Source organism: Heptranchias perlo, chromosome 10 (assembly GCF_035084215.1).
Source record: "Heptranchias perlo isolate sHepPer1 chromosome 10, sHepPer1.hap1, whole genome shotgun sequence".
NCBI classification, from domain to species: Eukaryota; Metazoa; Chordata; class Chondrichthyes; order Hexanchiformes; family Hexanchidae; genus Heptranchias; species Heptranchias perlo.
The window spans coordinates 68866817-68938905 of NC_090334.1; positions in this window are offsets into that span (position 1 = coordinate 68866817).

Below are 72089 nucleotides of genomic sequence, written 5' to 3' on the forward strand. Positions count from 1 at the left end.
AATAAAAGTAACGACATATGTAAATTTTACAATCGGGTACTTGAGATTCGTCAAATCTTATGTCACAGTGCACAGAAGGAGTTGCTATATAAAACTTTGGTGAGAAACATGCCCCTAAGTTACTACAGATTAGGGGCTCCCATTGTTCAAGGAGGGGAAGGCAGAATAAAATTAAAAATCCACCAAAAAATAATAATATTTTCAAATGAGGTAACGGACAACAGCAGCATTATAATTATGAAAGATTGTGCATGTCGTAACTACTTTTAATGACATAAAATGATGCATGAAATGTGTCTAATGCTGAAAGGCAATATTCTCAGGGAGTCAGCACTCCCAGAGAGCATGTAATGCAGAGCTAGGATCTAGCACTCTAAATGTGGAGAGAGTGTCAGATTCAGCGTTACGAACATATTGCCGTTATTTCTAGAACATCTCTCCTGCTCTGTTGCGATGGAATCTTCAATCGGAGAGGCTTGTTGATTCTTCAGTAGCTTGAATCACATCATCTTCAGGTCTGTGTCTGCTCTTTCACTGGCCCAGATTACAGTTCTAAATGATCAAAACTCAAATCTATTCAAATTTGCTTTAACCCTAGTCCATTGACCCACTAAAAATATGATTTTTCTTCTCAATCCCTGAGTTACAAAATATGCACTTGTGATTTTTAATTATATAACGGCATCAACAATTCCTCCTGAATATATAACAAAAATATATAAGATGAATTATACAATCATACAGCACAGAAGGAAGCCATTCAGCCCATTGTGCCTGTGCCAGCTCTTTGAAAGAGCTAACCAATTAGTCGCACTCCCCTGTTCTTTCCCCATAGCCCTGCCAATTTTTTCCCTTTCAAGTATATGTCCAATTCCCTTTTTAAAGTTACTATTGAATCTACTTCCACCACCCTTTCAGGCAGTGAACATTTCTGGAAGTACTGCACACTTTCCATCACTGTATTTTATTCCCCCTTTTTAAATGTTAGGCAAATTTTTGTGACCATTCTAATCACTGAGGAATGAAAGATTGGTTCCACTTTCTGCATTCATGCCAGCATCGAGCACTTCCAAATCAGGTTTGATGAAAGGGAAAAGTCCCTCGATTTGACTCCAACAACAGAGGGAGATTTCCTTTCTTTTCTATTAGAACTCATTTGCGATTCCTCTCCTAATACCAAGCCAGAGGATATCTCCACCCCCCTCCACCAACTCCCCTATGCCTTAACTAACAACCTGAAAATCGCACCCCTACTGAACTAGTGTGACAATCCCATTTCTCACACCAATTTTCCTTGTGCCCTTGCAGAGCAAGATTGTGAGTTTGGAATTTATTCCACATTGCAGGTAGCTTTAACCGTGCACCCATCCCCACTAGGAACAGCATTGAGATTCCACAAAGCACGTTTTATGACGGACCCTGAGAGCAGGGAGGGAGGGCAGAATCTCATCCCATCAATCTGGGCTAGATTCAAACCTCAGCAGTGCAAGAACAGCACAATAACCCAATCCCTCATTTTTTTTTGAGAAAACCTTAATACAGATTGATTTTATTTGTTTTGTCTTGCACTTCTCAAAACTTTCATTATTCATTTATTCCTCTACATTATAGACTGTGAAAATATTACTCACAGTCCTCATTACATGCAGCACTCTCTCCTCATGCTGCTCACGCCATTAACCGCGCCACGTGACTGGCCCATTACTTATTATAACACAACGGTGAACATATCGGAATAAAATATAATAATATTAAAATTTTCAGTCAGAGCAGGAAATGCTGGAAAAAGTCACAGCCGGTCAGTCAGCCACTCAAAGAAAAAGGTGGGCTTTTCATCAGAATTCAAACCCTAAAACATTAACCGATCTCTTCTCTTTCAGATGGTGAGTGACCTGCAACGGATTTGTTTTCATTTCTGATTTCCGCCATCCACATTTTGTCTTTCTGAGGTAGAAATTCAATGGCGATGGTCTGTTAACCCATGAAATGTTCAAGACATATTTTGAACTGTTTGTAAAGGAAAGCCTTAATCTGTGGCATTTGAAAATTTAAAATGCTCGCAAGTCAAACCAATCCTTCCTTGCCACCAAATATATGTATTTGTGTGTGTGCGTGTGTTTGTGTAGGTCTATATATATAATGTATATATAACATATATATAAAACTGAAATTATGATATGTTAATTTACATTACGTGCAACATGCTCAAATTCTAATCTGCTGAAATAGAGATCTCGAAAATAATTAATAGTTTGAAAAAAAAATTGAAATTAGCGTGGTCATTTTCTGCCTTTGAAATAATGGCCTGAAGCCTTGCCTGCGGGAAAGGGACGTATCGGAAATTCAGGAGTGTGATGCCTGCGAATTTCCGATCATTACTGACCAGAAAGCCCCGATTTCAGATATGCGCTCCCAGTGAGAAAAGCTCCCCGCTGAGAGCAGACTCTTCGAGAATTACCACTGAAATGTAAGAGGAAAAGTTGCAAGGTTGGTTACCAGCAGAAAAGCAAATTAACACAATTTAAGACTCATGCTGTTTCACAGAAATAATAGATTGTTTTATTTTGTGCAGGATAACATTTGTTTATATCAAGATTAAGTTAAATTGAATTTGTCCTTTTTTCAGATTTCCTCATTGTTCAGTTATTTTTACCTTGGGAGTTTACTGCAATCTCTGGCAAAACAATTTCATTTCTCAGCTGTTGTTTTTAACAACGAGCATCAAAAATAATGGATCCTAATGTGTGAAAATGAACTAAGTAAGGAATGAGGTTTGCTTCGGAGGCCGGTGTCCTCCACAGAGAATGCTGCTAAGTTGTGGGGTATAATTATTCTGGTATTAAACAACGATACTTTGATAGCAAGCCCAAAGGCATGGGCAATCCTGAGCTGGCATCCTGGCCAGAAGGCTGCTGGTTCAAGCCTTGCCCATGCCCTCGCCCGACCTCTTTTCGACTATGCCCGAGTTAGCCAAGCGAACTGCAGCTGGTCTCAGGCAAGATGCCGAATGGATTGATGCGTGAAAGCAATGATGGTTTTGGACGGGAACCCAAGCCCCATTCCTCCCCTCTGGATTCGGATGAAGGACAGTGAGCAAAAAAGAAAGAAAAAAAGAAGCTATTTTGTTTCAATTTCCTCCCCGTCCCATTTTCCTTTTTGTTATTTAAAAAAAAATTTCTCCCTCTTTTTAGTTCCCTTCAAATTACGCACGCATGTCAAGTCTGCGACCAGTTGGGTGAGTAGCCGGTCTAGTCCCCCCGTTCCTCTGCCCCAGTCTAACCCAGCCTGGCAGAAGGTGCGCTGCAGGAAGCTGGAATAGGTTACGAGGAGCAACGGTTGAGCTGAGGACACTAGGCTCATTTAAAGAACAGCTGGGTGCTGTAATGGTGAGTCGGTAGGGTTGGTATTCTGGTAGGATGAAATCAAATGGGCCATGTGCCTTCTTTGTCCAAGCCTGCCTTATGATCTTGTAACTTGGCCTGACTCGCCCATTTCCGATTCTTCTGAACCTACATTTCCTCTTCCCCTCTGCTGCCCTGTCAAATCATCACGAAGAGGGCCCTGAAAGAAAATAAGCCAGAAAACACCCCAAAATCATAGAATCATAGAATCTTACAGCACAGAAGGAGGCCATTCAGCCCGTCATATCTGTGCCAGCTCTTTGAAAGAGCGATTCAATTAGTCCCAAAAGAGTGCTGGCTCCTCTGGGTTTCTGGGAAGGGGTGGGGATTGCAGTAACAAAGCACAGAAACACTTGATTACTGATTGTTCCATTATTGTGGTAGTGCTTCATCATGGCAACTTAGACAAGAAGTGAAGAAACTCTCCCCTTAAAGGGCAGGCAACGTTGATAATGGATTGAGTTTGGGATTTGATCTCACCACCCCTCTGGTTTGTAAGCCCAGTGTTCCAATTAGGCTGCCCACTATTGTTTGATCAGCAATAAACACCATGGGACATTTTTGTACAACAACAATAATATCTTGCATTTATATAGCACCTTTAACGTGGTAAAACGTTCCAAGGTGCTTCACAGGAGCATTTTGGATGATTTGGATGAGGGGACCAAATGTAATATTTCCAAGTTTGCTGATGACAGAAAACTGGGTGGGAATGTCACTTGTGAGGAGGATGCAAAGAGGCTTCAAGGGGACAAAGACAGGCTAAGTGAGTGGGCAAGAACGTGGCAGATGGAATATAATGTGGAAAAATGCGAAGTTATCCACTTTGGTAGAAAAAACAGAAATGCAGAGTATTTTTTAAATGGTAAGAGATTGAGAAATGTTGATGTTCAAAGGGACCTGGGTGTCCTTGTACATGAGTCACTGAAAGCTAACATGCAGGTGCAGCAAGCAATTAGGAAGGCAGATGGTATGTTGGCCTTTACTACAAGAGGATTTGAATGCAGGAGTAAAGAGGTCTTACTGCAATTATATAGGGCCTTGGTGAGACCGCACCTGGAGTATTGTGTACAATTTTGGTCTCCTTACCTAAGAAAGGATATACTTGCCATCGAGAGTGTGCAACGAAGGTTTGCCAGACTGATTACTGGGATGGCAGGATTGTCGTGTGAGGAGAGATTGAGTAGACTAAGCCTGTATTCTCTAGAGTTTAGAAGAATGAGAGGTGATCTCATTGAAACATACAAAATTCTTACAGGGCTCGACAGGGTAGATGCAAGGAGGATGTTTCCCCTGGCTGGGGAATCTAGAACCAGGGGTCACAGTCTCAGAATAAGGGGCAGGCCATTTAGGACTGAGATGAGGAGAAATTTCTTCACTCAGAGGGTGGTGAATCTTTGGAATTCTCTACCCCAGAGGCCTGTGAAGGCTCAGTCACTGAGTACATTCAAAACAGAGATTGATAGATTTCTAGATATTAAAGGCATCAAGGGATATGGGGGTAGTGCATGAAAATGGCCTTGAGGTAGAGGATCAGCCATGATCTTGCTGAATGGTGGAGCAGGCTCGAGGGGCAGGATGGCCTACTCCTGCTCCTATTTCTTATATTCTTATGTTCTTATTTTCAAACAAAATCTGACACCAAGCCAAAGAAGGAGACATTAGGGCAGGTGACCAAACGCTTGGTCAAAGAGGTAGGTTTTAAGCAGAGTTTTAAAGGAGGAGAGAGAGGTGGAGAGGCAAAGAGGTTTGGAGATGGAATTCCAGAACTTAGGACCTAGACAGCCGAAGGCACAGCCGTCAGTGATGGAGCGAAGGGAATGAGGAATGCACAAGAGGCCAGAAATGGAGGAACGCAGAGTGCTCAGAGTTAAATTTAAAGGCTGTACATAAGTGGTTATTTTTGTTGTCAATACCATGAATTCAACCATACAGCATAAAGTTCTATAACGTATGCACCTCTGCAGCTCTCCATATATCTTAAAAATCTTTCATGTGCATCACTTAATATATATGTGATGGGCAGAGGTTTGGCAAGCCGACTGAAAAGCACTGTCACAGGCCAGAGCGCCCTGCTGCTTGCTCCATGGGCACTGTTCTATCTGACACGGAGCTCTGTGCACCTAAGAATCTGAATAATAATTCCAACTTTTGTTCTCCAGTAACTCCTATGCCAACTAGTGGACAACAGCGAATGTGAAACTCCTTTACCACCAGCCCCCCCCCACCCCGACCCCCGCTCCCTACTAGTTCAGTGGAGGCATTAACCCATCTAAAATAAAACAAACTAAAATAGCAGAGACAGGAATTTTCGATACATGGGTTAAGTGTTTGTGTACCAATATCCCACAGCGGAATTTCAGAACCTAGTATTTTATCTTCCAAATTTATTTTAGATTTACACGACAGTTTCTTTTGATTACTGAGTGAATTTACTGTTCGTCCGCACTATCCAATCATACCAGTCAATTCTGCAGCTTCCACAATCACTATGAGCACAGCAGCACCTAACGTACTACATAACCACAGACTGGGATAAACCATGCATTGAACCCATTAGGCATTTTTCAAAATGACCCTTAAATAGGTCAGTTTTACCTTTGATGTTAAATATCTGGATGAATCCCTGATAGCATGTAGAACAGAGACACAAAGTTACTGGGACCTGCACAGAGTTTCAGACAAGACAATAAACACTCACTAAGGTGTTTAAAAGCCCTGGTGTCTTAATAGAATGTTTCTGGATTTGTCAGATCTTTACATTTCTGACAACAGTAAGCCCAGGATACAAGCCTGTGTAACATAAGCAAATACAAGATATAGATGGCGTAACTTGTTGAAGTTTTGTTTTTCTATTCAGTTGCTAGAACAGAGCAACATGGCTGTGAGATAAATTGAAGGCTTCAAATTGCCTCATCCACGAGAATTAGAAGACTTGAATTCTGCAGATGCTGTCTGAGCTGTAGGATTGGATTGCAACCTCAGATTCCCTCTTGCTCTTTAGTTTTGATGGTACAGTAAACTATATGCTTCTGAGAATCAAATTTGGTTGAAACTTTAAAAGAAAATCTGACGAGTGATTGAATGGCCACGCTGAGCCTTCCATGAGATTATTGTTCTGCAGTGTTACAATGAACTAGTACAGCGAGTCCTGTCTGTGGTGTAAGCAGATCCTGTATTATGCCACTGCTTAACAGGTTAAGGGTAACTCAAAGTTGCATTGCTTTTTTTTTATTCCAGCGTACAACCCAATGCTGAAACAATTGAGTTCACAGTGTGGTGGGATAAAGAGAAGTCTTTTTTTTTAACTGACTTGACTTAACATGAACTGAATGTTGCTCTTTTATTTTTTCTTTCACATTTTTATTCCCATAAGCTTCAGAGGTCCTCAGCTTGTTCATGTTCAGACATGACAGCTGGCGTGGCAACGCCAAGGGAACAACAAACACGCCCCGGACAATCAGAGCAGCGTTTCAGTATTCCCTCACACCATTCAGTAGTTAAGCGTGTCCTCTTGGGCAAAATTAGTGCTGACTTAACTCCTAAAACACCGCACAATAGATTGTAGGACCATAATGCAATGATATTGAGTGAAACAGTAACATCAGGCAGTGAGCTGGGCTATATTGTAATTCAAGATTCAGATTTACTGCTGGGCAGTTTCAGTATTTAAAAAGGGGAAAGAAGAAAGGACTTCAACACAGCATTACCATGTACTCATGGAGTGACCGGTATCACAGTTCTGATCTAGGTACATAATCCCAACATGCTGCATTGTTCCCATTCAGTTACTTTTATTTCAAAGCCTTGATCCAGGAGGAATGTTTCTCTGCTAATTATTTATGAGTTTATAAGAACATCAGAACATAAGAAATAGGAGCAGGGGTAGGCCATACAGCCCCTCGAGCCTGCTCTGCACTCAATAAGGTCATGGCCGATCTTCGACCTCAACTCCACTTTCCTCCCTATCCCCATATCCCTTGATTCCCTTAGAGTCCAAAGATCTCAGTCTTGAATATACTCGATGACTGAGCATCCACAGCCATCTGGGGTAGAGAATTCCAAAGACTCACAACCCTCTGAGTGAAGAAATTCCTCCTCATCGCAGTCTTAAATGGCCGACCCCTTATCCTGAGTCTATGCCCCCTAGTTCTAGACTTTCCAACAAGGGAAAACAGCCTCTCAGCATCTACCCTGTCAAGCCCTATAAGAATCATATATGTTTCAATGAGATCACCTCTTATTCTTCTAAACTCCAGAGAGTATAGGCTCATTCTACTCAATCTCTCCTCATAGGACAACCCTCTAATCCCAGGAATCAATGTAGTGAACATTCGTTGCACCCCCTCTAAGGCAAGTATATCCTTCCTTAGGTAAGGAGACCAAAACTGTGCACATTATTCCAGGTGTGGGCTCATCAAAGCCCTGTACAATTACGGTAAGACTTCCTTACTCTTGTACTACAACCTCCTTGCAATAAAGGCCGATATATCATTGGCCCTCCTAACAGCTTGTTGTACCTGCAGGTTAACATTCTGCATTTCGTGTACAAGGACATCCAAATCCGCCTGAACACCGACATTTAATAGTTTCTCACCATTTAAAAAATCTTCTGTTTTTCTATTCTTCCTACCAAAGTGAATAACCTCACATTTCCCCACATTATACTCCATCTGCCATCTTCTTCTCCACTCACCTAACCTGTCTATATCCATTTACAGACTCTTTGTGTCCTCTCACAGCTTATTTTCCCATCTAGCTTTATATCGTCAGCAAATTTGGATACATTACAATCAGTCCCTTCATCGAAGTCATCAATATAGATTGTAAATACCTGAGGCCCAAGCAATGATACTTGTGGCACCCCACTAGTAACAGCCTGCCAACCTGAAAATTACCCGTTTATCCCTACACTCTGTTTTCAGTAGGTTAACTAATCCTCTATCCATGCTAATATATTGCCCCGAACCTCATGAGAACTTATCTTGTGCAACAACCTTTTGTGTGGCACCTTATCGAATGCCTATGGATATTAATGTGAGATCTGTACCTGTTTGACGTGCTTGGATGTGCGATTAGTCCCTGTACAACGTGTATGGATGTGGGATCTGTACATGTGTAATATGTATGGATGTGAGATTTGTACCTCCACAGTGTGTATGCATGTGGCATTTGAACCAGTATAATGTGTACGGATGTGAGACCTGTAACTCTACAATGTGTATGGATGTGGGATCTGTACCTGTACAATCAGAATGGACGTGAGATCTGCACCTGGTACAATGTGTATGGATGTGAAATTTGTAACTGTACAATGTGTTTCAATGTAAGGTCTGTACCTGTACAATCTGTATGAATGTGAGATCTATACTGTACAATGTGTTTGAATATGAGATCGGTACCTCTAAAATGTGTATGGATGTGAGATCTGTACATGTTCAATGTGTATGGATGTGAGCTCTGTACATGTTCAACCTACTTGACCTCGTCCTCACCAATCTACCTGTCGCAGATGCATCTGTCCATGACGATATTGGTAGGAGTGACCACCGCACTGTCCCCGTGGAGACGAAGTCCCGTCTTCGCACTGAGGACACCATCCAATGTGTTGTGTGGCACTATCACCATGCTAAATGGGATAGATTCAGAACAGATCTAGCAGCTCGAAACTGGGCATCCATGAGGCGCTGTGAGCCATCAACAGCAGCAGAATTTTATTCCAGCACAACCTGTAACCTCATGGCCTGGCATATTCCTAACTCTACCATTACCAACAAGCCAGGGGATCAACCCTGGTTCAATGAGGAGTGCAGAAGAGCATGCCAGGAGCAGCACCAGGCATACCTAAAAATGAGGTGCCAACCTGGTGAAGCTACATGCATGCCAAACAATGGAAACCACATGCTATCAACAGAGCTCAGCGATTCCACAACCAACGGATCAGATCAAAGCTCTGCAGTCCTGCCACATGCAGTCATGAATGGTGGTGGACAATTAAACAACTAACAGGAGGAGGAGGCTCTGTAAACATCCCCATCCTCAATGATGGCAGAGTCCAGCACGTGAGTACAAAAGACAAGGCTGAAGCGTTTGCAACTATCTTCAGCCAGAAGTGCCGAGTGGATGATCCGTCTATCACAGAAGCCAGTCTTCAGCCAATTCAATTCACTCCACGTGACATCAAGAAACGGCTGAGTGCACTGGACACAGCAAAGGCTATGGGCCCCGACAACATCCCAGCTGTAGTGATGAAGATTGTGCTCCAGAACTAGCTGCGCCTCTAGCCAAACTGTTCCAGTACAGCTACAACAATGGCATCTACCCGACAATATGAAAAATTGCCCAGATATGTCCTGTCCACAAAAAGCAGGATAAATCCAATCCGGCCAGTTACTGCGCCATCAGTCTACTCTCAATCATCAGCAAACTGATGGAAGGTGTCGTCGACAGTGCTACCAATAACCTGCTCACCGATGCTCAGTTTGGGTTCCACCAGGACCACTCGGCTCCAGACCTCATTACAGCCATGGTCCAAACATGAACAAAAGAGCTGAATTCCAGAGGTGAGGTGAGAGTGACTGCCCTTTACATCAAGGCAGCATTTGACCAAGTGTGGCACCAAGGAGCCCTAGTAAAATTGAAGTCAATGGGAATCAGGGGGAAAACTCTTCAGTGGCTGGAGTCATACCTAGCACAAAGGAAGATGGTCGTGGTTGTTGGAGGCAAATCATCTCAGCCCCTGGACATTGCTGCAGGAGTTCCTCAGGGCAGTGTCCTAGGCCCAACCATCTTCAGCTGCTTCATCAATGAGCTTCCCTCCATCATAAGGTCAGAAATGGGGATGTTCACTGATGATTGCACAGTGTTCAGTTCCTTTGGCAACCCCTCAGATAATGAAGCAGTCCGTGCCCGCATGCAGCAAGACCTGGTCAACATCCAGGCTTGGGCTGATAAGTGGCAATTAACATTCGCACCAGACAAGTGCCAGGCAATGACCATCTCCAACAAGAGAGAAACTAACCACCTCCTCTTGACATTCAACTGCATTACCATCGCCGAATCCCCCACCATCAACATCCGGGGGGTCACCATTGACCAGAAACTTAACTGGACCAGCCACATAAATACTGTGGCTACAAGAGCAGGTCAGAGGCTGGGTATTCTGTGGCGAGTGACTCACCTCCTGGCTCCCCAAAGCCTTTCCACCATCTACAAGGCACAAGTCAGGAGTGTGATGGAATACTCTCCACTTGCCTGGATGAGTGCAGCTCCAACAACACTCAAGAAGCTCGACACCATCCAGGACAAAGCAGCCCGCTTGATTGGCACCCCATCCACCACCCTAAACATTCACTCCCTTCACCACCGGCGCACCATGGCTGCAGTGTGTACCACCCACAGGATGCACTGCAGCAACTCGCCAAGGCTTCTTCGACAGCACCTCCCAAATCCGCGACCTCTACCATCTAGAAGGACAAGGGCAGCAGACACATGGGAACAACACCACCTGCACGTTCCCCTCCAAGTCACACACTATCCCGACTTGGAAATATATCGCCATTCCTTCATCGTCGCTTGGTCAAAATCCTGCAACTCCCTTCCTAACAGCACTGTGGGAGAACCTTCACCACACGGACTGCAGCGGTTCAAGAAGGCGGCTCACCACCATCTTCTCAAGGGCAATTAGGGATGGGCAATAAATGCTGGCCTTGCCATGACGCCCACATCCCAAGAACGAATAAAAAAAAATGTGTATGGATGTGAGATCTGTACATGCTCAACGTTCATGGATGTGCGATCTGTACCTGTACAATTTGTATGGATGAGAAATTTGTTCCTGTAGAATGTGTTTGGAGGTGAGATCTGTATCTGTACAATATGTATCAATGTGAGATTTTTACATGTGCAATGTGTATGGATGTGAGATCTGTATCTGTACAAGTTGTATGGAGGTGGGATCTTTATCTGTACAATGTGTACGGATCTAAGATCTGGACCTGTACAATGTGTATGGATGTGAGATCTGTACATGTTCAACGCACATGGATGTGAGATCTGAACATGTACAACGTGTATGGATGTGGGATCTGTATCTATATGATTGGTATGTATGTGATAACTCTATCTGCATAATGAGTATGGATGTGTAGAATGTGTTTGGATGTGATATCTGTACCTGTACAATATGTATGGATGTGAAATCTGTCCCTTTACAATCTGTATGGATGTGAGGTTTGTACCTATAGAATGTTTTTGGATGTGATATCTGTACGCGTTCAATATGCATGGATGTGTGACCCATACATGTGCAATGTGTATGGATGTGAAATCTGTACCTGTACAATGTGTATGGATGTGAGATCTGTATATATACAATCAGAATGGATGTGAGATCTGAATCTGTACAATGTTTATGGATATGAGGTCTGTACCTGTACAATGTGTAAGGATGTGATATCTGTTCTTGTATAATGTGTAAGGATGTGAGATCTGTACAGGTACAAGTTGTATGGATGTGCGATCTGAACCTGTACAACGTGAATGGATGTGAGGTCTGTTCAGGTAGGATGTTTTTGGATGTGAGATCAGTACCTGTACAATGAGTATGGTTGTGAGATCTGTATGTGCTCAACGTGCCCAGATGTCAGATCTGTACATGTAAATTGTGTGTGGATGTGATATCTGTTTCTGTACAATCTGTATGGATGTGAGATTTGTACCTGCACAATGTATTTGCATCTGAGATCCATACATGTACAATGTGCATGGATATGAGATCTGTACATGTACAATATGTTTGGATGTGAGATCTGTATCTGTACAATGTCTTTGGATGTGAGATCTGTACATGTACAAGTTGTACGGAGGTGAAATCTGTACCTGTACATTGTGTATGGATGTGAGATTTCTACCTGTATACCTAGTTTGGATGTGAGATCGGTACCTGTACAATGTGTATGGATGTGTGGTCTGTACCTGTACAATGTGTACGGATGTCAGATCTGTACCTGTATACCTAGTTTGGATAAGAGATCTGTACCTGTATACCTAGTTTGGATAAGAGATCTGTACCTGTATACCTAGTTTGGATAAGAGATCTGTACCTGTATACCTAGTTTGGATGTGAGATCGGTACCTGTACAATGTGTACGGATGTCACATCTATATCTATGCAATCTGTATGGATGTCAGATCTGCACCTATACAATATGTTTGGATGTGATATCTGTATGTGTACAATGTGTATGGATGTAAATTCTATACCTGTACAATGTGTATGGATGTAAGATCTGTACACGTTCCACGTGCATGGATATGAGATCTCTACCCGTACAATGCGTATGGATGTGATGTCTGTATCTGTAACAATGGGCTCGATTTTCCAGTGAAGTAGCGAGTGCAATGGGGGCATGGGGGGCTCTGAAAATCGGGGAAATCCCATTCAGGTTCGGAGTCTGGCTCCAACCCGCAGACTTCCAGGTTCTCCATTGACGCGTCTGGGTGTGCGCACGCCTCCCGAATGCGGAAGTCCCACCGGCAATTAAAGCCGGTGGGATGATCATTTACATAGTTGTTGAGGTAGTTTAAGTAGTTGAACTATTTCATTTTCTCCACATTTTGGCAGGGGTGCGATTTTGAAGCAACCTCAGCGTGTTTCCCGTGCTGTGGGAAACACTCCATGTTGCAACAGACGTGTTTCAGCCAGCAGCCGGTGGGAGATTCAAATGTTTATTTGACAGATGGGGAGAAAAGGTCACTTATTGCAGAAGGGCATTCTGTTATTTCAGACAAAGTTTTGGCTGCAAGATCTTTGTGCTTGCACTGAAAATTCTTACTTTCCACTCATAATGTTGCTGTTCAGACATATTTAACTACTTTGCGGACCCCCTCAAACTTACACCGTCAGGATGGGGGGGGGGTGCCATGGCTGCATTCACCACTACATCTGAGGACGAGCAACATCACCAGCCTCGCCAGGCACGGCGTGCACCTCCACCACGTGGAGCTCCACAACACAGTGCTGCACCACAGTCACCTGCACTAGAGCACAGAGGGCAACAACAGAGAGGGGCACCGCTTGAGGAGGCCCCATCCACATCTGCCATCCACATTGAGGAAGAGGAGGCGAAGAAGGAGGCAGAGGAAGAGGAGGAGCAACCCATGGGCAGAGCAGCGGCTCACCTGGCTGCTCGTGAGGCCAGGGAGTCACTGATTTGTGAACGGTTCTCTTAACATCAGACAGTGTGAAGAGTCCAATCCTCACACCACCTGGATAGAGCAGCGCCCACACCAGCACCTCCCCCCACCACCCCTCCCTGCACAAAACAGGCCTGAAACTACACATACACCCACTGTACAGTGACCCAGTGGGGTGGCATCAAGTGTCGCCATTCATGGTGAACCTCATGAAAGGGCCTTATTACAGAAGCCAGTCAAGAAATCCAAGACATGGCAGCAGTAGTGACAATAATAGTATTTAATGTGAGTTTAACAAAAAGCTAATATAAATAACAAACATGACCAACCGTCAAACACCCTTGTGCATCCCCTTCGTGCTTACAAAACCTTCGCCTTTCTCTTCCGACTACTTCTACGTGGTGCATCCCCTGTGGCTGCAGCAGAGGTAGTGGCAGGTTGCTCTTGTTCATGCCCTGACCGCTTGGATGCTTTGGGCCTACGCTGGGTTTCGGTGCCCGTGAGGGCCCCTCCAAAGACTACACTCCACCTGCACCTATGCAGGGGCAGACTCGGCCACCTGGAGAGGAGGCAGCATTGCGGGTACTGGTTGAGAGAGGGGCAATGGGTGACATGTGGGAGAGCTTTGTGTGGCGTCCCCACTTCCATGTCCCCCTTCGCCATCATCCCTCCCCTGGGCCAGGCCCACATCACTCCTACCACCCTGCTGGACAACAGTTTGGAGGACATGTGTGAAGCCTTGTAAGGCCAGAGCTAGTGTATCTATCTGCCTGTTTAGGCCCGCAGAATGTTGTTCACTGTGAGTCCAAACGGCCGTTGTCAGGGCCTGAATGAACTCATTTGTGAGCCGTGCTTGAAGTTCAATGGAGGCTAGCCTTCTCTCCATTGCAGACATTCCCGCATTTACCCGTGACAGTATCTCAGAGAGTTGCTCACGTCCCTGTGACACTATCTCAGAGATTCCCTCCCGTACCTGTGCCATCATTCCACTCATGCAGGAGTTGGACTCCTCCATCATCTGTGCTATTGTGGAGAGTGGGCGTGGCACCTGTTCCAGTACCTCACAAATGTGCTGCTGTCCCTCGATCATTCTCCTTTTAAAGTATGGCCCCCAGGGTTCAGCATCTGCGTCCAGCTGAACAGAGCCTGGAGACGAGTGCTCCCACCGATGTGGACTCTCCACAGCTGCCCCTGCCACCAGTGTCTGCTCGTGCTCATGTGTGTGTGGTAACTCACCACGTGCCAACCCAACTAACTGAGGACTAGGACCCACCGAGGTGTGAGTATCTGCGCTGGTGGATGGCTCACTCAAATGTGACGGTGCACCCTCAGAGATCGGCAGGTCCTCTGAGGAATCGTCCTCTGAGGAATCGCCCTCTGCCATTACAGCGGTCGCTGAAGGCCCTGTAAGAGAACAGAAGGCAATAATAAGTATAATCAGAGATGTGTGATGTTGCGATGAGCATACTGAGGTGCTGAAGATGGCAAGGCATGTTAACATCAATTCATATTGTGTGTGATGAATGTTAAAGTTCTGTCACCAGACGTTTGTCGTGTGCCAGTCTCGGCGTCCCCGATGGACAGGCACACGAGGGTTCGGCTGAGCTCCAGCGCCTCCTGCTCCGCGTCTGTGAGGATGACGATTTGTTGCGGACCCTCTCCAGTCCTCGCCCTCACCTGTGCATTCTGAGCTCTCTTCTCGAATAAGTGGAGAAAGTACAGACGCGTGAGTGAGTGATGGTGATGCGGCCAACCGAGGAATGCATTGGTTTGGGTGAGGCTGACTGTGAAAGAGAAGCATCAGAGGGTGAGTATTAGACAGAGCCATGACATTGTATGAGGAGTGGGTTGAGTGGTAGTGGTGGGATGAATAGTGGGGAGGTGAGGAAGTGCTGAGGAAGTGCAGGTAAGTTGAGGATGAGCCTTAAGTGGGTGTGAGGAGTGATGTACTAGAGTAGTGTTGACAGTGTAGAATGAGTTGGGGGGAGGGGGTGGTGATGTGGAAGACAGAATGTAGGAGAATGAGTAAGTGTACTCACTTTGGCTGACCTAGTTAGGTCATTGAAACGCTTCCTGCACTGGACCCGAATGCGGGAGACGTTGCGGCTGCTGGTGACCTCCTCTGCCATCTTGAGCCAGGCCTTCTTGGTGGCAGAGGCAGGCCATTTCCTCCCGTCTGTCGGGTAGAACACATTGCTCCTCCTCCTCACCCCATCCAGTAGCACCTGGAGTGAGGCATCATTGAATCTTGCAGCAGCCTTGCCCCTGTGCTGCTCCATTGTGGTGTGTGGGTGTTTGCTCCAGGTAAAGCCATTGGAGGACTGCCCCTTTAAATAGAGCTCCTCCAGCTGACAGTCTGTGATGTGGGTACGCAGTCCGCCCGCTGTGCAGCTTTCGGACGGCAAACCCGGAAGCCACGTTAAGTGGCACCAATTAACTTGCAAGCGCGTGAGAAGCGGACATTTTTTATTGGACGGGTTACCCACGCACCCAATCACCCCCTCGCTGCCATCCCACCTCCACTCTAATATCGGGGCCAATTTGTTTGGATGTGAGATCTGTATCTGTAACAATGTGTACGGATGTGGGATCTGCACCTGTACAATATGTCTGCATGTGGTATTTGTATTTATACAATGAGTATGGATGTGATATCCATTAGATGCAGGGAGGATGCTCCCGATGGCTGGGGAGTCCAGGGGTCACAGTCTGAGGATACGGGGTATGCCATTTAGAACTGAGATGAGGAGACATTTCTTCACTCAGAGGTTGGTGAAACTGTGGAATTCTCTACCACAGAAGGCAGTGGAGGCCAAGTCATTAGATGTATTCAAGAAGGAGATAGATATATTTCTTAATGCTAAAGGGATCAAGGGATATGGGGAAAAAGCGGGAACAGGGTACTGAGTTAGACGATCAGCCATGATGATTTTGAATGACGCAGCAGGCCCGAAGGGCCGAATGGCCTACTCTTGCTCCTATTTTCTATGTTTCTATGTTTCTTTAGCTGTACAATTTTTTGGGATGTGAGCTCTATACCTGTACAATGTGTCTGGATGTGAGACCTGCACCTGTACAATGTGTCTGAATGTGAGATCTGTATCGATGCAATCTTTATGGGATCTGTACAATGTGTATGGATGTGTGGCCTGTACCTGTACAATGTGTGTGTAAATGAAATCTGCACCTGTACAATGTGTCTGGATGTGAGATCTATATCTATGCAATCTTTATGGGATCTGTACAATGTGTATGGATGTGAGATCTGTACCTGTACAATGTGTATGGATGTGAGATCTGTACCTGTACAATATGTATGGATGTGAGATCTGTACCTGTACAATGTGTATGGATGTAAGATCTGTACCTGTACAATGTGTATGGATGTGAGATCTGTACCTGTACAATATGTATGGATGTGAGATCTGTACCTGTACAATGTGTATGGATGTGAGATCTGTACCTGTACAATATGTATGGATGTGAGATCTGTACCTGTACAATGTGTATGGATGTGAGATCTGTACCTGTACAATGTGTATGTAAATGAAATCTGCACCTGTACAATGTGTCTGGATGTGAGATCTATATCTATGCAATCTTTATGGGATCTGTACAATGTGTATGGATGTGAGATCTGTACCTGTACAATGTGTATGGATGTGAGATCTGTACCTGTACAATATGTATGGATGTGAGATCTGTACCTGTACAATGTGTATGGATGTGAGATCTGTACCTGTACAATATGTATGGATGTGAGATCTGTACCTGTACAATGTGTATGGATGTGAGATCTGTACCTGTACAATATGCATGGATGTGAGCTCTGTACCTGTACAATGTTTAAGGATGTGAAATTTGTATCTGTACAATCTGTATGGATGTGAGATCTGCACCTGTACAATGTTTATGGATGTGAGATCTCTACCTGTATAATGTGTATAGATGTGAGATCTGTGTCTGTACAATGTTTATGGATGTGAGATTTGTACCTGTACAATGTGTATAGATGTGATGTCTGTACCTGTACACTGTATAAGGATGTGAGATCTGTACATGTACAACGTGTTTGTTCATGAGATCTGTACCTATTTAATGTTTTTGGACATGAGATCTGTATCTGTACAATATGTATGGATGGGAGATCTCTTTCTGTACAATGTGTTTGGATGTGAGGTCTGTACCTGTACAATGTGTTTGGATGTGAGGTCTGTACCTGTACAGTGTGTTTGGATGTCCGATCTGTATCTGTACAATGTGTATAGATGGGAGATCTCTGTCTGTATAATGTATTTGGATGTGAGGTCTGTACCTGTACAATTTGTAAGAATTGCTGAATGGAACATCCCAGAATTAATGTACCAGCTACTGTTATTGATACTTCGCTAATCAGTGCTTCCCAATGACTTCCCAGCAGGTGATGCAATGCAAAGCAGTCCAATATCGTCGTTATCTCAGACTCTCCCCTCACCCTCCCTCCCCCCAAGGCAAACCTCATTATCGTGTCTCGCATTGCTTTGTCTAACTTGAACAGATATGCACCCAACTGTGGCACGTAAGTTCCAGTGATAAGCCGTACTGGGACCGAAGCCCTCGACCTCCTGATCGAGCGTTAAACACGCAACTGCGTGATCCATCAGAGCACCTCTCAGTGTTCTGCCTTGCATTTCCTATTGATGCTGCCCAATATAGTTCTTGAGAAATTCAAAAATTTGTGTCCATAAAAAAATCATCAGAGATTAAAGTTCACCTCTTTTTCTTAGAAACAGGTCTATAATTGCATAAGAATGTAGGCACATGACATCCGGTGCAAGTTCTGATCCATTGACATCGACTGAAGGAGGGCCTGCTTCATATTTCGTCACCACATTGTTCCACTTTGCAGCTAATGACACCATCACTAAACCAGCCAGGTACGCCACAAGCCAGACATAAAGTACATTGCCTCCGACAATGTTCTTCAAGTTGAGGAGCACTCCTGCTGCATCAATGCAGCCTTTTTCATGTCCACAGTCCCTGTGTGCAATGTGTACGAATGTGAGATTTGTACCTTTGCAATGTGCACGGATTAAAGTAGAACACCAGATTGGTGCCGATCACTGACCAGTTCAGTGTCAACTTTGTGACGTGTACTGCTACTCGCCAGAAAGTAATAGGAACGTCCTAGGCCATCCACCTCACTGATTGGGCTGGATGCAGCCCCAGATCAAAAAGGCCAAGAGGCCAATGATGTCTCTAACACACTGTGCTACCTAATTCCCTGAAAGTATATATATTTAAGAATTTGCTGAAAACGGTTTATAGTCAGACCTTATAAGATGAGAAGAAAGGGAAAAAGGTAATATGACAAGTGCTGGTAAATTGTTTTTTTTTGCTGAGAGAATAAACTCAGTGTGTGCTGTCCTACTCCTAATATAACATGTCTTTGAACTGTGGGACAGCTGCACAGAGCTGTTATATGACATGGAAAACGTTGTGAAATATTCAAGAGGCAATGTCTCTCAATCCCCAAAGGAATTGTGAGGAGCGTCTTTTCTTCTCCCAGTCTCTCGTCATGTTCAAATAACAAGTGTAGAGACGTGCGCTGCCTCGTGTCCCTGTGTCTCCGTGTCTCCTCTGAAGCATTCCTTACATCGCTTCATTATACACACTCACAAACAGCAGGTGTTCCTGAGGCCCAGATCATTACTACCACAAACATTATCTAAATATGCGAATGTGTTGGCATTCTCTTTAAAGACACAGTATCCCCTTTTGATGGTTTATATGCTGGCTGGGCTTCGGTGGAATTATTCTACCCTTGGACTCGAATCTGAACATTAGTCTCGAAAATGTAATCACACTGTAATACCTCATTTACATCTCAGCCTAGGGATAAGAAAGAAAAGATTGCAGCGCAACCTCGTTATTACAAATCTCTCGTTATAACAAGCTCTTCCCCTGGTTCTGGTGGAAGCACCATTATAATCAGTGGAAGAGCTGGAACCTCAGTAACAGGAGCCCCTGATATCAACGAGTGTTTAGCCACTCAATGATAAATCACTCATTGTGACCCCAGCTAAAGGAGTTAAATAAGCCGGCCGTCCACCTGCTTTTCTAAGCTCCTCTTATCTTATAAGGTAAACACACGTCGGTGTGTTTTTCTTACTTTTGGTATTCTGGAGAACGCAGAGCCTCTGAAGGGAAAAGACCCCTAGCCCAATCATCTCTCTGCCTCATAAACTTCTTTTTAAGGCTGATGTTGCTGTTCGTGCTGTAAATCAAACTGCAAATGAATCTCCTTCTGCGATGAAAGTCAGTCGAAAATGATGTTGTTAGTACAGTGAATTCCAATGTGCATGAGGCACAAGAACATGTAATATGAACCCATTTCATCTCCATCAACAGACCCCATCCAAGGATGGAATATTGTTTCCCTGCTTGACAGACTCCAAAGGAAAATCCATCTCTTCATCCTCTAGGCAACATAGTCCCAAGCCATGCAAGCCGACAGACTTGATGAGAATAGACTATTCATGCCAGAGCCCATCCTTTCCAACTGCAAAGATACCTGGCAAGTTTGCCAGCCCTCTGCAGGATTATGACTGAAGTACCACTGCAAGACGTAGTAGTCTTAAAACGATCTCCATCTTTATCTCATGATCATAAGAGCTGCTGCAGCAAAAGCTCAACATTAGAATCATAGAACCATAGAATCTTACAGCACAGAGGTGGCCATCCAGCCCGTTGTGCCTGTGCCAGGTCTTTGAAAGAGCTGTCCAATTTAGTCCCACACCCCACTTTCCCCATAACCCTGCAAATTAGTCCTCTTCAAGTACATGTCCAATTGCCTTTTGAAAGTTCCTATGGAACCTGATTCCACCACCCTTCCAGTGCGTTCCAGATCTCAACAACTCTCTGTGTGAAAAAAATTCTCCTCACATCACCCCTAGTTCTTTTGCCAATTATTTTAAATCTATGACCTCTGGTTACCGACCCACTTGCCAGAGGGAACAGTTTTTCCCTACTTGCTCCATCAAAACCCCTCATAATTTTGAATACATCTATTAAGTCTCCCCTTAACCTTCTCTGCCCTAAGGAGAACAATCCCAGCTTCTCCAATCTCTCCACGTAACTGAAGTCCCTCATCCCTGGCATCATCCTGGTAAAGCATCTCTGTACCTTCTCCAAGGCCTTGATATCCTTCCTAAAGTTTGGTGGCCTGAATTGGACACAATACTCCAGCTGAGGCCTAATCAGTGATTTGTAAAGGTTTTGCATGACTTCCCTGTTTTGTATTCAATGCCCCTATTTACAAAGCCAAATATTCCATACGCTTTCTTAACCGCCTTATCAACTTGCCCTGCCACCTTCAAAGATTTGTGAATGTGCACCCCTAGGTCCCTCTGCACTTGCACCCCCTCAAAATAGTACCATTTAGATTATACTGCCTTTCCATGTTGTTCCTCCCAAAGTGCATCATTTCACACTTATCTGCATTAAATTGTATCTGTCGTGTGTCTGCCCATTTCACTAGACTGTCTATATCTTCCTGAAGCCTGCTACTATCCTGCTCACTATTTATTACATTGCCAAGTTTTGTATCATCTGCAAACTTTGAAATTGTACTCCCTATACCAACGTCCAGGTCATTTATATATAACAAGAAAACATTGGTCCTAATACCCACCCCTGGGGGACCCCATTGCATACTTCTCTCCAGTCAGAAAAACATCCGTCCACCACTACTCTCTGCCTCCTATCCCTTAGTCAATTATGTACCCAAGTTACCACTGTCCCTTTAATACCATGTGGTTTCTATTTTCCGAATAAGCATGTTAGGTGGTACTTTATCAAATGCCTTTTGAAAGTCCACATAAGGGACTCTATTGGACTCTAAGGAAATCAAGGGATAAGGGGATCAGGCGGGAAAGTGGAGTTGAGATCAAAGATCAGCCATGATCTTAATGGCAGAGCAGGCTCAAGGGGCCGTATGGCCTACTCCTGCTCCTATTTCTTATGTTTATTCTATACATCTACTGCACGACCTTCATCAACCCTCTCTGTTACTTCATCAAAGAATATTCAGTATCGCTCCAAAGAATCTGCACAAAATAACTGCAGCAAAACTTCATGCACTGTGGAAACCTCTTCCAGTTTCATTGGTCCTTTCAATCCAGATGTTAAACAGAGAGTGAACCTTCACTTGTTTGATCATGCATTAGATTATGGAACCATAGAATCATACAACACAGAAGGAGGCCATTTGGCCCGCCGTGCCTGTGCCAGTGTTTGAAAGAGCTATCCAATTAGTCCCACTCCCCTTGCTCTTTCCCCATAGACCTGCAAATTTTTCCTTTTCAAGTATATATCCAATTCCCTTTTGAAAGTTATTATTGAATCTGCTTCGACCACCCTTTGAGGCAGTGCATTCCAGATCATAACAATTCGTTGCCTAAATAAAACCTCCTCAACTCCCCTTAGTACAGTCTTTCCAATGCTCCCAGTAACATCAAGGCCAGTTTTGTGACATATCTGGCCTTTTACGATTGGACCTAGCTCACCTGTTCAGTCACATACAAACAAAGGAAAAGGTCTGACTGGAGTGGTCAGAATAGTGATATCACACAGTAATAGAATAATACACTGTCAATATCTGATTCAACCTGTGATTGAGTGACTGATGCTGCAATGGAGAGAGTCATGCTACAGTGAGTGAACAGTGCTACAGTGTTACTGGACTAGTAATCCAGAGACCTGGAGTAATAATCCAAAGAACGTGAGTTCAAATCCCACATGGCAGTTGGAGAATTTGGATTCAGTTTTTTAAAAATCTAGAAATAAAAAAGCTGGTTGTCATAAAAAAGCAACTGGTACACTAGTGTCCTTTAGGGAAGGAAACCAGCCATCCTTACCTAGTCTAGGTTATATGTGACTCTGGTCCCACATCAAGGTAGTTGACTCTTAATTGGCAATAATCCATTCTTGAGCATTTTACAGTCACAATTTTATCACAGCATCACCTCACACCACTGTTAGCCCATGTAATGTATCCCCAAGAGCAAATACTATAGTGAGGAAAAAACATCTCACATTGTCATATGAAAGGGCTTCATAGTGCACTGGACAGATGTGGAACAGAGGGACATTTTGGGAAACTTTTCATACATGGCTCCTACTTCAGTAACAAATATAGAAATTGGGATATGCTTTCAGAGAATTTACAATCCAAATGAAGTGTTTAACATGAATGGCAAAATGCCTCCCCATTTGTACAAAACTTCTTGTGGGGTATTTTCAATTTTAATTTTACAATCCATACAAGGAAGCATTTTATGAATAGGAAGGACCATTGTGTCCAACAAGCTCTTCTATTTTTCGATTTATCTCAACCCCACTTTCCTACCTAAGTTTTTTTTCTAATTGTCTCTTGAACCTAGATAGATAGATAGATAAACAGATAAATAGTAGATAGATAGATAGATAGGTAGATAAACATATAGATGGCTGGATAGATAGATAGATAAATAGATAGCTAGCTAGGTAGATAGATAAATAGATAGCTAGCTAGATAGATAGATAGAACAGAAGGACTGACAGAAGGAAGGAAGGACAGAAGGGCGGAGGGAGAAAGGAAGACTTGCATTGATGTAACACCTTTCACAGCCTCAGGACGTCCCAAAACACTTTACAGCCAATGGAGTGCATTACTCTTTACATTAAATAGTTCTGCCCAAGTTACCTATTTACTTCTAATTTCCTAATTTCTAAATTGTGCCTTTAAACCCTTCATCACAGTGAACAATTTCTTTGGATTAGTTTTATCTTCTTAATAATTGTGAAAACTTCCATTAGTTCACCTTAAAGAACAAGTCCAACTTCTTTAACCTTTCCTCATAATTTCGATTTGCGAGATCTGCATCACCTGTGTGGCCCCACAGTGCAACGTCTGAAGACCAATGGTATTTTTCTTATGTTATGTTGTTCAGCACTGCACACAGCACTCCAGAAAGGGTCCAACCAGTGCCTTATACAGTAACACTGCAGTAGATTAATCGCTACTGCTTCTCACCTTTGTAAATGCTGATAGATTTGCTAATGTTTCATCTAAATGGGCCAGTTTAACACCTCCTTATTAACTTCTTCTTGAGTCTAGCCCATATAAATAAAGGATATGTCAGGGGAAAGCAGTGAGACATGACAAGCGTCGCCTGCCTGTCAGGCTGACCAGGCATGTCACTAGGAACAATCATATTTGTTGTGTCTCACTGCTGATCGTGGCATATTCTGTTTGTAACGTTTATAGAATGTTTCCAGCAGAAGAAAGAAAATCATGTGGTGCTCTCCTGATAGTGAAAAATAAGAAAAACAGCTGACAAACTTTTTAAGCAAAGAACTTGGATTTAGTTTTGTTGGCCGATGGTTACATGCCTTAGCCTGAGCTAAGCAGACCAGGAAGGTCCCTGATTTCAATCCAGGGTCTGTGCTGAATTAGCTGATCTCAGCTGAGATGGCAACAGGGTGCTACCATTGGCCGCAGTGTCCCTGGTCAAGGGAGGATAAAAATCAGCCAAGGTTTCTGCTCTTGGTCGCCATCCATTGACTGCTGCTGGCAAGTGCCTATGTGTAACCATTTGGGAAAGGGGTCAGAATCCTTAGGAGAGGAAAATAGGAGTGAGGGAAAAAAAATGCTAATTAGGTAGCTTTACTCTATTATATGATCTTCCCAGTGACTCACGACACCACAAGTGTGTGTCTTGAGTCACTGATTTCCCTGATTTGCTTCACGCCACTGCTGGCAGCCGTGCTTTCAGCTGTCTAGGCCCTAAGCTCTGGAATTTCCTCCCTAAGCCTCTCCGCCTCTCCACCTCTCTCTCCTCCTTTAAGACGCTCCTTAAAACCTACCAAGCTTTTGGTCCCCTGTCCTAATATCACATTATGTGGCTCGGTGTCAAATATTGTCTGATTACCCTCCTTTGAAGCACCTTGGGACGTTTTATTACAGTAAGGGTGCTATATAAACACAAGTTCTTGTTGTTGTTGAGACTAGGAGAAGAACATAGGGGTGACTCCACAATCCGGCACTCCCAGAGGGGAACAGGGCTCACAGGGCGTGCATCTCAGGAAACTGCATAAATGAATGGATAGGAAATCACGGTGCTACGTGGCCACAGTTTCTCTAATCACACTCCCCGCGAGTGCCTCTGCCCGCTGGAAGCCCCAGACCATAGACTCACCCCTGGTGGATAAATGTGCCCAGCACAGAGCATCACACATGAGAGTGCTAAAGATGAAGATTTAACCCACATTCACATTGTGGGGCTGGAGACTCCCAGGAAAACACAACTCTTTTCAATAAAAGGACTCCTGTTAACATTCTGGGATCACAGCGATAAATTAACGTCAAAATTGATCCATCCATTTTTTTTTTTGTAAATTCGCAGGATGGCCCTTTCCTTGTCGCAGGCAATTCTCCGATACATGCGCAGTCAAAGAGTGTGGCCCAGCAATTTTTGAAAACGTATTTATGGATAATGTGCCCAGTTCACAGGCCTAAAAATACAATTATCTGGGCCTGACCAGAGGTTCACCTTGATTAATGTAAAACATCTGCAGGATCAGTTAGCCATTACCTCACCTGTGGCCAGCCAGCAGAAACTGGCTTCCCAGGCAGAGGTCTGGTACCATGATTCAAAGAGTGGGCAGTCAAGGGAAACACTGAACCATAGCTTCCATCTTCCCCACCCCAATAACTCTCATGCTTTTCTCATTAAATAAAATCACTTAATGCATTTTCATCAATAATGGTTTTTTAAAATTGATTATTTTCAAAGATTTGTGCAAGCTATCTCCAAATGAGAAATAGTCTTGTTTTTAACACGGTAATACTGCATTTCCCAACATTTTATTTTATTTATTTATTTTACATTTACAAAAAAAAAACTAGCTACCAACTCCCAGATCGGCAGTATATTTATTAGATGTAATATTTTATCTCTTTGCAGTCAGAGTTGACATTATCATTCCTTTCCTATTTCAATAATAATAATCTCTAATCTTCCGTTCCTTGACAGGAGCTAATGGTTTCTTTTATTATAAGAGAAGCTCGCGGAACTCACTCAGTATGAAGCAAAATGAGCTATTTTTTTTTAATGTTAATTCCTTTCATGATATAGACTTCCCTGAAGTCACTAACAAGGTAAGGGATGATGAAATTGTTACTAGCACGAGCAGGGAAAGAATCAAAGGATTGTAATTATCCTTTTAACATTTTTCTTTATTTTTGTTTTAAAGGAGTTGATAGCATTTTTACTGGCTCATACCTATATTTAGGCCTTAGTAAAAAGCAACTTGATGTCATTAATGTATATTCAATCCTCATTAACTCATATTCCATCTGGATGAGGTGTCCTGATTTCAACAGATTTTTATGCTTGTTTATTAAGCTTCACCTCAGCCACCTCTTAAGATCTAACAAACTAAGGATGAAAAGACAAGAGAAAATTACAAAGGAAAGACACAGAGTAAAGAAAGGAAGAGAGAAAGAGCAAAATGAGTGAAAGAAAAGACCAAGAGGATTCATGTGGGTTCATAGTGACAATCCTTCACACTTGAGATACCAGTCTTGATCAAGTCATTGTGGGAAGGTGCCAAACAAGATTATATAGAATACATGCAGATAAGGGAAGCTCAATTTAGTTCTTTCATCCAGGAACAAAACTGGCAGTCCTCCATCATGTCATCTAAGTGGATCTCTAATGTACCCATGGTGTTTGCTTGTGTTAATCTACCTGGAAGACCATTCCAAATGTTGATCACTCTTTACATAAAGTTTTTCTTAACATCAGCCCTGAATGGGCCTTTCACAGGTTTTGGTCTTTACTTTCTTGCTCTACTCTCCTATCCTGAAGTGGTGCTTCAGATTTACCTTATCTAAAATATTTGATATACACCTTTGTAAGGCCACCTCTCAGTCACCTCTTTTCAAGGCTAAAGAGCCCCAATTTCTCCAGCAGAAGCTAAGTGCTTCTCCAGCAGGAGGGAAGGAGAGCTGTTACAAGGTTGTGCTCATGTATGCAATACCAACCACTAGAAGATACACATAAGAGTGACCTGAGGATGGCACTCACTCGGATTTTTCCGTTCTTCCTTTATAGAAGTGTTTGGTTGCAACTCAGTGCTTCCCGATGGTGATGTGACTGAAATGGAGACTTTAATGGAAAGGGGCATGCAGGCACAAAGCCATGTCCCATCATTCTGTGCCCCTAGATCACAAGATTATCACAGATGAGGGGGGGCCATCTTAGTTCAGTTATCCAGAGATACTCCACAATCCCTCTATTGCAGCATCCAATTGGTTCTTGATTGATTTCAGGATTTTTGCCTCCATACTCTATCTGGAAATCCATGCTATATATTGATCACTCTTTTCATAGGGAACTTCCTGATATTGGTCCTAAATCTTCCCTTTACCAGCCCAAATCTGTGTCCCCTTGTCCCAGTCATACACTTTGAAGTCATTTTAATGATTTACTTTTTCCATACCATCAATTATTATATACCTCAGTAAGATCACCTTTCAGATGTCTCCTTTCAAAGCTGAAAAGCACAAGTTTCAATCTTTCCTCAGAACTCTGGCACCAGGCATCAGCCTTGTCGCTCTTTTCTGCACTGCCTTCAACATTTGAATGTCTTCCCTTGTCTCTTGGTGGCCAGGACTGGACACAATGCTCAAGGTGTGGTCTGACCAATACACTGTACAGTTTGATCTCGACATCCCGCTACTTGTGTTCTACCATTCAGCCAATATAGTTCATTGCTTTGTGGATCATTGATCTGCATTAGTTGTCATGTCCAGTGCCAAATCTACTAAGACTCCTATTGGTAATTCAAACCACTGAGCCACCATACTGTGCATTTTCCACTATTCTCAGTATTTTCAATTATTTTGACCTCTGACATTTTGAAAGTCCGTTCCAGCGAGCAGGTGAGTGGCTGTACAGATCCAGCTGCAATGTCACTCCAGCACCTATATGGTGATATAGATGAGCTTGTACACACTGTATCTACTTGAAAAGAGAATACAAGTGAGCAAAACTCTTGTCATTTAATTCCTTCAAATGTCGCAACTCTAAGAGCCACTTCAGAACAACAAAATCAATACAATTCTCCATTGTAAAGCAGGGTTCTGACTGGAAGCCTGCACTAAAACCAAAGTTGAATTGTAAGGAGGACTATGATCCTATAAAGGAATTCTGACTGGTTGAAAAGTGACTCAAACCAGTGCCACCTATCAGGCTCACAGTCAGCGCTCAATGTCAGAGTTGTTGAATCCGAGTGCGGACAATCGCAGGAAGAGAATTCCAGGTGACCATTGTCTAATTGTGTAATAATCAAACAGCAGGGCATTTATCCAGAGTTTAGGCACACAAGCGGGCCACTTTAGAATTTGACTCTACCTCACAACGTGAAAACTCATGATAAATGCACCCCGTATCTTTGTCAAAATAAATCCTGCTTTGGCTTAGACTTGGAACTTTTTTTTTCTCTCTCGATTTGCTCCAGGGCAGTAAAACTTGAAACTAGTATTAAGTCAGGAAAATTACCAAGTGCAACAGAGAAAAATGTGAAAACTGAAAACCCATAATTTGATGATGGCAATAATAAACATTACAGTGCGTGTTTATTACGGGGTTCCATGCACCGATATCCATTTTAGCACTTGGCTTCGCCTCGTGCCAGAACACACACTGGTGTACAAAAACCCACAACAAATGCATACCTCCTCATTCATTATTGCTTAATTATACGCCAGGAGTTTAAACCTGAGATCAGACAGACAGGGAATGAGTCCCTTTGCCCTCGCAAGCCACTGCCTTCAGTATTCAGCCCATCTGCTCCAGACAGCGCAAACATACGGCATTTGCAAGATCAGATGGAGGTAATTCTGGAAGAGGAGACATTTGAAACAGTTAAGCATTAGCGAACTATTCAGAGCTGGCAAGCCCCTTTAAGGGAAAGCTTTTTTTAAAAAATTGAATGGAATGCTTTGAGTAGCTTTAATGCACAAATGCAGACTCGGTGCACTTACTGACACAGATCACTAGCGATAAATATTCAGATACGTTTGGTCTACAGATTTGGGAGGTCCAGGTGGTGATGCTCCTAACCTCTATCCAAAGTTCATAATTTAAAACATAATTGAACCAGAGCCACCATTTGATCATCAAGAGTCAGACCCACCAGTAAAACACTGGAAACTGTACACAAGCACTGCACTAGAACACTGGGGATGCAGTCACATACCACCTTGGATTTAGATGTATACTTGCTATTAAGCAAGCAATAATAGGTGTGACTGTCCCATTCCCTCACCGCCACACCTCTCCCCCCCCCTCTTCCTCCCACTAGACCCTCATCAGCACATATTACTGTATCATCTTATTCTTGGGCGCAAACCCATCAGTAGACCACCAGTAGTCTATGGGCACAACCCACTAGACCACCAAGGAGTCAGATGAATAGCCACTCCTCAGACAACCAGAAAAAATGGATGCAAATTTTTAAAACCACCATGAAGAACAGACACCAAGCTCCAAACTAGCGATGAGAAATGCAAAATATTAATCCATCTACCACTAGAAATCTCTCCCAGATACACACAACCACCAACACGGCACAAAATGCAGTAGAATCACACTTTCACTGAGGCAAATTTTGGGGTTTTCGTATGAGGCAGGCCTTCCAAAGTACATGTGATTCTCAGCTGGTCTGAAATGAGCCAGATTTACATTCATCCTAAAGATGTTTATAAGTGTGTGTGTGTGGATCACGGGCATGAAGCCATGTCTCATCTTTGCATGATGCAGTGTGTTTGTACTCCTCTGAACTGTCCCTTCAAAGACTTACTGCTTTACAATCTACGTGCATCTGTGTACACAAAATCAAATTTATTCTAAATTATCAGTTATTCTACAATACTTGTGTGAAATGTGGAACATTTACTTAACCTGGAAACAGCTTTTTTCTCTTAATAGCTTTACAAAATGTCTGCTTTTGTACTAGTGAAAGCTGATACTTCAGTTGCCACTACAGTATGTTTAAGTATTCCTAACTTGGGTACTGGACATGGAGGTGTATAAAATTACTGTTGATGAATAACATCCAGAAGATATACTTCACGAATCGGAAAGGCAAATCAGTTCTGAGCTCAGACATACACTCTTCACTGGATTACATGCAATTATGTGTATACTCCCGACTACATCACAGAGGGTTGTATACACATTCCCCACTAGATCACATAGGGTTGTATACACATTCCCCACTCGATCACATAGGGTTGTATACACATTCCCCACTAGATCACATAGAGTTGTATACACATTCCCCACTGGATCACATAGGGTTGTATACACATTCCCCACTGGATCACATAGGGTTGTATACACATTCCCCACTGGATCACATAGGGTTGTATACACATTCCCCACTAGATCACATAGGGTTGTATACACATTCCCCACTGGATCACATAGGGTTGTATACACATTCCCCACTGGATCACATAGGGTTGTATACACATTCCCCACTGGATCACATAGGGTTGTATACACATTCCCCACTGGATCACATAGGGTTGTATACACATTCCCCACTAGATCACATAGGGTTGTATACACATTCCCCACTGGATCACATAGGGTTGTATACACATTCCCCACTGGATCACATAGGGTTGTATACACATTCCCCACTGGATCACATAGGGTTGTATACACATTCCCCACTGGATCACATAGGATTGTACATACATTTAACACAAGATCACACAGGATTGTATATACATTCAGCACTGGATCACACAGAATTTTTTACACATTCCCCACTGGAGTACACAGAATTGTAGACATATTCCCCACTGGAGCACACAGGTTGTACACACATTCACCACAAGATCATACAGGATTGGATACACATTCCCCACAAGATCACACAGAGATGTTTGCCCACTCCTCACTATTATACAGGATTGTATCCATACAACCCCCCCCCCACCCCCAAATTAGATCACACAGGAATTTCTCTATGCTGCCCACTTAGACCATTTAAGACTCATACACATATCATCACTAAGTCACTATGGAAATATTGCATACCCACCACTGGCCCACTGGACAATACCCGTGTAGGCTCCACATCACCTCCAGGGACTCAGATGAATGCAATTCCTAACATCATGACCTGAAGTATTTGCTAGTTTGCCATTAATATCACTAAATCCACGGGCTGATCAATCTGCGAAAGGCTCACGTGCCATTACTTGACTACAAGTATCCTGACCACCCACCCCCTCCCCCACAACATATCTGACCACTAAAGAGAGCAGCCACGCACCTGCAGGAGACCACCACATAAATAAACAGAATATAAGCCATCACCATGCAGCCACTTCCCTGGAGAGATAGTGGGATGTCCACTACTGCAGCACACATGGAATTATAAAATCTTACAGCACAGATGGAGGCCATTCGGCCCATCGTGCCAGCTCTTTGAAAGAGCTATCCAATTAGTCCCACTCCCCTGCTCTTTCCCAATAGCCCTGCCAATTTTTCCTTTTCAGGTATGTATCTGATTCCCTTCTGAAAGTTACTATTGAATCTGCTTCCACCACCCATCCAGACAGTACATGTCCACGCAAATGTCAATCTCAATGTGATTGCTCCAACTTTACCTTTTGAATTTATTTTTTAATCCTGAATTAGTGAAACTTTCTCTGGAAACTAAACAAAAATGTTACTTGAACATCATCCTTTGCACAGTTCACAAACAATAAAAACTTTCAAAAGGGAATTGGACAAATACTCGAAGGGAAAAAATTTGTAGGACTACAGGGAAAGAGCAGGGGAGTGGGACTAATTGGATGGCTCTTCCAAAGAGCCGGCACGGGCACGATGGGCCAAATGGCCTCCTTCTGTGCTGTAGCATACTATGATAATGCCTCCAAATTGCTCTATTGGCCTACAACTGCTCTGAAGTTGGTAAATAAGTGTAGAATTATGGATAATTGAGATGATTAAAAGGTAATGCTCTAATCAAACAGTTCAGGCAATGTCAGAACCCATTTCAGCAAAGTTCAGATGGTTTACGACCATCTTTTAAGCTCCAGATTAGATCACAGCCTTGAAATTCCTGTCGGGTGCTGTTGTGTGGGTGGTTAGATTCATGGTTTTGGTCAATTTCGACGTAGTCAGTGTAATGTTAACTATCACTGTGCCTATGTCATGACACAGGATGAAGAGGAATAAAAGGGAATACTGTTTGTGGGGGGATGGGGAAATGTTGAGAGGGGATACATTCAGTCTAAGCCAGTGATTTTCAAGCTTCTCTTGTGAAAATAATGACACAATGCTTTCATCCTCTGTGCCTACTTCCAAAAGACACTGTCAGCTACCCAAAGGAAAACAGTGCTATCATTGTAGAAAAAGTTTTTTATTAGAATTCAGCAGCATAAATAACATTCTGGAAGATCAACAAATACAGAATTCTCTAGACACTTGCCCCAGAAAGACAGATGTCTGATGACCTCACAAATCCCAGTTTGAAAACTTATGAACTAAACACTGGAAAACAACATTGTGTGTAATCTCTCTTACCTGAAAGGACAATATCTAACTATCATAGTGAGAAAGTGGCCCCCAGAAATCCACTATGTCATCCAGCCAGAGAAGTCCTGCTTGAATGATGCATTATGTCAGGTCCATTGGTTAGGTTTCACTACATTGAGCTGAGACTGGCATTTTTTGTGTCTTGGATTCTGATATCAGCACTTCCTCAAAAAGTTGGGACTTCTCAAGTAAAAGAATGAACTTGCATTTACGTAGCGCCTTTTATAACCTCAGGACATCCCAAAGCGCTTTACAGCCAATTAAGTACTTTTGAAATGTAGTCACTGTTGAAATGTAGAGAAAGGCGGCAGCCAATTTGCACACAGCAAGATCCCACAGACAGCAATAAGATAAATAATCAGATAACCTATTTTGGTGGTGTTGGTTGAGGGATAAATGTTAGCCAGAACACTGGGAAAACACCCTGCCCTTCTTTGAAAAATGTCATGGGATCCACCTGAGAAGGCAGATGGGGTCTCATGATTGATTGATTGATTGACACTAGATTGATTCCTGGGATGAGAGGGTTGTCCCATGAGGAGATATTGAGTAGAATGGGCCTATACTCTCTGGAGTTTAGAAGAATGAGAGGTGATCTCATTGAAACATACAAGGTTCTGAGGGGGCTTGACAGGGTAGATGCTGAGAGGTTGTTTCCCCTGGCTGGGGAGACTAGAACTAGGGGGCATAGACTCAGGATAAGGGGTTGGCCAGTTAAGACTGAGATGAGGAGGAACTTCTTCACTCAGATGGTTGTGAATCTTTGGAATTCTCTACCCTAGAGGGCTGTGGATACTCAGTCGTTGAGTATATTCAAGGTTGAGATAGATAGATTTTTGGACTCTAGGGGAATCAAGGGATATGGGGATCAGGCGGGAAAGTGGAGTTGAGGTCAAAGATCAGCCATGATCTTATTGAATAGTGGAGCAGGGTCGAGGGGCTGTATGACCTACTTCTGCTCCTATTTCTTATGTTCTTATGTCTCGGTCTGACATCTTGTCTGATAGACAACACCTCTGACAGTGCAGCGCTCCCTCAGTAATACACTGAATTGCTAGCCTGTAGCATGTGCTCAGGTCTCTGGCTTGGGTCTTGAACCCACAGCTTTCTGAGGTGAGAGTGCTACCATTGAGCCAAGGCGGATACCGTCAAAGATTATACCATCTCTTCCCCCAATGTTTATGGAAGGAATATTTTGGATTGAAAGCGATCTAATTGAAGGATCCAAATGATGTTATAATCATGGCAGTTTTTAACTATCACCTGAAACTCACATCCCCCCCACCCCTCCCTCCTCACCTCTCATACTCCCATCCTCTGTATGGTCATTTCCTGATCTCAACCACACAGCTAGGAGTAGGCCGGTCAGCTGTCCATTCTCCCAGTCAGACAATGGTGTGTGACACTGCCAGACATAAAGAGGGCCAGCCAAAAAAAAAAGCAACAGCCTTAATGCATTAATTACAAATGAAAAATTGAATTTAACTAGAGTAAAGGTTGTCCCACAGGGAGAGAAGGAAAAGGGAACAAGAACTCATGGCAGACACTCTCTAAAGGGCATTCAGATGAATGCCCCCTGCAGTACAAGACTTTGTGCGTGTCCCTTGTCTATGTGAATCTTTTCACAACAATCATTAGTGGAATCTCCAAACCACCCCTATGCCGTCCCCCACCACGTACACACAGGCACACAGTAACAACCATTTAGTTGTGTTTTTACACTAACAAAAATGAACACAGAATTTCCAGTTGAAATTTGTATCTAAAATAATGAAGCGTAAAATGAGCATTGTGCAATTCTTTAAAATGTGGGCACTCCTGACCTTTACCAGGCTGCTGATGGGCTCAGAAGCATGACAGATTCTGACAGGCCCGGGCACGCCATGCCATGCTATCACCTGGGGCTTTGAGTGGGTTAAAGTGCTCATTTATCCAAAGAGCTTTTACAGGATCAGTGGGGAACGTCAAGTTAAGCTGTTTACTACCACCAAGGGCCATACCCATTCCCTGAACACTCTATGTGTTCCAGGAAAGACTAGAAAGCAGGGAGGAGCAAAAAGTTGGCCTTTCACAAACCCCTAATGCGACCTTGAACCAGCCTATCTTTGGATAACACATAGTCTTTTCGAGCAGTTGTCATTGAGCAATGCTTTATGACCACACAGACCATTGCTAGAATATATTTTTTTATTCGTTCATGGGATTTGGGCGTCGCTGGCGAGACCGGCATTTATAGCACATCCCCAATTGCCCTTGAGAAGGTGGTGGTGAGCCGCCTTCTTGAACCGCTGCAGTCCGTGTGGTGAAGGTTCTCCCACAGTGCTGTTAGGAAGGGAGTTCCAGGATTTTGACCCAGCGACGACGAAGGAACGGCGATATATTTCCAAGTCGGGATGGTGTGTGACTTGGAGGGGAACGTGCAGGTGGTGTTGTTCCCGTGTACCTGCTGCTCTTGTCCTTCTAGGTGGTAGAGGTCGCGGGTTTGGGAGGTGCTGTCGAAGAAGCCTTGGCGAGTTGCTGCAGTGCATCCAGTGGATGGTACACACTGCAGCCACGGTGCGCCGGTGGTGAAGGGAGTGAATGTTTAGGGTGGTGGATGGAGTGCCAATCAAACGGGATGCTTTGTCCTGGATGGTGTCAAGCTTTTTGAGTGTTGTTGGAGCTGCACTCATCCAGGCAAGTGGAGAATATTCCATCACACTCCTGACTTGTGCCTTGTAGATGGTGGAAAGGCTTTGGGGAGTCAGGAAGTGAGTCACTCGCCACAGAATACCCAGCCTCTGACCTGCTCTTGTAGCCACAGTATTTATATGGCTGGTCCAGTTAAGTTTCTGGTCAGTGGTGACCCCCAGGATGTTGATGGTGGGGGATTCAGCGATGGTAATGCTGTTGAATGTCAAGGGGAGGTGGTTCGACTCACTCTTGTTGGAGATGGTCATTGCCTGGCACTTATCTGGCGCGAATGTTACTTGCACTTATCAGCCCAAGCCTGGATGTTGTCCAGGTCTTGCTGCACGCAGGCTCGGACTGCTTCATTATTTGAGGGGTTGCGAATGGAACTGAACACTGTGCAATCATCAGCGAATATCCCCATTTCTGACCTTATGATGGAGGGAAGGTCATTGATGAAGCAGCTGAAGATGGTTGGGCCTAGGGCACTGCCCTGAGGAACTCCTGCAGCAATGTCCTGGGGCTGAGATGATTGGCTTCCAACAACCACTACCATCTTCCTTTGTGCTGGGTATGACTCCAGCCACTGGAGAGTTTTCCCCCTGATTTCCATTGACTTCAATTTTACTAGGGCTCCTTGATCAAATGCCACACTCGGTCAAATGCTGCCTTGATGTCAAGGGCAGTCACTCTCACCTTACCTCTGGAATTCAGCTCTTTTGTCCATGTTTGGACCAAGGCTGTAATGAGCTCTGGAGCCGAGTGGTTCTGGTGGAACCCAAACTGAGCATCGGTGAGCAGGTTATTGGTGAGTAAGTGCCGCTTGATAACACTGTTGACGACACCTTCCATCACTTTGCTGATGATTGAGAGTAGACTGATGGGGCGGTAATTGGCCAGATTGGATTTGTCCTACTTTTTGTGGACAGGACATACCTGGACAATTTTACACATTGTGGGGTAGATGCCAGTGTTATAGCTGCACTGGAACAGCTTGGCTAGAGGTGCAGCTAGTTCTGGAGCACAAGTCTTCAGCACTACAGCCGGGATGTTGTCGGGGCCTGTAACCTTTGCTGTATCCAGTGCACTCAGCCATTTCTTGATATCACGTGGAGTGAATCGAATTGGTTGAAGACTGGCTTCTGTGATGGTGGGGATATCGTGAGGAGGCCGAGATGGATCATCCACTCGGCACTTCTGGCTGAAGATGGTTGCAAACGCTTCAGCCTTGTCTTTTGCACTCACGTGCTGGACTCCGCCATCATTGAGGATGGGGATGTTTGCAGAGCCTCCTCTTCCCGTTAGTTGTTTAATTGTCCACCGCCATTCACGACTGGATGTGGCAGGACTGCAGAGCTTTGATCTGATCCGTTGGTTGTGAAATCGCTTAGCTCTGTCTATAGCATGTTGCTTCCGCTGTTTAGCACGCATGTAGTCCTGAGTTGTAGCTTCACCAGGTTGGCACCTCATTTTAGGTACGCCTGGTGCTGCTCCACATAAAATGGATTTTTCTTCACTTGTTTTAGAATTTTGTCTTTTCACCCACTGCCCTATCATATCTCCTCTATTCATTATTATTATTTTGCCATCCACTGCCCAATGCCACCAGCAGTCACCCCAGTGATTTCATTCCAGGGTATGTACTGAATGAGTTGATATTAGCTGTGTTGGTAACTGACTGCTACCATTGGCCACAGTGTCACTGGTCAAGGAAGGATAAATATCAGCCAAGGTTTCTGCTCCTGATCGCCATCCATTGATCCCTGCTGGAAAGTGCCTATGTGTAGCCATTTGGGAATGGGGTCAGCATCCTCAGGAGAGAAAAAACTGAAGTTAGGGAAAAAAAATACAAATTTATCCCATTATATAACTCAGTTCAGTTCTCAAGGTCATGTACCATTAGCTGGACTTCAAAAGCAGGCAGGCAACTCATTCCCAGGCCAATAGTGCTCTTGCCCCAACCTCTGGGAGATACACAACAGTAGATGGGGTTAAAGCCCAATGATTTTCCTTCTTTTCCAATGGAGATACACTTTGCCATTTGCTGAGCATCTCCTGCCATCACGTGCCTGAGTTCAGGTATTTGCCTGGGACACTGGAAGTATGTCCTCTCACTCTCCAGGTCAGCGTAACAGACCACTAATAACCACAGTCACCTAGGAAATGCTACAACACAAAAGGAACTTCCCTGTGGAATAAAAAGAATAAATATCAGCAGTGCAGGACCTCTTCTCCTTGCGAGAGGTCATAACAGCTCATAGCGGTCATGGGTTACATGTTACTCACACCACAAAGTACTGTCATGGTTTGATATCCCCAACTGCACTACCCTACACGCACATAGACAAAATTAGCAGTGAGCAATGCCAAAATAAATCAGGGCTGCTTCTGTCTGCATCTCAGAAATTAACTTTTTTTTCCCTCTGTGCCAATGTTCTCCTCTTCCTTCTCCTGAAGCCATTGACCACTTGCTGGAGTATAATCCCATGGGCACCGATCGCCCTTTGACACCTTGCCCAGGTGGCCATTACCCATGCCTGAACTTTGACAGCCAGTTTCTGTGGGCTATTAAAATGTGGAGGGCATCATAGCCGAGCCCACTCCTGCTCACACACACATTTCCAGCATTTCCCCAACCCAAAGGCCAATTCTACCTTACCTGTTGTTAAGATCAGCCTAACTCAGCATAGACTGGGGATTGAACCTAGGACCTTCTCAGTGTGTATGGCTCAATTACTTGCTGGATAAACTCATTATAGCATCTGGAGAGCAGTGTCAGAGAAATTCTACATCAAACTGTTTGAAGTCTACATTTTAGTGCTCGGTTTACTGGACCTTGTCACCCGTGCTCCAATGAAAATGAGCACTTGGTTCATTTGAGTTTGACCCCTACCAAGATCTGATTAAAAAAAGATTATTATTTTTTCAAAATTAGTATCGAAGCATTAATCTACCAACACACTACAACACTGTGGTACAATCGAATATCAATCTGTCTTCAGCTAATCTAGTCCAATAATCAACTATTACTTTAATCTGCTGGTTATGTGATAACCTGGCTGCATTTCATAATGACAAGCTAACATGAATTATTCACAGATTTTCAGCCTTTAGAAGCTGAATCCTAAATACGGGATTGCATGCTGTTTATACCCAAGCAGCAGTATGATCATGCACCATGGATCATCTTTTGGTTGCATGCACTGGTGACTTCTGATGGCTTTGTGATGGTCTCTGTTGGTATCCCCGATGATCTTGTCCTTTCCCTGCTGGCATTGTGGTGGTCTCTGTTGATATCCTTGGTGGTTTTGTGGTGGTGTCCATGGATTCTACTGTCCAAGGACGGTTGTGACATCAACATGGTAGATTGAATGCTTTCTGAGCGATGGTTGGGTAATCCATTTTCCGAATACTATTAAAAAGGAGTTATTAGTATCAGTCAGCATATTTATAACCACGGCCACTGAACCATATTGTAAGCTTGAATAGGGCAGGGGAAATTAATCGGTTTGGAATAAATCATTGATTCTTTTGAAACTGAAACCTCTTCTGGGAATTCTTGGCTGAACTATATTGTTCAGAAGACTTGTACGGACTTCTGCCTCAGGGTTACCGGGAGTCCATTTTACTATAAGTGAGTTCTATGTTTCTGCGCTGTGAAGAAATGTAGCAGTTAAGGTACAGTCATCCAGTCTGGTTGTAGAAATAGGCATAATACTAATTTCATGGGTGAATTTCAATGGTACAACCTTCATGTAAAATCTGTCAGATCAGGAAAAAAAGGCTCTACTCCTGCACTTGGTGGGATTATTTGAGGAATATTGCTGCATTTTGTCTTGTATTTTCCTCCTGGCTGTTGCAGAGGAATGCCAGTACTCCCGCCGTGTCAATCCTTTACACGCTGCCGAGCTCTTGACAGGACATGGAAGCTGGGGAAAGGAGGCATTCCAGTCCCATAAAGAGAGCAGGTCAAGGATGGGGTGGACCTGCATCTGTATTTTCTTCTCAAGCCTTAACTCCAGGCCTTTAACGAGTGGATGCTGGCATTTTCTCCCTAGCAACATATTATTATAATTTGGAAACAGGGAGCTCACTTATGGTGAAATGGTCTCCTCTTAACACTGCAACAGGGGTCCGTACAGATTTGCTGTGCTGTATAATCAAGCCAAAACTCACCCAAAAGGGGTTTCAGTTTTCCAACAAATCAATGATTGCTTCCAAACCAATTTATTTCCCCCCCCCCCACTACTCAGATTTATAAAATGGCCGACACTGTTCCAGCTTAAATAGCTCTGCCAGGAGTAGTTTTAAATCGGCACTGATCATCTTAATGGCCAGGCCTAATTGTGAGGAAAAAGCCCAAGTCTTAAGCAGACGCATATCTTGTGCTTGCTCCTGTCTAGCACTATCTCTGGCTGCTGTCAGGCAACGTGAAAATCCAGAGATAAAAAGTGTTTTAGCCATCTTTTTTACTGGGAGTGACCAAAGAAACCAGCCCCCTTACCTCCCCTGCTAGCCCACAATTCCCTAAAGCAGCCGCAGACAGTCCTTTTATTGTCTAATTGATTTATAACCAATTAGGTAGCAATTTCAACTTGCATCATAGTAAAATGCAGTTTTGTTAGTGGTTAATAAAATGAGACATTTTGGGAGTTTTTTTATTGACTTGATGTTGGCAGTGATGTGCGGTTGCAGTGAGCTCACTATGTTATTCTGGGCACTGGGGAAGTCATGCTGGAAAATTGCCCAGTGGGAGAGGATTAACTCTTTAATTTCCACAGCAAACCTCTGCATCAAGATATTAACCTCAAATTTGGGGGAGTGGGGGGAATGTGTCTAGCAGTTTAAAATAATTTTATTCAACATGTAGATTTTAAAAAATGTTCTGTGGTTCCATAAAATTTCCATTCCGTAACATTTCTGCTTTGGAAAGATATAATCTGACCTTTGTTTTTACAAGCATGGTGGGTCATTTAAGATAGTGTTTTTTTAAAAACAAATAATGCATTTTAAAAGTTGCAAAGGTCATTCAGCGCTCAGGGTGTTAAATTGTGACCCCCGTTGAGGAAATCACTGCATCCAGAGTCTTGACACCTCTCACCTTACAAACCACCATCCAAGCCTGGATTACAAATGCCTCGAATGGAAATGATGATTCGCAACCAATTTGTCACAGGGAGAACAAAAAAGCATCAAAAACACCAGAGGACAGGGAAGTCGCTGAAGGTAAATAAATATGTATATATTTTTTTGTTACCCGCACTAGTGCAGTAGTCCATTATCAGCCATACAACAAAAAGCATTCCTAACTTAACCTACATCAAACACTTGCAGTCAACTGTAAATCACGAAGCTCTATTAAACTGACGTACTTTTTTTTTCTTTTCGGAAGATACAACTCATTAAAAATGAAAGACACAGCGATGCTGTGCATATTGTCTTCTGCTTATTAGCCTGCTCGCCGTTTCATCATTTGCGAAATTCATATTTGTTGAACAAGAAGGGCAGAAACAATGAGAAATCAATCTTTTTTGCTTGGCCAGATAAACACAAGACACGGAGAGACAGAAAATAGAAAGAAGCCTCCCGACGGTGATTGATGACTGAAGTAAACGTGTCAGAATGGTATTATGTAAATTACTGAAGCAACCAACCATTCTGCAGATGATTACAGTGGATGCAAACATTGTTTCGGTCCCCAGACGCCTATTCCTTGTTATTTTCCTTCCCTTGAACTACCCCGGGGTGGATTTCTCTTGACCTGGAGCCTATGAAAAAAAAAACTCCAGGGACATGCTGAAAGTTAGGAGACATCTGTTACATTTCCCAAACAACTACCTGCCTGATTTCCACCTTCCAGACCCTCACCATAACACCAACTGAAGTTACATATTTTTTTCCGAGATAAGGGTCATGTGATTCCAGTTCTTACCCCCCCCCCCCCTCCCAACCCATCCCAGCAATGGATCTATCTTCAATCTACTGGTATACAGGCACAAATAAAGACTAAGATGATAATAAACATTTGTAGTCAATTCATCATGAAAAAAACAATTGATTATTTAATGATTAAGTAGATTTATTTTTTAATCTTTTCTGATGCAAGTCTAAAATTGCTGTAGATAACATCTTTCACCTCCCTAGACGCCACACTGGTAACATAATCCATTGAAAGCTAAATCTATCACCGGGCCTGCCTATCCTGCACACAGTCTTAAATCTTCAGTCTGTCTGCACAATCCTTGTTAGACTTTGTGTCTTCCCCTCTTTGAATTATCATTTCTCCTTCTCCAGTTCTTTCTCCCTGTTATTTTCTCTGATTCAACTGCTCTCTCTCTTTATAAATCTCTAGTTCTTTTTTCCCTTTCCCCTTTTCTCTGCTCCCCTCTTTATGCTGTTCTTTTTTCAAACTTTTCTTGCTCTCCCCCTCTTTTTCCTTGCTATCTCTGACCATCACTCATATAACTCTCTGATCCTGCCTTTGGTTTCTCCTCTCATGCCCCATTGCTTCCTGCTCAGTACCCTCTTCCCCCTCTTTTAAATTGCTTGGAGACATTAGTCTATGGATAAAGTACATTCAAAACAGAGATCGATAGATTTCTAGATATTAAAGGCATCAAGGGATATGGGGATGGTGCAGGAAAATGGCGTTGAGGTAGAAGATCAGCCATGATCTTGTTGAATGGCGGAGCAGGCTCGAGGGGCTTGATGGCCTACTCCTGCTCCTATTTCTTATGTTCTTAAGTGTCGTTAGCCTCTCCACCCCCATTATCACATGCTTTTTTGTCCTTTTTCCCTCCCCATTTCCTTCTCCATTCCTCTTCCATTTTGTCCTCCTGTTGCTCCTTACTATCTCTCCTCTATCTCTGCGTTTCCTGTGGGGTGTTCTCCCAATCACTTTGCCAGAAATCCTGAAAAAGTGGCGTAAACAGCCGTTACGCCATTTTTCCAGGGTTTCTGCCGATCCTCTGCTGGGAGATTGGGAGAACCCCATGGAAATTCATCCCCGCGATGTTTATTTCAACCACTTCACCGCTCTTGAATTGATGCAAATGGAAATGGTTCTGAGGTCATTGAAATTACAGATCAGAAAGATGTCATTTTGTCCATCGTGCCTGTGCTAGCTCAAGTTTTCAACAGCCAGTGTTCTTAACGCATTCTATAAACAACATTCAATGTTATATGAAGGATTCTACTGCCAGAGTACATTTGATTCAATGCTGAATAAAGGATTATGCTATCTAGAATATATTTGTTTCAGCACTATTTACAGGGTTACACTATCTTGACTATATTTGATTAAGTCCATCACACAGGGTTAGACTACCTTGAATATATCTGATTCAGTCCTATATAAATATATTCTGGTCTGGGGCTGTATGCAGGACTGATATGATTGTATTCTGGACTGTGCAACCCAGTATGTAGAATTGCGTTCAATGTTATATATAGGATTACATTGTATAGAATACAATTAAATAAGTTCTAAGTGCAGGATTACCCTGTCTATATACAAGGTTATCCTGTCCATTATACATTTGATTGAATTGATTGATTACTGGATGAACACCTAACACATTCATATAACAGTCCTTTGTGTGCTATTTTAGTGTAGCATTTATGATAAAATGCCTGTATTCGTATGAGGGACAGAGGGATTTCACAAACGTATTAAGCATTCATCTGATAATATCATGAACGGTCATTTTTAAGCTATGAAATTAATCTATTCACTTGTGGAGAACGTAAATCATAATTGTAGTTATAAGGGAGGAATTCCATCTTTTTAGTTGTTTAATATATATATTATTATTATTATTATTATCATCCCCATCTTTGTCTTGCCCAGCACTTCAGCCATTTTTGTAAACATAGCTGCCCATGATGATATCTCTTCTGTCATTGATAAATTTCAGTGGTGGATTGCAAAATGATCTCCATTTAAAATAAGTTTATATATAAAGACCCACTAGCTAAAACTTTAAATGAAGCAGATATAAGGCCCACTGCCATTAACACTGTTCCCCACTGTGGCAGGGTGGTTTGCTACAGACTGTTTCTGGCTGCCTATGAAGCCCCAGCACACGTTATTGGTTCTTTGGCCTGTTCACAAGCTAACCAGCACGCAGCTGGAGTACTTCAGAGGTAAAGTACTGCACTGGAGGATCGGAGCCAGCTATTTCAGTGGCCGAATTTTATTAACTCTTGGCAAGGCAGCTAGATGGAACTGCAGTGGCAGAGGGCTTTCTTTTCAGAGGTGAGAAGCTTGCAGACAAGCCCTACCCCTGCAAAGGTACACCTCCAGTTGGCTGATTAGTAGGGCAGCATTGACAGCAACTCATGGAGAAGCTCACGGACCAACTCACACTGCCCTATTGGGTCTAGCAGATCTACAATACAGGATGGTGCCGGTAGGGATTTAATCCAGATTATAAGAACATAAGAACATAAGAACATAAGAAATTGGAGCAGGAGTAGGCCAATCGGCCCCTCGAGCCTGCTCCGCCATTCAATAAGATCATGGCTGATCTGATCCCAACCACAAATCTAAAGAACACAAGAAGTCGGAGCAGGACCCGGCCACATAGCCCCTGGGCCCTCTCCGCCACCCACAGGGCATTGACCGATCCGAACTCAGCTTCATGTCCAATTTCCTGCCCGCTCCCCATAACCCCTAATTCCCTTTACTTCTAGGAAACTGTCTATTTCTGTTTTAAATTTATCTAATGATGTAGCTTCCACAGCTTCCTGGGGCAGCATATTCCACAGACCGACCACCCTCTGAGTGAAGAAGTTTCTCCTCATCTCAGTTTTGAAAGAGCAGCCCCTTATTCTAAGATTATGCCCCCTAGTTCTAGTTTCACCCATCTTTGGGAACATCCTTACTGCATCCACCCGATCAAGACCCTTCACAATCTTATATGTTTCAATAAGATCGCCTCTCATTCTTCTGAACTCCAATGAGTAGAGTCCCAATCTACTCAACCTCTCCTCATATGTGCGCCCCCTCATCCCCGGGATTAACCGAGTGAACCTTCTTTGTACTGCCTCGAGAGCAAGTATGTCTTTTCTTAAGTATGGAGACCAAAACTGTATGCAGTATTCCAGGTGCGGTCTCACCAATACCTTATATAACTGCAGCAATACCTCCTTGTTTTTATATTCTATCCCCCTCGCAATAAAAGCCAACATTCCGTTGGCCTTCTTGATCACCTGCTGCACCTGCATACCAACTTTTTGATTTTCTTGCACTAGGACCCCCAGATCCCTTTGTACTGCAGTACTTTCCAGTCTCTCGCCATTAAGAAAATAACTTGCTCTCTGATTTTTCCTGCCAAAGTGCATAACCTCACATTTTCCAATATTATATTGCATCTGCCAAATCTCCGCCCACTCACCCAGCCTGTCTATATCCCCTTGCAGGTTTTTTATGTCCTCCTCACTCTCTACTTTCCCTCCCATCTTTGTATCATCTGCAAATTTTGATATGTTGCACTCGGTCCCCTCCTCCAAATCGTTAATATAGAAAAAAAACTATATAGAATCATAGAATGGTTACAGCACAGAAGGAGGCCATTCGGCCCATCGAGCCCATGCCGTGCCCGTACATAATGAAAAATTGCTGAGAAGTAAGATTAACACTTTGTTCATCATACGGTGGATGTTCATAATTTTCGGAATGTCTTTTGTCACATGAGTTCACAAACACAATTGTGAGAAAAATTGTGCAGGACCTAAAATCCTGAGATTTATACATGTCGCCCAAATTTTTCATCTATACTGTAAGATAATGAAGGCATGATTCTATTTCTGTCATATGTAATGGTAATTATGCCAGCATTAGTAAGCATTCTTAGTGACCTGCCTAGGTATTCATAGCCCCAGCTGAACTTCCTCCTGTACAACTGTTCTTTTACCAAAAACACTTTTTTCCATGAACATAAAAACAATGACGGACAGGAAAAGACCCACTGGTCTATCCTGCCTGTCCTACACACTTATGCATCATAATAAACACAGTCCCCACCCCACCCGAAAGACATGTGATCTCCTGGGAGAGGTGAAAAAAACAGATAAAAACCCAGACCGATTAAGGAACAAAATTTGGAAAAGTTGCTCTCTGACTCCTTTAGGAGGCCACTCTGGCCCTGATTAATGTTGTACAGTACCTACCTGCTGTGTGACAACATTGTCTGCATCTGCCCCGACCACTCCAAAACCATTATCACCCTGAGGCTTGAATTCTTTAATGCTCTTTCATCAGGCCTCGCTGACTCAACCCTCCACAAGTCATTCAAAACGCCATAGCCCATGTCCTAACTCGCACAAGGTCCCACACTCCCATCACCCGTCCTCTCCAACCTTCACCAGGTCTCCACGCCCGAAGTGAGTTGACTTCAAAATACTCATCCTTGCTTTGAAACCCCTTTGTGTTTTACCCCACTCTACCTTAATAGTCTTATCCAAGCTCACGTACCCACATACTCCCTCTGCTCTTCTGACACCAGGTCATTTTTGTCCACCTCAAACCTCTTCCTCACAGTCTGCCATGGGCCCCAATTTGATATCATCAGCAAACTTCAGTATCATTCCTCTTGCGCTTATGCCCAAGTCATTTATATATAAATGGAACATAAAAGAGATTCGAGCACAGATCGATGGGGCACCCCATTACCCACATCCTGCCAATCAAAAAACATCCATTTACCCCACCTTTTACTTTCTATCCACTAGCCATCTCTCTCTATCTGTGCATTCAATCTCTTTATTACACGTGTCGTAATTACAAGTCTCTTTACAACTTCACGCTGATCGCCCTTGGTTAGCCCATGCCTTTCTAAATGTTTGATCATTCTGATCTCCATTATAGACTCTAGAGGGAAGATTTTTCTGTCATTCTGCTTGGCCATAAAGGCTCACCTGGGCACAGCACACAGAGGAAATCGGGCGGAGAGGACTACATGCCGCTAATGGAACTTGATGATTTTCCATCCATTAAAATGAAGGACAAAAAATCGAGCAGACTCCATTCCAGGCGCAAAACAGGTCAGGGACCACTTGCGACCCATCTCCCCTTCACACCTGGCCTCGGTAGAGCTGCTGTACCATAAGACTCCGGGTCTTCATCCGTGGCTATGGGATGGATGTTAACCAAACTGGAATTGAGTGCTGCTGTTTTCATTCTTGTCAGCAAAAAGAGAGAACTTGCATTTATATAGCACCTTTCACGACCTCGGGCCTTCCCAAAGCGCTTTACAGCCAATGAAGTACTTTTGAAGTGAAGTCGCTGTTGTAATGTAGGGAAACGCGCAGCCGATTTGCGCACAGCAAGGTCCCACAAGCAGCAATGTGATAATGAAAAGATAATCTGGCGTTTTTTTGGTGATGTTGGTTGAGGGATAAATGTTGCCCAGGACACCGGGGTGAACCCCCCTCCCAAAGAGAGAAACTATTCCCATTGGCAGAAGGGTCAAGAACCAGAGGGCATTGATTTAAGGTGATTGGCAAAAGAAGCAAAGGTGACATGAGGAAAAACATTTTTACACAGCAAGTGGTTAGGACCTGGAATGCCCTGCCCGAGGCTGGTGGGGGAGGCAGATTCAATCATAGCCTTCAAAAGGGAACTGGATAAGTACTTGAAAGTAAAACATTTGCAGGGCTACGGGGATAGGGCGGGGGATTGGGACTAGTTGGATTGCTCTTGCATAGAGCCAGTGCGGACTCGATGGGCTGAATGGCCTTTTTCCGTGCTGTAACCTTTCTATGAACATACGATTCTTCAAAATAGTGCCACGGTATCTTTTTCATCCACCTGAGAGGGCAGACGGGGCATCAGTTTAATGTCTTATCTGAAAGACAGCACTGAGAAAGAAGTAAAAGGGAATGGCATTAGGTGTCAGGATTATCTCAGCAAGTAAAAGGCAACTATTAAAATGTAATGGCATTATTAATGGCCCTGTAGTTTTTTTTCCCTTCCTGTGGGGAGGTCTTTGGCGACTGTCCACATACTGAAATGAGGAATGCTGTGATCTTATCCACAACCCATCATTCCATGTTGCACTATGTTGCAGCATTCTGGAGAATGGTCCTTGAGCAAGACATCGGTGGAGATTGTGGTCATCAATAAAGTGCTAGAAATTCCTCTATGCATTACACTTATCCCACAAGCAAAGTTATGGTGGGCACATGAATTTGTCCTGAGGGATAAATGTATTGCGTGGAGAAATTCCCAGCCAAAAAGTTAGTGAGTAACACTGTGCAAAAGGGATAGGTACATCTGAATCATCTGAATACAATGGACTTTGAGCTGACTCTGTCTGTGCTGTTGTTGAAGTAAATTGACACATCAGCTTCATCCTAACTTTTAAGAGTAGGCTAACAAGGCACGATTTTGTCGTATGTCTTTGGTTATTAATTAGCTTAACCTACAATTAATTGAATTATGTGCCATCAAGTAATTCTATTCAAATACCAAACATCTATTGGGGTCCGGGTGCTGCAGTAGCTAAATTCACCTGTGAGTCCTGGATTTGAATCCAACCCAGCCTCTCTCCCTTTGTCAGGGGCAAGGGTTTTAAGCAATCTCTTAACTTTGGGTAGTCTCAGTTTATCGTAAATATGAGTTACAGATCTGTCCCTGGTTCACCACTGTGTTGTCTGTGAAAGAGAGCACAACAATATGAAAAATGAATTGTTTACAATGGTGCAGTCGGAGGTGCTCTTCTGAGGTTGGCTAGTGTGGAGGGAGGCTTACCTTACATTCTAGACTTTGCCTGTGAGTGTTGATATAAGCTCTAGGTACCTAAATTGAAAAGATTGTTCATTCGTCAACATTGACGTCCCTCACCTCATAAGCACAAAACCCCTCCCAATTTATTTATCTTTGCTAAGACACCATGCATGCATGAGGGATGTAATGGTACAGGCAGCAAGGCTGAGAGGCACAAGGTCACCTTCGATGTCTGGATTGCACTGCAGTCGGCAGCAAGAGTCAAAGCAAGTTGATAAGCAAATGAGCATTCATGTAACAAAACTTTGGTGCTTACGAAATGGTTGTGAAACATATTCATGCACAGATCAAACTTTCTCTTATATGGAATGTGCTGTTATCCAACAGTTCGTACTCTGGGCGCTGTCTCTTCTTGTCTAGCCTGCGGCAAATCTCCAAACCAGAGCAGCTGGCCTGGTGTTGCTAACATGAGCAAATCTAAGAACTTACCAGGGGTAATTCACAAAGGCCTTGTGTGATATTACTTAACCCTTCCAGAATGAACTGTTTAATGCTGCCATTAAAATAGCAGACAAAGGAATTTCATACAGTTTCATTAAGCTTTTGAACATTAATTGTGGACAACATGATATCAATACCAATGTCGGATTATTAAGGACAGTGATGAACTGGTAAATGATCCAACTTTTTAAAACAAGAACAGAAACAATTAAGATGGTTGTAGAGAATTACAGCAGCTCCTTCCCCAGTCCCTTGTCAGCATCCTCTCAAACTCCCAACTTCCTCTCCTCTGCCCCTTCATTCGTCATAACACCCCGCTCATCAGCTTCTTTGCCTCTGCCTTCCATGTTCTCATTCTCTCCAAGTCCGTCACTGTCTTCCACTTCCACAATTATCTACATGCTGCCCCTCAGTTACAAACTTCATATGCATGGGGTCATCTTTCACATGTATGTAGACAACACTCAGCTCTACCTGTTCACTACCTTGACTTCATGACCCTAACACTTGGTTCTGTCCCCCCCCACCCCCCATGACTGCTCACTCAGGCTGAACCCAACAGTGAGCACCTTGATGTCATGTTTGATCTTGAGATAAGCTTTTAAATCCCACACCCTAGCCACCACCAGGACCAACTCCACAACACCCAACTCCACTCCTACTTCAATCTGACTGTCACTGAAATCCTTATTCATGTTTTCATCACCTCTAGACTTAACTATTCCAATATTCTCCTCGCTAACCACTCTGGTTTAATTCTTCATTAACTGCAACTTATCCAAAACTCCAATGCTCCTTTAGCCAACCTCCACTGGCACCCCATTCCCAATGTCTCTCTCCTCGTCTTCAAAATTCTCTTCAAAACCTACCTTTTTAGCCATCCCTTCAGTGGCCTCCCCTAACCTTTCTCATCCCATCAATGCTCAATGTCTGGTCGTCACGTCTGTGCAACACTTTGGGCTGTTTTATTATGTGAACAGCACTATACAAATGCAAGGTGTTGTCGTACTTGGTGCAAAACCAAAATAGGAAGGGAAGAATTGAATTACCATAAGACTTTTAACACTCCCGTCAATATAAATACAATTGTACCTAACTGAAGACCACAAAAATTGCAATCTTCCTTCTATCAAATTGAAAACCATGGTCAAAAATATACATTGTTCCGTTATCTGATGATAAATGAGAGGAAATTTCGGAGCTGGTGGATCCAAGATGAGCCAGCACAAAAGCTGGGCAGAAATTGAGTGCTGCAATATATTAAATTACCTCATTTAGTATCTCAAAGAGATTTTGGATTCATATCGAGAATCTGGCATCCATTGAATCTAAGATCTTGAAGTTACAATGTGTGACTATTAGTGTGCTAACGTTTAATGCCTTTGCATGAAATTCCATTGTCCAATATTTAAATGGAGCCTTTAATGGGTCTATTGAGATAGTGGAGAAAGGAATTTTCTATCAAGAAAATTGAGGTCAATTTTCATGTGTGGCATAAGTTGGGTGGGACGTCCACTCTGCCCATCTAACGCAGTTAGTTGGGGGGGGGGGGAATGCGTTTTTCGTGGCAGGGCATAATTTAAATGCAATAGAGGAGCTGCCTACAGGGAGCATGATTAGTGCTGGCAGCTCGCCGATTGGCAGGGTGGGAAATTCAGTGGGGAGGCAGCTACTTAAAGACACCCTACAGCTCCTTAAAGGGGAAGTGCACTTTTCGATGGTGGATAGAGGACAGTGATTTTCTGGAGCAGAAAGCAGCGTGACTTCAAATAGGACCTCCAGATACTCTGATGCAGCCGTAGAGGCAAGTCAGAAGCAGGAAGGAGGTCCTCTTCCCCTTTGATGGGCGACAGGTGCCCAGAAAGAATTCTCAGTAGCAACGGAGAAAGCTAGCAGAGCAAGTAAATGCCGTCAGCGTTGCTCGCAGGACCTGACTGCAGTGCAGGAAAGAAATTAATAACCTCACCAGGTCCACCAAGGTAGGACAACCCTTCACATCTCTCTTACTCTCTGCACAGACATGTACCATCCTACTTCAGCCCCAGCGCAATCAATCCTTGCCTCCTCCACTTTGCATGTCTCTCCTCTAATCAGATCGGGACACTTCACTCACACTTGACACTTCAAGACCTGCTACTGTCCTCGTAACTATTTCCACCCTTGTCCAACCCTGCTGCTTCTTCCTCTGACCGTACACACTATGCCAAGCTGCATCAGACAGCTGAGAAATCCTTCAACAAGGCACAGACTAACCCACTCCCACTTTTCCTGCAGGAGAAGCTGGCACACAACAGAAGGGAAAGTACAAGAACAGGAGAAGGTGCTGCCTCTGTACAGATCCTGACACCAATGGAAGAGGCCATTATCAGCATCACTGGCAGAGAGAGGGCACGCAGCACAGGCCCGGCTGGAGGCCACGCACACCAGGGTGTTTTACATAGAATTATATAGAATTTGCAGCACAGAAACAGGCCATTCGACCCAACTGGTCTATGCCGGTGTTTATGCTCCAAACTAACCTCCTCCCACTCTACTTCATCTAACCCTATCTGCATGTCCTTCTATTCCTTTCTCCCTCATGTGCTTATCTAGCTTCCCCTTAAAGGCATCTATGTCATGTTTGGGCATCTTCTCTTTCTCTCCCACTCTCACACTTAGAATGACAACCTGGTGGTCCATTGCACTGCCACTCATCTGCTATTGCTTAAACTTGCCACTTTGAGGTAACCCTTGCCCCTCCCATTTTTTCTAGGTCCATCAAACATCTTGGGTCTTGCAGATGCACTGATTGAAGGGGAGAACTCCCCTGAAGATTCTCCGTCACTCGCTCTCACCCTTCGAAGCACCAGTGCAGAAATCAGCACCCTGTGTGGTATACATGATGAGTCCGAAGTTATCTGCACTGGGTGATGCATCGAGCATAAGTCAGCAGCAGCAGGTGCAGCTGGAAACAGTTGGCTGGAGGGCAAGCTCACGTCACAGCTCTGCTGAAGAGATCAGGAGTGCAGACTTTAGTGGCCCAGCCTTTAAAAGAAAGATGCTTTCTGTGCATGAGCAATTGCACAATGCATCAGACTGGTTACCAGGGAGCCTCGCTACATGTTGGAGAGTGTGAAGGATTCCACTGCCAACTTGCATAAGGTTCTGGCACATGGCATTAACTCTATAGTCAACCACGGAGCACGTGTTAAGCTCAGTGGACACTGAAGCTGGGCCCCTCCTGCAGGAGTCTGTGGCACCAGATATACCATCTCTTAGGAATGCTCATACTGTGGCCATGCAGGTTCTGGGCTCATCCATCTCCTCCGACAGGCTTTAGAGACCGAATGAATAGGGGCTTCACTCAGATAATGGATCTCCTACCATCTGCTCTCCTGCTGAGTGCTGAGCTGCAGCCCAACAACAGGGGCAGTCGTGCAATGGGAATGGAACATGTAGCCATCTCTCAGGATGACAGCATGTCTGGACTCTCACAAGCTCCTCAACCAATACCCACTCTGGTGGCAGAAAGCCAGCTGAACCAGACTGCCCCAGTAGCCGAGTTGCTGCAATCTGCAGTCAGGCTTTCTGAAGACCAACCCCTAGAGGTTGTAGGAATCATTGCTTGAGAACTCCGATGGCCTGCTCGATGAGGGCTCTCGTTGACCCATGGATCTGATTATAGTGCAGTTCCGTCATTGAGCATGGGTTCCTGGGAGGAGTCATGAGTTGAGTGTGCAGGAGATAGCCCTTGTCCTCAAGTAGTCAGCCTCTCACTTGCTGTGCAGATGTAAAGAGTGCAGGGGGCAATGGTGGATTGGCGCCAGATAAAAGTATTGTGGCAGCAACCAGGAAAGCGGGCACCAACCTACATGATACGTTGCCAGTAAACAAACACCAGGTGCACTGTCATAGAGTCGAAGCTCTTGTGATTCATGTGTGGCATCTGAAGAAATCCGGAGGGTGACATGGGTGCAACCAATGGCACCCTGGACTTCAGGATAGCCTGCAAACTGTGCGATCCACTGCTTCCAAATGACCACGGGGATCGTTATGAAAGTATTGGCATCAGTCACCTGTTCAATACAAGCATGAACTGCGGATTGACTGATGTTGCTGATATCCCTTGCAGCAGCCTGGAAGGAGCCAGAGGTAAAGGCGATGAGGGCTGCAGTGGCCTTGACTGCAACAGGCCAGCTGTGCCAGATGTGTTCTTTGGTTGCAGGTCTTGATGCAAGGAGGCGACACAACTCTGTGACAACCATCCTAGAAAAGCACAGCCTCCTTATACACTGCTCCTCAGAGAACTGCAGGCATATCGCCCTGGGCCTATAAATCCTCTTGAGAGAGTAAGGACTCCTGTGAACATGGCTCCTTCTAATTGTTCTCCCTCCAGCTGCAGCTTTGCTCCTTCATCCTATTGTTGCTTCTCCTCCCCCTCCTCCTTCTCTTGGCAGAGTAGAATTGCCAGAAGGAACCCATGAAAGAGCAACTCTGGAGCCCTCGACTGAGCCACAGCAGCCTTTTACCTCCCATGCTGCAGTCACCGAGGGAAGCACCTCATAGGAGCACTGCAGCAGGTAAGAGAGCACTTAAGACAGGCACTAGAGGCTCACGCCAGGGTGATAATTAATGTTAGGTATTTGTATAAGGCTTGAAAGTTATAATCCCTTGTGAAATCTTTGTGTGCAGAGAGTATTCCTGTAGTGGCTGATGACCCTGCAATGTTAGTTGGAATTGCCTGAAGGACCCCATGGGGGATAAAGTTCAGGACGATCTACACCCAGTACATACATTTTAAATGATCTAAGTAGTAAAAAAACCACAATGTAATACGAGTGAAATATCTCCCAAAACTTTCCAGCTGAGGATCCCTTTAAATATAGTTGGAAATGGCGACCTCCTGACTTGCACTACCCATGATTTGTGAGCTGGATCAGGAACCAGTGGTGGCAACGTGCGCAGAGATGAAAACAGCATCAGGGGTTTTGACAAAGTCATATGACCCCAATTTGCAAATATTCATTAGGACCCCGACTGTTTCCACCTGAAAATTGGGACAGGCGGACAACCAGAGTAAGTCGGCGGTTCTGTTTCCCATGTGATTTCAGTCTCACTACCGCCCTGTTTTTAGGTGTAAACTGAGTGGCAGTGAGACGCAAATCACCCCCATTAAATATTTGTACGCCAATCTTCGCAAAGCACAAATTCAAGAACACTGTTCTTTCTACTCTGGGCTTAATTCCAGCTTTGATCAACCAAATTGTATTCTCTTCTTCCTGATGGCTCTTAAGGGTCCTAATAGAAATGAGTTTGGGCAGCAACAGCCATGAATCCGTTGCACAGAACTACCCTGAGATTCATATTAAATTGGCACACGCTGCTTGGGCATTCTCACTCAAAAAGGCAATGAAGACAGACAGCAGAATGGATAGCTTGACACTGAGGATAAAAAGTGTAATCACACTCCGGGAGATTCAATAGGGCCAGGTCTGTATCCCTTTTCAATTCCTCCAGGGCTAGTTGATTTTCAGACTACCTCTCCGTATAGAGCCTCGATCAATCAAAAATATTAGCCATTAATCTGAAGTGGATGTTTGTTCCCCCTAGGCATCCGTCGTTTTTTCTACCGTGGCTCAGTTTGGTCAGGGTCGGTTCAGATCCCCTCATCAAGAACTGGAGAGATGTCCAGATTTTACTGAGCATTCACCTTGTTGATTTGATATCTTGTACATTGGTCCACAGGTACGGACTTGTTCTACTTCCCTTGTGGGGCCTCCAGACAGAAACAAAACAACCTATTAACTGTGAAATTAGCCCTAACCCTTTAATTGCCACTTGATCTTAAAAAGTGAGCTGTGGATTTTTCATCTGTAACCCGAAAAACGTCTGGTGGCAGGTCATCTTCCTCCATCTCCTAACGTGAGAAAAAATGTCACTGATGTTTTCATAGGGACCTGCCAAGCATGTGCAATTGTAGGAAAATGGGTAGAGATGAGAAGAAAAAACTGTTAATGCTGGAAATCTGAAATAAGAACAGAAAATGCTGGAAATGTAGAGCAGGTCGGTCAGCATTTAAAAGACAAAAGACAGGTGAATGTTCATTTGAATTTATCTCCTTCTTTCAGATGCTAATCAACTGTGCACTTCCAGCTTTTTCTGTTTTTATTTAAGAAAGTTAATGCGTGCGCACGCACACCAATGCACTCACACACTCATGCGCACACTCACACATGCATGCACACACACTCATGCGCACACTCGCACATGCATGTACACACACTAATGCACACACACTCACTCAGGCACACGCTCACACATGCATGTACATACAGTAATGCACACACAAACACACTCATGCACACACACACTCATTCATGCGCACACTAACACATGCATGCTCTGCATCTGTCTTTACCGAGGGAGAAAATGCTGCCACAGTCTCAGTAAAGGAAGATATAGTTGAGATACTGGATGGGCTAAAAATTGATAAAGATGAGGTACTAGAAAGGCTAGCAGTACTTAAAGTAGATAAGTCGCCCGGTCCAGATGGAATGCATCCTAGGCTGCTGAGGGAAGTAAGGGTGGAAATTGCGGAGGTACTGACCATAATCTTCCATACAGGGGTGCCAGAGGACTGGAGAATTACAAATGTTACACCCTTGTTCAAAAGAGGGTGTAAGGATAAACCCAGCAACTACAGGCCAGTCAGTTTAACCTCAGTGATGGGGAAACTTTTAGAAACGATAATCCGGGACAGAATTAACAGTCACTTTGATGAGGGTGGAATGATTAGGGAAAGCCAGCGTGGATTTGTTAAAGGCAAATCGTGTTTAACTGACCTGATGAGGTAACAGAGAGGGCCGATGAGGGAAATGCAGTTGATGTGTTGATGTCTATGGATTTTCAAAAGGCGTTTGATAAAGTGCCGCATGGTAGGCTTATCATCAAGTTTGCAGCCCATGGAATAAAGGGGGCAGTAGCAACATGGATACAGAATTGGCTAAGGGACAGGAAACAGAGTAGTGGTGAATGGTTGTTTTTCGGACTGGAGGGAGGTGTACAGTGGTAATCCCCAGGGGTCAGTGCTGGGACCACTGCTTTTCTTGATATATATTAATGACTTGGACTTGGGTGTACAGGGCATAATTTCAAAATTTGCAGATGACACAAAACTTGGAAGGGTAGTGAAAAGGGAGGAGGATAGTGATAGACTTCAAGACAGGCTGGTGGCATAGGCAGACACGTGACAGATGAAATTTAACGCAGAAAAATGCGAAGTGATACATTTCGGTAGTAAGAAAGAGGAGAGGCAATATAAACTAGAGGGCACAACTCTAAAAGTGGTACAGGAACAGAGAGTGGGGATATATGTACATAAATCATTGAAGATGACAGGGCAGGTTGAGAAAGTGGTTAAAAAAGCATACGGGATCCTGGGCTTTATAAATAGAGACACAGAGTACAAAAGTATGGAAGTCATGATGAACCTTTTTAAAACACTGGTTCGGCCACAACTGAAGTATTGTGTTCAGTCCTGGGCATCGCACTTCAGGAAAGATGTGAAGACCTTAGAAAGGGTGCAGAAGAGATTTACTAGAATGATTCCAGAGATGAGGGACTTTAGTTACGTGGATAGACTGGAGAAGCTGGGGTTGTTCTCTTTGGAACAGAGATGGGTACAAGGAGATTTGATAGAGGTATTCAAAATCATGAAGGGTCTAGACAGAGTAGATAGAGAGAAACTGTTCCCATTGGCGGAAAGGTCAAGGACTGGAGGACATAGATTTAAGGTGATTGGCAAAAGAACCAAAGGTGACATGAGGAACATTTTTTTTACACAGTGAGTGGTTAGGATCTGGAATGCACTGCCTGAGGGGTTGGTGGAGGCAGATTCAATCGTGGCTTTCAAAAGGGAACTGGATAAGTATTTGAAAGGAAAAAATTTGCAGGGCTCCGGGGATAGGGCTGGAGAATGGGACTAGCTGGACTGTTCTTGCATAGAGCCGGTGCGGACTTGATGGGTCAAATGGCCTCCTTCTGTGCTGTAACCTTTCTATGATTCTATGCACACACACTAATGCACGCATATACTCATGCATACACACACTCATGCGCACACTCACACTCACGCGCATGCACAAGCACACTCATGCACACACACTAATGCGTGCCCACACACATTTATGCGCACACGCATAAACTCATGTGCACACACACTAATGCGCACGCACACACACAAACTAATGCTCACACACACTCATGTGCAGACGCACTCCCACTCATGCGCGCGCACACATTCGTGCACATACGTACACACTCATACGCATGTACACACACTCATGCGCACACACACTCATGCACGCACACATGCATTCACACACGCTGACATGCCCTGACATAAACATGCATGCACACACGCACTCAAACTCGTGCACATGCGCACACACTCATGCTCGCACACACTCATGCACACACATATATATGTGAACATACTGTAAATCACACTCACACATGTACACACACAATCAGATCAGGTATCCAGAACAGCTGCATTACTAAGATCACCAAGAGTGTGGGAATATGTGGGCCAGAAATAATTAGTGGAACAAATGGTCACTTTCTCTTTCCCAAGCACCATAGACATAATTGATTTCAGGGAAAAAAGAAAAGCTGCTCTTCAAAACAAACACAGGAAACATGGTGAGAAGGCTAATGTATGTTAATGAAGAACTCATGAAAGCTTGATTGTTAATAGTCTTGGAACACAATTTATTTATTCCACCTCAAAAATTAATATGTGGCTTTAAGAGGCTGGAGACCAGTTAATTCCCAACGAGCTATTCTACTGGGTTTTTAAAAAAATTTTGAAGAGTGTAATAAAAGACTATTTCGAAAAAGATCCCAGCAAATATGATAAGAAATATTAACAGTTCCAGAGGAAATAGTGGGGAATTGGTGCTAATATGTATCACCTTGTTCTGACCTAGATATTCGGATGTAAGTCAACTTATTATTTAAGGACTTCATGTAATTAAAAAAAATTATGCAAAAAAAAAAATTTGGTTGGGGGGGGGTCACTGAGTTTTCATTAATTTGATGACAGCATCCTTAATGAGCAGGCCCGGCTGTAAAACCCAATCAGTTATTTGATGATTTTGACTTCTTTTGCTGTATTTGTTCCGGTTTTCCTCTAAATCCCACCCGCCCTCCTCCCACAAAGTGTCGGGTCTACAGTGTGGTGATAAACTCTCTGTGTAAGCAAAGGAAATGGAAAGAAAAAGAAGAAATAAAAACTATAAGGGTCCCCTAGCAGAGATATTTGAATCATCCACCGCTACAGGTGAGGTGCCTGAAGATTGGAGGGTAGCAAATGTTGTGCCTTTGTTTAAGAAGGGCGGCAGGGAAAAGCCTGGGAACTACAGACCAGTGAGCCTGACATCTGTAGTGGGTAAGTTGTTAGAGGGTATTCTGAGGGACAGGATCTACAGGCATTTGGAGAGGCAGGGACTAATTAGGAACAGTCAGCATGGTTTTGTGAGAGGAAAATCATGTCTCACGAATTTGATTGAGTTTTTTGAAGGGGTAACCAAGAAGATAGATGAGGGCTGTGCAGTAGACGTGGTCTACATGGACTTCAGCAAAGCATTTGACAAGGTACCGCATGGTAGGTTGTTACATAAGGTTAAATCTCATGGGATCCAAGGTGAGGTAGCCAATTGGATACAAAATTGGCTTGACGACAGAAGACAGAGGGTGGTTGTCGAGGGTTGTTTTTCAAACTGGATGCCTGTGTCCAGCGGTGTGCCTCAGGGATCGGTGCTGGGTCCGCTGTTATTTGTTATTTATATTAATGATTTGGATGAGAATTTAGGAGGCATGGTTAGTAAGTTTGCAGATGACACCAAGATTGGTGGCATTGTGGACAGTGAAGAAGGTTATCTAGGATTGCAACGGGATCTTGATAAATTGGGCCAGTGGGCCGATGAATGGCAGATGGAGTTTAATTTAGATAAATGTGAGGTGATGCATTTTGGTAGATCGAATCGGGCCAGGACCTACTCCGTTAATGGTAGGGCGTTGGGGAGAGTTATAGAACAAAGAGATCTAGGAGTACAGATTCATAGCTCCTTGAAAGTGGAGTCACAGGTGGATAGGGTGGTGAAGAAGGCATTCAGCATGCTTGGTTTCATTGGTCAGAACATTGAATGCAGGAGTTGGGATGTCTTGTTGAAGTTGTACAGGGCATTGGTGAGGCCACACTTGGAGTACTGTGTACAGTTCTGGTCACCCTATTATAGAAAGGATATTATTAAACTAGAAAGAGTGCAGAAAAGATTTACTAGGATGCTACCGGGACTTGATGGTTTGACTTACAGGGAGAGGTTAGACAGACTGGGACTTTATTCCCTGGAGAGTAGGAGGTTAAGGGGTGATCTTATAGAAGTCTATAAAATAATGAGGGGCATAGATAAGGTCGATAGTCAAAATCTTTTCCCAAAGGTAGGGGAGTCTATAACGAGGGGGCACAGATTTAAGGTGAGAGGGGAGAGATACAAAAGGATCCAGAGGGGCAATTTTTTCACTCAAAGGGTGGTGAGTGTCTGGAACGAGCTGCCAGAGGCAGTAGTAGAGGCGGGTACAATTTTGTCTTTTAAAAAGCATTTGGACAGTTACATGGGGAAGATGGGTATCGAGGGATATGGGCCAAGTGCAGGCAATTGGGACTAGCTTAGTGGTATAAACTGGGCGACATGGACATGTTGGGCCGAAGGGCCTGTTTCCATGTTGTAACTTCTATGATTCTATGATTCTATAAGTAGCAAAATCATTTCTAAGGGGAGGATGTCCTCTGTTTGTTGGGTGCAGCAAGATTACAAGCCCTTTTCTGCATTAAAGAAAAGAAAGACTTGCATTTATGTAGCGCCTCTCACAACCTCGGGATGTCTCAAAGTGCTGTACAATGAAGAGTTGAAGTCCAATGAAGTATTTTTTGAAGTGTAGTCACTGTTGTAATGTAGGAAATGCGGCAGCCAGTTTGCGCACAGCAAGGTCCCACAAACAGCAATGAGATAATGACCAGATAATCTGTTTTAGTGATGTTGGTTGAGGGATAAAGATTGAACAGGACACCAGGGAGAACTCCCCTACTCTTCTTCGAAATAGTGCCATGGGATCTTTTACATCCACTTGAGAGGGCTGACGGGAAGACAGTGCAGCATTCCCTCAGTACTGCACTGAAGCCTAGATTTTGTGCTTAAGTCTCTGGAGTGAGACTATGAAACCACATCGTTCTGACTCAGAAGCAAGAGTGCGACCAACTGAGCCACAGCTGACACTGTAATATTAAATGAAAAGCAAAATACTGCGGATGCTGGAAATCTGAAATAAAACAGGAAATGTCGGAAATACTCAGCAAGTCAGGCAGCATCTGTGAAGAAAGAAACAGAGTTAATGTTTCAGGTCGAAGACCTTTCATCAGAACTGGAAGGAGTTAAAGAGTTAACAATTTTTAAGCAAGTACAGAGCCAGGGAAAGGGCGGGGAGGAAGGGGAGAGGAGGAAAGAACAAAAGGGAATGTCTGTGATAGGGTGGAGGGCAGGAGTGATTAAATGACAAAAGGGATGATGGTGCAAGGCAAGGAGGGTGGTAATGGGACAACAAAGAAACAAAAGATGGGTCTAGAGGAGCTGTAAATGGCAACATCAGAACCATTATCAGCACCTGCTGTCTGAAAAAATGGGAGCAGTGGTTATGACCTGAAGTTATTGAAATCAATGTTGAGTGCGGAAGTTTATAAAATGCCTAATCGAAAGATGAGGTGCTGTTCCTCGAGCTTCCATTGAGCTTCATTGGAACAGTGTAGGAGGCCGAGGACAGAGAGATCAGAGTGGGAGTGGGAGGGGGAATTAAAATGGCAAGTGACCGGCAGGTCAGGGTCACGCTTGCAGACTGAGCGGAGGTGTTCAGCAAAGCGATCACCCAATCTGCGTTTGGTCTCCCCAATGTAGAGGAGACCGCATCGTGAGCAGCGAATACAGTATAGTAAATTGAAAGAAGTACAAGTAAATCGCTGTTTCACCTGGAAGAAGTGTTTGGGGCCCTGGACGGTGGGAAGGGAGGAGGTGAAAGGGCAGGTGTTGCATCTCCTGCGCTCGCACGGGAAGGGGGCGTGGGGAGGAGAGCGAGTGTTGGGGGCGATGGAAGAGTGGACCAGGGTGTTGGGGAGGGAGTGGTCCCTTTGGAATGCTGAAAGAGGAGGGGAGTGGAAAATGTGTTTGGTGGTGGCATCGCGCTGGAGGTGGCGGAAATAGCGGAGGACGATATGTTGAATGTGGAGGCTGGTGGGGTAGAAGGTGAGGACAGGGGGACCCTATCGTGTTCCTAGGAGTGAGGGGAAGGGGTGAGGGCCGAAGTGCGGAAAATGGGACAGACACAGAGTGGAGGGGAATCCTCGGTTGAGGAAAAAGGAAGACATATCGGACGCACTGGTGTGGAAGGTGGCATCGTCAGGACAGATACGACGGAGACGGAGAAACTGGGAGAATGGAAGAGGAAATGTAATCATGGTAGCTGTGGGAGTCGGTGGGCTTATAGTAGATATTGGTTGACAGCCTATCCCCAGAAATGGAGATAGAGAAGTCGAGGAAGGGAAAGGATGAGATGGAGATGGACCATGTGAAGGCAAGGGAAGGGTAGAAATTGGAAGCAAAGTTAATGAAATTTTCCAGTTCGGGGTGAGAGCAAGAAATGGCACCGATACAGTCATCAATATACTGAAAAAAGAGGTGAGGGAGGGGACCTAAGTAGGAGTGGAACAAAGAATGTTCCACGTATCCCGCAAAAAGGCAGGCATAGCTGGGACCCATACGGGTTCCCATAGCGACACCTTTTATTTGGAGGAAGTGAGTGGAGTCAAAGGAGAAGCTGTTCAACGTAAGAACAAATTCAGCCAGGCAGAGAAGGGTGGTGATGGATGGGTTGGCCTCCGTTCAAGAATAAATGTAAACAATCTTACAACACCAGGTTATAGTCCAACAATTTTATTTTAAAATCACAAGCTTTCGGAGATTACCCCTTCGTCAGGTCACCGGCATCCGTTCAAGGAAGAAGCGCAGGGCCTGCAGGCCGTCCTGGTGGGGGGTGGATATGTCGATAGACTGCACGTCCATGGTGAAAAGGAGCTGGATGGAGCCGGGGAACTGGAAACTGCTAAAGTGGCGGAAGAGTCGCGGATATAGGTCGGAAGAGACTAGACAAAGGGAGAAAAAAGAGTCGAGATCGGAAGAAATAAGTTCCGTGGGGGAAGAACGGGCTGAAATGATGGGTCTACCGGGGCAGTCCTGTTTGTGGATCTTGGGAAGGAGGTAGAAGCAGGCTGTGCGGGGTTGTGGGACTATGAATTTGGAGGCCGTGGGGGGAAGATCTCCAGAGGAGATGAGGTCAGTGACGGTCTGGGAAACTATGGCTTGATGTTCGGTGGTGGGGTCATGGCCCAGGGGGAGGTAGGAGGAGGTGTCGGAAAGTTGGCGTTCAGCCTCAGCAAGGTAGAGATCTGTTCGACAAATAATAACAGTGCCTCCCTTGTCAGCAGGCTTAACGACAATGTTAGGGTTGGACTCGAGAGAACGGAGTGCTGCAAGTTCAGAGGGAGGGAGGTTAGAGTGAGTGAGTGAGGGGAGTAGAGAAATTGAGACGGCCAGTGTCACGCTGCCAGTTCCCAATGAAAAGATCGAGATTAATGATTAATCTTTGAGGCGGAATAAATAAATTGTGTTCCAAGACTATTAACAATCACACTTTCATGAATTCTTCATACATCTCTAATATTGATGTGTTTACAATTCCGCTACACCCAGAAGAAAGCCTTGCCCTGATCATCAGACGAGTGCAATAGGCAGGATCACAGTCTGTCAATGTAGCTGTTGTGATTATTTGTCAGAGTGTTGTAAACCATCCAATATAATGCGTAGAGTTTCTTGAATTGCAATTGAGTCGTTTGCTTTTTCCATAAAGATTTCTTCTCTTTCCACCACCCTCTCCCCACTACCACCCTCCCCCCCCCACAATATAGGTACAAGTTACCGCCACTATAACATGGGATTCTATTTGATACCCATGTTATCAGTGTATGTTATTCCATTTGACCATTTTAAACAAGCAATGCCATGTTTTCAATGTCAGGTTTAATGGCAATAATTCACAATAAGGTGTGCAGATATCATTACATCACCACAATGCCAATGATTGTTTCAGCCTCGTACTCATGCTTCACAATCGTGCATCGCCAGACACAAACCAGTAACTTTACATTGTAGTTCACAGCGTTTAACATGGCGGTTTTTCTGTGGGCGGACTGTCTAACGGCCAGGAGAGAGATCAGTCCATCTGTGGTACAGAACCGAACTCTACTCCCAGCCAGTGAATTTCAGTGGTTTGATAGGGATAGATCTTGACTTTGTGCGATAGTGTAAACCAGGCGCTAGCGAGTCGGCAGCCAGTTTTACATCTCTCCTGATTTTTATTTCCATTGAAGTCTGAGTCCCACAGCTCACTGTCGTCAGAATCTGCCAACCATGGTGTGAATCCCACAATTTACTGTTGCCGGAATCTGCTAGCCACATCTCATTGTCATTAGTCTGCCTGTTATGATTTGTGCACTCTCCAGACACTTTTTCTCATGCCCAATTCAAAGTGCAACTTCCAGTGATAACCCTTTCCTATGCACCAAAGTGTACTAATTAATCTGGGAGGTAATGTGCTGATAAACTTACTGAAAATTAATGCAGGACATCTCCTTTTCTCCTGGTCACTCCAACTGCCAGACAAATAACACTGACACAATTTAAATATCAGGCTATCAAAATAGTTTGGCTTTATTGAGAAATAAAAGTATACAGAAGCTAACACAAACACAGCAGATTTCAGTAAATTACAGTAAAAGAAAGGTGCTGGCCATAATATTCCAATCCTCCTTAGATACGGGGATGGTGCCAGAGGACTGGAGAATTGCAAATGTTACACCCTTGTTCAAAAAAGGGTGTAAGGATAAACCCGGCAACTACAGGCCAATCGGTTTAACCTCAATGGTGGGGAAGCTTTTAGAAATGATAATTCGAGACAAAATTAATAGTCACTTGGACAAATTTGGATTAATAAAGGAAAGCCACCACAGATTTGTTAAAGGCAAATCGTGTGTAACTAATTTGATTGAGTTTTTTGATGAGGTAACAGAGAGGGTTGATGAGGGCAATGTAGTTGATGTTGTGTATATGGACTTTCAAAAGGCGTTTGATGAAGTGCCATTAATAGGCTTGTCAGCAAAATTGAAGCCTATGGAATACAAGAGGAAGTGACAGCATGGATACAAAATTGGCTAAGTGACAGGAAACAGAGGGTAGTGGTGAATGGTTGTTTTTCGGACTGGAGGGAGGTGTACAGTGGTAATCCCCAGGGGTCGGTGCTGGGACCACTGCTTTTCCTCATATATATTAATGACTTGGACTTGGGTGTACAGGGCACAATTTCACAATTTCAAAATTTGCAGATGACACAAAACTTGGAAGGGTAGTAAACAGTGAGGAGGATAGTGATAGACTTCAAGAGGACATAGACAGGCTGGTGGAACGGGCGGACACATGACAGATGGAATTTAACGTAGAGAAGTGTGAAGTGACACATTTTGGCAAGAAGAACGAGGAGAGGCAATATAAACTAAACGGTACAATTCTAAAGGGGGTGCAGGAACAAAGAGACACAAATCTTTGAAGGTGGCAGGACAGGTTGAGAAAGCGGTTAAAAAAGCATACGGGATCCTGGGCTTTATAAATAGAGGCATTGAGTACAAAGGCAAGGAAGTTATGTTGAACCTTTATAAAACACTGGTTCAGCCACAACTGGAGAATTGTGTCCAATTCTGGGCACCGCACTTTAGAAAGGATGTGAAGGCATTAGAGAGAGTGCAGAAAAGATTTACTAGAATGGTTCCAGGGATGAGGGACTTCAATTAAGTAGATAGACTGAAGAAGCTGGGGTTGTTCTCCTTAGCGCAGAGAAGGCTGAGAGGAGATTTGATAGAAGTGTTCAAAATCATGAAGAGTTTAGATAAAGTAAATAAAGAGAAACTGTTCCCATTGGTGGAAGGGTCGAGAACACAGATTTAAGGTGATTGGCAAAGAACCAAAGGCGACATGAGGAAAATCTTTTTTATGCAGCGAGTAGTTATGATCTGGAATGCGCTGCCTGAAAGGGTGGTGGAAGCAGATTCAATCGTGGCTTTCAAAAAGGAATTGGATAAATACTTGAAGGGAAAAAAAATTGCAGGGCTACGGGGAAAGAGCAGGGGAATCGGACTAACTGGATTGCTCTTACAAAGAGCTGGCACGGGCTCGATAGGCCGAATAGCCTCCTTCTGTGCTGTAACCATTCTATGATTCTATGATTCTAAAAGAATACTTGCTTGCTCGCATTTCAAAAACAATAAACATCTCCAAACTTTGTTAAGTTTCATAACTTGGCACAAGGAAAAGCTTATACATGAACTTGGAAATTTACAGAGGGTTCCCATCAGTCCCAGCTGCCTGGCAAAGCAATACTCCATGAATGAAACCTTGATACCATGCCCCATTCATACTTGCTCTTTCCTTCAAAGACTAAACTGAGACAAAGGAAGATCAAAAAGGTATCTTTCACAATTTAATACTCAGTACCCACGGACCAGTTGAACCAGGAACACTTCTCACCACGATGGACGTCTGGGCACTATACACCAGTATCCCCCACGATGACGGCATCGCTGCGACAGCATCAATACTCAACACCAACAACAGCCAATCTCCGGACGCCATCCTACAACTCATCCGCTTCATCCTGGATCACAATGTCTTCACCTTCGATAACCAGTTCTTTACCCAAACACACGGAACAGCCATGGGGACCAAATTCGCACCCCAATACGCCAACATTTTCATGCACAAGTTCGAGCAGGACTTCTTCACTGCACAAGACCTCCAACCAACACTATACACCAGATACATCGACGACATTTTCTTTCTATGGACCCACGGCAAGGAATCACTAAAGAGACTACACGATAACATCAACAAGTTCCATCCCACCATCAAGCTCACCATGGACTACTCCTCAGAATCAGTTTCTTTCTTGGACACACGAATCTCCATCAAAGACGGGCACCTCAGCACCTCACTCTACCGCAAGCCCACGGACAACCTCACGATGCTCCACTTTTCCAGCTTCCACCCTAACCACGTCAAAGAGGCCATCCCCTATGGACAGGCCCTGCGAATACACAGGGTCTGCTCAGACGAGGAGGAACGCGATGGACACCTACAGACGCTGAAAGACGCCCGAGTAAGAACAGGATATGACACTCAACTCATCGATCGACAGTTCCGACGGGCCACAGCAAAAAATCGCATAGACCTCCTCAGGAGACTAACACGGGACGCAACCAACAGAGTACCCTTTGTCGTCCAGTACTTCCCCGGAGCGGAGAAACTACGCCATGTTCACCGCAGCCTTCAACATGTCATCAATGAGGACAAACACCTCGCTATGGCCATCCCCACACCTCCACTACTCGCCTTTAAACAGCCACCCAACCTCAAACAGACCATCGTTCGCAGCAAATTACCTCGCTTTCAAGAGAACAGCGTCCACGACACCACACAACCCTGCCACGGTAACCTCTCCAAGACATGCCAGATCATCGACACAGATACCACCATCACACGAGAGGACACCACCCACCAGGTGCATGGTTCATACTCCTGTGACTCGGCCAACGTTGTCTACCTCATACGTTGCAGGAAAGGATGCCCCAGAGCATGGTACATTGGCGAGACCATGCAGACGCTGCGACAACGGATGAACGGACACCGCGCAACAATCGCCAAACAGGAGGGTTCCCTCCCAGTCGGGGAACACTTCAGCAGTCATGGACATTCATCCACCGACCTTCGGGTAAGCGTACTCCAAGGCGGCCTTCGAGACACACGACAACGCAAAATCGTCGAGCAGAAATTGATAGCCAAGTTCCGCACCCATGAGGACGGCCTCAACCGGGATCTTGGGTTCATGTCACGCTACACGTTACCCCACCAGCGAACAAATGTTATCTGTTTTTAATATAACGGGTCAGTTGCTGTCTTTTCTATGTTTCTACCTCTCTATCTCTGTTTTTTTTTGTTTGTTGTTTTTTTTTGGTGATTTGTATATTCTGAGACCTGGCAGGTAACACCTGTCTGTCTGCACACTGATTGCCTTGGCAACGGGCAGTTGAAAAAACTGTCTGTAATCACCAAGCATTGTTCTGTGAATTATAAATGCGATTTCATTTCGAGGATTTCATTTTCACATCGTTCACCTGAGGAAGGAGGAAGCCTCCGAAAGCTTGTGAATTTAAAATAAAATTGCTGGACTATAACTTGGTGTTGTAAAATTGTTTACAACAATTTAATTCTGCTGTCAATCACAGTAGGGTTCAAAGGGCATCAAGCTGATTTCCCAGAAACCTGTCTCCAGCCCTTTCAGGACAAAGCCAAGCAATGAGAGTTTTAGTACCCCCTTACGGGGCAAACAATCACAGTTATTGGCTCTGGTCCTCTCTTGCAGTCAATATTAAATGTTATTGTGAATTACGTGGACTTGACACTAAGCAGTCCACCGAGACAGAGACAACTTATCTGTCTTCGTGAATTGGCAGTCTGCATACCAGACAGTGATGTGGATTCCCTCCAATGACAGACAACAGGCATTTGAGAGAATTTTACCCAGCATGCAATTGCAGTAACCAAATTAAAGCAGCTAACACAGCGAACGATTTGGTCAGAAATATTAAATATATTTGGGCTAATTTCCTGAATGGACACTCCGAGGGATCAATAACACGCGCAGGGAGCACTGGTCATGAAATCTTGGGCTCCCAGGGCCTGAATATTCCATATGTTAATTTAAACGGATGGAAAATCAGGCACTGTGGGCCCGCGTCCTCTGATCAGAGCTCCTTGCTTGCGCTGCGCCTCGCCCTGTACGGTCTTTTATCATTTGAAACCAGATAGATCTCCAGCTAGCCAGAGGCAGAATCCCACAGCTCACTGGCACCAGAATTTGCCACCCAGAAACTGTTCCACAGCTCAGTCACCAGAATCTGCCAGCTACACTTGTGTTAAGACTCTCATGAGGAGGCAGATTTTGGTTTGTGGTACAGATCGGGAAAGCAATGATGTCAGCAGGAGGCTTGATCGATTTTGGTTGTTGGGCCTCATTTGCATAGACTAGGCGAGTTGCCAGCACTAATTGCACTCTTTATAAATCATTCGCCATTTGGGTGGGTAAAATTCTGTCAGGGCAGTTGCTCATCATAGACCTGCAGCAACACCTTAAATGGGAGGTTCTGGAAGCATTAAACAGAGCAGCAGATATCAGTAGCAGGGGAATTTTACGAGTGCACACGGCAGGGCAGGTTGAAAAAGTAGCGATGGCAGCACTGATTGACATGAAAATGTCTTTGGGGAGTCCTGACAATGTCAGTTAACCTCTGTGCTCGCTGACCAACATTGGCTCCCTGACCGGCAACGCCTCAATATTAAAATTCCCATCATTGTTTTCAAATCCCTCCATAGCCTCGCCCCTCTCTATCTCTGTAACCTCCTCCAGCCCTACAACCCTCCGAGATCTCTGCGCTCCTCCAATTCTGGCCTCTTGCATTTCCCCAAATTTCATCGCTCCACCATTGGCGGCCGTGCCTTCGGCTGCCTCGGCCCTAAGCTCTGGAATTCCCTCCCTAAACCTCTCGGCCTCTCTACCTCTCTCTCCTCATTTAAAAAATACATCTTTGACCAAGTTTTTGGTCACTTGTCCTAATATCTCCTCATGTGGCTAAGTGTCAAATTTTGCTTCATAACAATCCTGTGAAGTGGCTTAGGAGGTTTTACTATGTTAAAGGCACTATATAAATCCAAATTGTTGTTGTTTGAAGATATTGTTTAGGCTCACGCCTGTTTCGGATGGGAGTACTGGACACCTAAATCAAGGTCCACCGGAAAATCGGAACTGGTGGATCACCAGCTGTAAGTCGGCATTTTTTTCCCCAATAATCACCACACTACGCTCCATTAATGAGGCAAAAATCGATCCCTTGATCTCGGCATAGCAAATCATCTTGATGTGCCTCTCGAGGGGACAGTGCGTTGGTCGACTATTGACTGAATATGCAGTGGCAATATTTCGGCAATGTTCACCCCTCACTTGGAGAAGGGAAAAACAGCATGGAAAAATCAGGACTAAACAAGCTGGCTTAGATTACAGGGAGACTAGTGTGGCACTGTTATGTTCTCATGCATTGTGAGTGAAGTTCCCATGTGATATTAGGTGTTAGTTAGGGAGTTCCCTGGGGGCAGGGAGGGGGGGGAATAATCCAGACCCAAAGGATTGAAATGGTCCTCAGTAAAAAAAATAACATGAAGGTAATCACTACAGAAAATTTTCACTGTTATGCTTTAATATTTAAGGTTGCATTTAAGGGAAAGTTAGATATGTACGGGAGGGAGAAAGGTCCATAAGACCATAAGAGATAGGAGCAGGAGTAGGCCATTCGGCCCCTCGAGCCTGCTCCGCCATTCAATGAGATCATGGCTGATCTGATTTTTACCTCAACTCCACTTTCCCGCCTTTTCCCCATTTCCTTTGACTCCCTTGCTGATCAAAAATTTGTCTAACTCAGCCTTGAATGTATTCAATGACTCAGCCTCCACAGCTTTTTGGGGTAAAGAATTCCAAAGATTCACGACCCTCTGGGAGAAGAAATTCCTCCTCATTTCCATCTTAAACGGGCGACCCCTTATTCTGAGACTATGCCCCTAGTTTTAGATTCCCCCATGAGGGGTAACATCCTCTCAGCATCTACCCTGTCGAGTCCCCTCAGAATCTTATATGTTTCAATAAGATCTCCTCTCATTCTTCTAAACTCCAGTGAGTAGAGACCCAACCTGTTCAATCTTTCCTCATAAGACAACCCTTCCATACCTGGAATCAACCTAGTGAACTTTCTCTGAACTGCCTCCAATGCAAGTATGTCCCTCCTTAAATAAGGGCACCAGAACTGTACGCAGTACTCCAGGTGTGGTCTCACCAGCACCCTGTGCAGTTGTAGCATGACTTCCCTGCTTTTATACTTCATCCCCCTAGAAATAAAGGCCAAGGAAGAGAAGGATATGCTGTTAGGGTGAGATGAAGTAGGGTGAAAAGAGGCTCGTGTGGAGCATAAACATCGACATAGGCCAGTTAGGCCGAATGGCCTGTTTCTGTGCTGTAAAATTCTATGTAAATCTATGTAATCACCACGGGGAAGCACTGAGTTGCACCCAACACTTCCTTAAAGCGAGAATGGAAAAATCAGAGTGATTGTCATCTAATGTGTATCTTCTAGTGGTTGGTATTACATACATGAGCACAACCTTGTAACAGCTCTCCCTCCCTCCTGGTGGAGAAGCATTTGGCTTCTGCTGTAAAATTCTATTCTATTCTATATCTGTGTGATACACATAGGATACATTAGGTATCAGCTTTAGCAGGGTGAGCTAGATATCTCACTGTTGGCAGACTCTAAGCATGAAGAGACACATGGGTGTAGATTTCTGTCTTCAGCCCGTGGGCGGAAAGCATTGCCGAGGCAGAGTGCAGAGATAGAGAACAGGGCAGGAACAGGGGGGAGCATCACAGGCCAGCAACGGAGCCTACTCAATTCTCCTTCCATTTAAATGAATGGAAGGAAGGAAAATCTGGTGGGCCATTGTCATTGGGATGTGCCATCTTCCCAGCAGCATTTTATCTCGCTGCCCTTTCACCCAGATGATGCTCTGTGCCTAGGCGGTAAAGATGAAACTCTACCCATGTCCTTAGATTTTGCCCGCAATGGGGCAACTGGTGTACAGAACACATCATGCAAGAACCAGCTCTGTTACATGTAAGATCACAAATAAAATCATGCAGGAACTGCAGTAGAGCGTACACGCTGTTTGTATGCAAGATCTATACTTTACATTTGATTGCATGTTATCTGAGATGCCAGACAAATTAATACCAGCTCCTCTCAAATGACATGGATGTAATTTTACCCAGGTTACAGTGGCCAGTTGCAGGTTTGCAGCTCACCCTCATTCTGAGAATGGTACCCTCATTTCTGTAACTTGTTTAATTACTTGGTCAGAATAAATGAAGTGTTTGCAACAGTGTGAAAAGAATATAGAGGCACAGGAGAAGTACAAAAAAGATCTACATGGATGATACCAGAACTGAGAGGTTATAAATATCAGGAAAGACTGAACAGGCTGGAGCTTTTATCTCTAGCGAAGAGAAGGGTGACCTAATAGAGGTCTTTAAAATTATGAAGGGGTTCGATGGGGTAAACGTAGAGAAGTTGTTCCACTTGTGAGGAAGTCCAAAACTAGGGACCATAAATATAAGATAGTCACTAATAAATCCAATAAGGAATTCAGGAGAAACTTCTTTACCCATAGTATGGTTAGAATGTGGAACTCGCTATCACAATGAATTATTGATGCGAAAAACATTGATGCATTTAAGGGGAAGCTAGATAAGTACATGAGGGAGCAAGGAATAGAAAGATATGCTGATAGGATTAGATGAGGTAGGGTGGAAGGAGGCTCATGTGGAGCATAAAAACACTGGCATAGACCACTTGGGCCAAACAGCCTGTTTCTGCACTGTAGATTCTATGTAATTCTATGTAATCTGGCGCTTTTGCGGTCCTGTAGCAGCCCAGACACCTTTGGCTGAATCCTGGTCCTCAGTAAATTCTTCTCAGGATTGCAGTGTATATGGGTACATGAGTTGACACTGATGTGCACGCAAGCCATTCACAGCAGTACCAGATGGGAGAAAATTGATATATTTTAGATTGTGCATTGCATCCCAACAGCAGAACTCAACTTCATTTATCTTCTGGATGTCAGAGTGACCTGCTGAAATGTAATACCGGATTCATTTCTGGAATGATTTGAAAAATGTGCCGAATTTCATCCATTAGTGATCGAGATGTTATAGCTGTTACCAGTCTCAGTTACAGGTTCAAACACACGCACATATATAGACTAAGTTCACCAGAATGTTACCAGGGCTCCAAGGGTTAAATTATGAGGTGAGATTAAATAAACTAGGCTTGTATTCCCTGGAATATAGAAGGTTAAGGGGTGATTTGATTGAGGTTTCTAGGATTTTGAAAGGATTTGATAGGATAGATAGAGAGAAACCTTTTTTTTGCTGGTGGGGAAGTCTAGGACAAGGAGACATAACCCTAAAATCAGAGCCAAGACATTCAGGAGAGAAGTTAGGAAATATTTCTTCACGCAAAGAGTGATAGAAATATAGAACTCTCTCCCACAAAAAGCAGTAGATGCTAGCTCAATTAATCATTTTAAATCTAAGATCGATAGATTTTTTGCTAGCCAAGGGTATTAAGGGCTAAGGAGCCAGGGCAGGTAAATCGAATAAGGATACAGATCAGCCATGATATTGAATAGCAGAACAGGCTCAAGGGGCTGAATGGCCTACACCTGTTCCTATGTTCCTTGGCTTGTATTCCATCGAGCATAGAAGATTAAGGGATGATCTAATTGAGGTGTTTAAGATGGTTAAAGGATTTGATAGGGTGGATAGAGAGATATTATTTCCTCTGGTGGGGGAGTCCAGAACAAGGGGGGCATAACCTTAAAATTAGAGCTAGACCAATCAGGGGTGATGTCAGGAAGCACTTCTTCACACAAAGGGTAGTGGAAATCTGGAACTCTCTCCCCCAAAAAGCTGTTGAGGTTAGGGGGTCAATTGAAAATTTCAGTACTGAGATTGATAGATTTTTGTTAGGTAAGAGTATTCACGGTTATAGAACCAAGGCGGGTAAATGAAGTTAAGGTACAGATCAGC